This window comes from Pangasianodon hypophthalmus, chromosome 18 (assembly GCF_027358585.1).
Source record: "Pangasianodon hypophthalmus isolate fPanHyp1 chromosome 18, fPanHyp1.pri, whole genome shotgun sequence".
In the NCBI taxonomy this organism is placed as follows: domain Eukaryota; kingdom Metazoa; phylum Chordata; class Actinopteri; order Siluriformes; family Pangasiidae; genus Pangasianodon; species Pangasianodon hypophthalmus.
The window spans coordinates 19,401,056-19,462,003 of NC_069727.1; the positions used below are offsets into that span (position 1 = coordinate 19,401,056).

The window sequence follows — 60,948 nt, forward strand, 5'->3', positions numbered from 1 at the left end:
TGATCTCAGACATTTGGCACACTGGTTGCTTCCTCCTGAGAGAGCCACTTTAACCAGGTCCAGGGACGCAAGGGTGCACCTTATTCAATTTAAAATTTTACATTGCGTTTACCGGACTCCCTCAAAATTGTTTTGGCAATGTCAGCTGGAGGATAATGACATAACCCATGCTTTTTGGTACTGTACTAAAATCCAAGAATTTTGGCAGAGAGACCAGGATTTAATTTTTGTGAGGTCTTAGACACATAAATTTCATTCTGCCCCAGACTATGTGTGTTGGGCGATGGGGCAGTCATTAAAATAACTGACAAATATGTAGAAGGCTGGGTCCAAACTAGCACAATGATTTGCCTTCAGATAATTCTCAAAGGGCGGAAGTCAAGTGGCACTCCCTCGTTTCAGGAGTGGTTGGCTGAGTTGAGCAGAATGGCGGCATACGAGGAGGTGTCTTATAGACAACTGAGTAGACCTGGGATATATGGTAGGAAATGGGGCGAGTTCCTCTCCTTCCTGGAGGGCTCAGGTTCAGGACCATGCGGAGAGAGGCATGTTTGCGCTTGTTTGTTGTGTTGATGTTGTTAATTATTTTTTGTGTGTCTGTTTTGTGAATTTGACTTGTGCCAGTGTTGCTCGTTGGGCATGGGTAGTGGGAGGGAATAAAGAGGTTTATTGTGTTGAAATGGATTTTTTCTTTTGTTCATTGGTATGAACTATATCTGTTCTAAACAAAAGTACTGTTTTTGTTTAATGCCTGCCTAATATGGTGTAGGTCCCCTTCTGCTGGCTAAACAGCTCTGACCCATCAAGGCATGGACTCCACAAGACCTCCGAAGGTGTGCTGTGGTATCTGGTACTAAGCTGTTAGCAGCAGATCCTTTAAGTCCTGTGAGTTGTGAGGTGGGGCCTCCATGGACTGGAGCTCATTAGTAATTTTCTATCTTAAAACACACCCTTTGAAAACTTTAATGTACTATATCTTGTTGTGTTCATTACAAAAATGAATTTCTTGTTTACATTAAAAGTAGCATATATAAAATCTTGACCAAAATAAATTAAAATAAAATAAAGATCAGTGAAATGATATGACAGAGCTACTTTAAATAATCTTTAGCACATTTCGGTTATACTTGTATAACTGAAAAGTACACTATGAATATCTCATCAATGTAAAATAAGAATGCATCACAATGCAATTTTCTACTCAAAAGACACAATTTTCTAAAAAAAAAAAAATCAATAAAGTGCAGAAATAAATAAGGTGCATTTTCTCTTTATTTTTTTCTTTGTTTTTTTTTTTTCCAAACTCAAGTTAAGCCTGCAAATGCCAAATATTAAACCAAAGATGGGTACTGAAATATTTAAATGTCACTTTTCTTTGTTTAATTGTCGTATTTTCTGCGAATGAAGGTTCACACTTCAGACACTGTGGTATATGGATACAGTGTCTGTGGAAGGGAAAAAGAAACTTTTTTTTTTACATAAAAGCAAAATTAACCAGTGATTATATAACATTTTTTAGCTTCGTTTGCATATTTTTTTGCTTCAAAGTTACTGCAACACAATATGATGGTAAAGATGAAATGTTTTTCCATGTGGCACCCAACCCATTTAATGCTCAGTTCATCCATGTTAATATGATTAGAAATGCAATATAAAATGTTAATATAAATTCAGCCAAGGAGTTCATATATGATGAAATAGGTACAACAAATAACCAAAAACATTAAGTCTTGCTGAACCACTGTGCAGTCTACATGGCATTTCACAGTACCACAGCAATCAACCTGTGAATTAGTTTAAACTGTGTTTAAATACAAAAGTACCCAGCCCACAGTTACTGTATAATAATGTATAATAATATTTTAATACATTTATTTTTAACATTAATATTTATTTATTTTGATCAGACTCCCCTGACAAGTAGGGAGAGCAACAAAAGTGATTATGTACAGGAGCCAAACATACATATGAGCACACTGACCTTATGAGGGTCCAACTGGTTCTTTGAGGTTTGAATGTCAGCTTTCCCTGTGAGTTTGGATCATGCCATTGTGTGTTTTGCCAAAGTTATCATGGCCAGGTTTTGGGTGAAAAGAGAAACTCATGATTTATTGAGCAGGGGTATTATAACAATGATTCACACAAAATAAAAAGCAGGCACTATGCTACTAGATTTTCTGACACAGTGACACAGAGACACGCAGCCTTAATAAATTCTTATTACAGCTAAAAAATTCTGATCGTCATAAGGTTTTTTCTAACCATTTCTGAGGATGCAGGAAGACACAGCTCGCTGGAACTTGGGCTTGAACTTGAGCTGTAAGATGAGCCTCTTTTTATGGCCTCTAAGACATCTTTGAAAGAGGCAACAATCCCAGGAAGTGCTACAAGAAAAAAAATGCAGTTGCAAGTATGTTATACAAAGTTAGGGCAGCACTAACACCTAGTTTGGTTTGTTCTTCGTGTGTAGTTTACCATCTCTTGATTAAATGCTGGAATTTATTTTATAATAAAGATTTACTGTAACTGTTGTTGCAGTAAATCTTTATTCTTTTTATCATTCTTTTGATTTTGTTGAGCTAAGGCAGAGCATTCAGTCTTACATCTGGGGAAAGTTTCAAGTTGGTTACAGCTGATAAATGCTTGCTTCAACTACAAAAAGCATTACTTACTTAATATACTTAATATATTACTTAATATAATTTGTAATGTATTACTACCAATATTTTCAATAAACAAAACACTGACATACATTTTCCTTGAGTACTTTTATTTGAATTAAACTTTTGAAAAAACAGGTTAAACACAGGGAATGATAAAACAAATGGACAAAAATGAATGGACACCCTCATTAAGATTAACTGCTGTTGGCCAAAAACATGGCCAAAATGGTTCAGCATCTTTATCCTATCACAGATGTTTCAATGTTTTTTGTGTATATAACAGAGCACAACAATTTAACATGAGATGCTTAACTGTGATCTTACATACAACACTGATAAAACAAATAAACCTCTGCTTCTGATTTCTTTATCAGCACTGCATTACTTACATTACACTGCATTTCAATGTTTCTGTTAAACAGTACAGTATAGTACAAACTTTGGTCTAATTTACATTAACAAACCTTTTTAGAACATTCTCACTTGCAGAACAAATGAGCAAATACAAAAAGTAAGTGTAGGTGTCAAACAAAATGGCCAACCATCAGTAGCTTTCTATGCAAAGAGCTAACTTTTGGAGAAATTTTTAAAGCATCCAGCCCAAGAAAGATTTTCTGAAAGACTTCAAATGTGTTTCTCAGCTTTGGGGGATAGCTTAAGTTCAGAGAGTAAATGAAGCCCATGAGCAGAAGGCATGCATTTGTGAGATTCTTACATCCCAACAGCACCTCAGTTTCCTCAGTGATGATGATGACGTCAGCTATGTTGGCATCTTCCTCTTCTGCAGTGCTGCCCAGTACAATGATCTTCATTACATGATTGGTGAAGCTATCTTTAATCTTGTCTCTGCTGACATCCTGTCAAATACACAAATAAGAGCAAAGTGGTTACAAAACTGTACAGTAAGTTGCATGTTCTTTTTAATTTTATGTGATAAGTGCCCCACACAGAGATTTGGTCTCACCATCATTAAATCTGTTATTACATGAAGAAAGAGGGAAAAATGAAGACAGAATAAATCCAGAAGAACTGTGTCTGCAAGACACTTAAACTACCTGCAAAGCTATAGTACTGTAAAAAGTTTTAGGCAATTGTGTAAAAAAATTCTGTAAAGTGGGGATGCCTTTAAAATGCTTACATAAATTGATTTTCATTTACCTTCTATTGACTAAATCAATATTTGGTGTGATCACCCTTTGCACTTAAAGCAGTTTTTGTCCTAGGTACGTGTGATATAGTTTGTCAGGTAGCTTTGCATGTAAGTTTTCTAAGCATTTTGCAAGCATTGCCACAGTTTTTCTTGATTTAGGCTGTGTTAGTTTTATCTCTTTCTTCATATTATAATAGACAGACTCGATGATGAAACCAAATCTTCTGTGGAGCACCAACTGTTGTCAGACTACCTGTGCATACATAAATCTCACTGTATTATTACAAATAATTGCAAAATGAATCTTTAGGAATGTAAACTGATATTTCATATACTGACGAACTACAGCACAAAGATATAAAAAGTAAACAACATTTTTGGGGATGAAAACACTAATGTGCCTTAGACTTTTGCAGTACTGCACATATTTGAAGTTAAAACAAAATTTGAATTTATCTATTAATGTAGTCTGGTAGGCTTCAATGAGCTCCTCAGGTGATTCTCCCGGGTAGGGAAGCAGGCAGCAAATCACAGCATCTCACTTATCTTCAACTTACTGTTAAAAGCAAAAGTAAATTGCAGCGAAAATTAACAGGGTGCACTTCCATCTTACAACTGCATATCTATAAAGTCAGGAAGCAGCAGGAAATCAGATGTGTAATATATACATTTACCTGGCTGAGTGAATCTAGCACACTTCTAATTTTTATGCCTGCATCCCCACCCTTCATTTTAAACAAATCCAGGAGCTTTGGAGTGTAGAGGTCCAGTTTTTGCAGAAAGGTTGGGTCCAGAGGAATTGTGGTTATCCTTCTGAACTCATTCTTGATCTAAGACAAAGAAAAATGAATGTAACACATTTAAGATTTACTAGTCAAATAAACACTTTTTTTTTTGCCAACCACACGCGCACACACGCACACCCACCCACACACACACACACACACACACACACACACACACACACAAAATCATGCTATAGTAATGAAATTTAAATATTTAATTGGTTTTAATGAATGAAGTATGAGTTCCAAAAGTTATAAGTACATATTACCATTAAGCCAGCAAAAGAAGAACTAAGGTTTACCTCAGATTCACAAAAAAGAGCTGGCCATCTCTCCACGAAATCTTTGACAGCAGGACATTGATTAATGATTTCTAATCTTCAATAGGAGAAAGTCTTCTCCATTATCTCACCAATTACTTTTTTGTTGTTTTTCTTCTGAATTTCTTTAAGAAGATCAACTCTCTCCTTCTCTAACGTTTCCTCGGTTTCCCCAAATGGAAATGGGGGCAAGTAGTTTACTTCAGCCTTCCTGGGTCTTTTCATGCCTTTGGGGCAAGACTTTTCATTTGTCTTCTTCCTTTTCAAAGAGTTGACCTCCAGCTCTGGACAGGAAAGCTGACTGCCTCTTAATTTGGCTCGATAAATGCCCATCTTATATTTAATCCTCTGTTGCCAACCATACTGTCCATTAAAGGACCCTGGCTCTTTGAGGCATGGGTACTATTCAATCAATATCTCTACTACATTCATAATCTGGACACCTGTTGTGTATGCAGTGTAACGAAATATTGTCTCTGCTAGTGTCTCAAGGACACTACTTGTTACTCTTGGATTGTTCAAGAGGGTGCCATCCTTTTGGTAGGCTTTGTTTCCTTCTGCAAGCAAGAGCTCTGTATCAAATGAGAAAGTTGGTATTTTTAAACTTTGCTGGCCATCCTTGAGAACGGAATGAAGTGGAATTCTCAAATGAAGATAACAGAACAGTGTCTTGAGGACTACTTGATCTGGAGTCTAAATAAAGGAATGATGTCTCACTTTCAGAAGGACATAGCACAATGGTGTCCTGAGCACTGCATGAAATGGCATCAGACTCATTTCATAGGATTGGTTCTTCCACAGCACTCAGATTCAGGGTGATGGCTTCAGTTTGTACCACTTTTAAAGTACATTTATCCTGTACATCATCTATTGAGCTCAAGGTGAAAAACTGGCCCCAAAATCCATGTCTTCATACATCAAAGTAAAGCAGTCTGGAATATTAAATGCCTCTTTGATAACACATTTAAGGTCCTGAAGAGTACTGCCTGAGGACAGAAGCACTTTGTGAATGTCATTCCCTTCAAAAACAATTTGCCGCTTTGCTGGGGTACACATCTGCAACAGAAAAAAAAACAGCAATTAAATCAATTCATCCTAATTAAAAATTTGTTCCCTATAACATTAACTTCGATAATCATGCACCTAAAAAGAGGGGCAAATATAGTGCTTTAAGGTAGTCAGTCGTCTTCCCGCAACAGTGTAAGCAGCCAGGGGATAGTAGTCAACTATTTCTCTTTGCTCAAGTAACTGAATGTTGGCTGTGTGTTCCAACTCATAGCTCCTAAGGTGCTCATTGTGCCATGTGCTTAGTAGTCTCACAACAAAGACCAGTTCATTACAAACCAAGATAGACTGTAATACCTCACAAAAGTCTGGCATGTCTGCAGTGAAACCATGACATAGCGACATTCCAGGTTTATAGTCGGTGCCTAAAAAGCACACATTATTTGTAACATGTACTATTGTGACATGTGGATACCTATGTTGCACCAAATCTTTTATGTCATCCTTTAGGACGTCCACAGAGACTTGTGAAGTTGCTGTGACTGAAAGTGATGACTTGTTCAAATTTGATTCATGGACATGCAATGCTATCATGAGCTGGTGTTTTTTTGCAAGGGACAGCAGGATGTTCCTGAAACAGCCTGTTTGTCTGACAGCTTTTTTGAGAAAGTGGTGTTTGGGAAGAAGCTTTTCTTGATGAAAAATCTGTCGGTGCTCAGAAATTGAAGAGTCAAGGTAGCAAATGTGCTGCTCTGTATGAACTGGGGCCATCACAAGTTCCACAATGTCTTTTAAGGTCAGTAACATCTGCCACACTTCATCATCCTCAGGTACTTTCAAGCCTATCATGAGAGGCAACAGACACAACAATCACCAATTTTCATGCGCATTGCCTCCTACAGATCGTTTTGTGGCAAAATGAGCAGGAATCATTTGTGGACGATTTGTTTGGTCACTCCACTTATAAGGGAACTGTCGATTGCAATTGTTGAGCTCCTCAAAAGAAAAATATTTCTTCTTGATAAAGGCTTGAAATGACAATGCCAGTTCCAATGGAACAAGACCTTCAAGAAGATCATGTAATGCATCTGGTGGGTAACCAGGTGTTACATTAAAGTGATGAAGTCTTTCAGACAGTGCACACTGTTTTTTCACACCATAGTAAGGAGTGGAAGTAGGACTTGACAAAACTGTCTCAACATGCAGAGTGTGCTGCTCTTTATCTCTCCTCTGAAAAAGTCCAGATCTTACTTCTGTGGTCTGAAACTGGGACCTGTCTGCAAGACAAAAGTGGCAGACATGAGATCCCATGAAGTTTTCAATGAATCCTCCCACAGAATGGGCTCCTAAATTATCAGCAACCACGCTCACCACAGTGCCTTTCATGACTTTTCCTAGACTTGGAATAAAAATACAGTCTTTTTCCAAGCTTTGAAGATTGGTTAACAGTGGCTCTAGTACTTTCTGAAATCCAAATTGCTTTGTGTCATCTGCCTTACAAAGAATGGCTAAATTAACAGATGCCAATGTTGATCGTGCATGTGCATGACAGCGGTGACTTTGTGACTGTTGCGGGAAGTTCCCAAGGGATTGCATACTTCGAAGTCATCGATGTACAGAATAAGACTTAATCTCTCAACATTGCCTGCGAAAAATTCATTTTCATGAAAGTGAGATCCGTCATGGAAGGACTAGTATTGTGATGCACATCCAGTATGTTTTTGTGTGACTAGGTTCTTTTCTTCTATATTCTTCAAGACTTGCAACAAAGACTGGAGTATTGGAACATGCTGGAATGTTCTGTTGTCTTTATTGTCCAGGATGTATTCTACTGGTTCAATAACTGAAAAATGTGTTTTCATAAATTCTCTCCTCTTATATGCTGTTGAAAAAGGTCCATCTTTCCCTAAAGCTGAACTGACAAGGTTTGATTCACACAGATTTTTCACTAAATCTGAGATAACTGTTGGATCTTTGTCACAGTTATGGCTTTTTAAAGTGGACTCAACACTGGAGCAGATGCAGAGGAGGATAAGAACTGAAGCTCATCTACGATTTAATCAATGCACCTGTTTGACAAGTTGAAATTACTTTCCATCTTTAGAAAAATTTGACCAAACTTCTTCTTTATAACGTCAGACAAATTATCTTGTGCTTCAACCAAAGTTTCATCCTGTGTCATCCTCAGAGACCTCTGAATCATTTTGCAAAACAGTGGGATTTGGGTATTTTTTCAAGACTTCTGTTTTAAAATCTTCAAGGGAGTGTTTACTGTGTTTCCTGTGTTTATGGGTAGCAAAGGTTGAATAAATGCTTGTGCTGAAGCTGCAGTTTTTGAATAATCATTACCTCGTACCCCCTCAGATGGTTTCTAAGGTGCTTCTCTGAAGAGAATGGCAATGAATTGCATAAATGACAACAAAATGAAAGCACCTCTGTTGGTTTGTGTGATTCTGTGTGGTGTCGGGGCAAATGTATTCGTAGAGCATTAAATGTTTTAAATGAACCAGGGCAATCAGCATAAAGAAAAGCGGTCATTGACTGACAGCCAGAATTTCCGTGATTGAGCTGTAAGTGTTTTAAGAGTTGAAGTCTTTCGTTTGACTCAAAGCTGCATTTTTTACACAAAAACCTCATGCTGTGCCCCCTGCAATAAACAAAAGCTATGCGCACACACACATACACACACACACACACACACACAAATCACTGTACATTCACTGTACATTAAACTTCTCCATAGATTACATGTAAAATACAAGACAATTGTTTTCGACACAGATGCCGTTTGCTAATAACGGATTTTTGTGCAAATCGGTTCTTTAGCAAACTCAACTCTGTCCGGCAGGGATTGTAGGTGGGGGGAGTGAATGACCAGCGCTCTCTCCCACCCTCAATACCACGACTGAGGTGAGACCCTTGAGCAAGGCACCGAACCCCCAACTGCTCCCCGGGCACCGCAGCAAAAAAAGGCTGCCCACTGCTCCGGGTGTGTGTTCACGGTGTGTGTTTGTGTTCACTACTGTGTGTGTGTGTGTGTGTGTGTGTGCACTTGGATGGGTTAAATGCAGAGCACAAATTCCGAGTATGGGTCACCATACTTGGCTACAAGTCACTTCACTTCACTTCAATTTATTTATGTATTTAAGCACAGAAAATGAAAACGGAACCTCATATAGCTTATTGAATTATATGTGACATTTTTAAGTAAAAAGACAAAATACGATTTGTTTATAAAAAATATTTAAATTACCCTATCTTTATTTACAAGTTCAAAAAATCACTTTTTACAGTGTGAGTTAAAACGCACAGGACTCATATTTGGTATCATTTTTATCATAGACATGTGAAAAATGTCCTTGAAATGTACTTCCTACTTTTACAAATATACGTTTGTTCTAAAAAAAAAAAAAAAAAAAAAAAAAAAAAAACACTTTTCAGAACACCTGTGGCCCACAAACTGTCTGTGTGGCGGTCTCTGCGCCTATAGCGCTCAACTGTGTTACCAAGGTTTCATTAACAAACAGTGTTTTAAAGAACATTTGATGAAAAACGAATTTATCAACAATGTTTTTGTCGTAAACATGATTAAAATGTCACTAAAAAGTACTCCGTTCCGTTGCACCTATTGGTTTGTTGTAAGAACCACTTTCCTAATCTCCTATCTCTCTGAAACTGACTAAATAGCGTTTTCAGCTTCTGAGGTTTTCAGCGTTTTCAGCTTCTACTTTTAACACCTACAAGGTTTTTTGAATTAACAGTGTTAATGAATATTTGATGAAAAATAACTTCATCAACAATGTAATTGCTTTAAACGTGAAAAAAATGTCGTTGAATTGAACTTCATGCACCTGAACATATGCGTCTGATAGAAAAACCTCTTTCCTGATCTCCTATCGCCTTGAACCTGTCTTTTAGCGTTTTCCGCGCCTATAGCGATCACTAGTGTTAATACATGCTGGTTTGAAGAATTGACTGTGTGTCAGTGAATATTTGATGAAAAATGAGTTCATAAAGAACATTTTTCACAAATATCTCTTTTATCACTTTATTATCAAATTATGCATTTTAATGCAAACAATAATATTTTGGATCATTTGTGTTATTATAAAAATTCAGTGAAATGAACTTCTTGCACCTGCATATAGGCGTTTGATAGAAAACGCACTTCTCGAAACTGTCTATATAGTGTTTTCATCTCATGAAGTGCTGAACTGTGTTACCACATATAGTTTTGTTAAATAAAAATTGTGTTAATGACTATTTGACGAAAAATGACTTCATTAACAATAATACGACTTTCCATTCCCTTATTATCAAAGTATACCTTTTAAAGTAAACAATGATATTTGGTGTGATTGTTGTCCTAGACATGTGAAAAATGCTGTTGAAATGTATCTCATGCACCTGCATATATACGTTTGTTTGAAGCCTGAAAGCAAATTTTAATTGAATTAAAATTGACTTTATCAATAATGTTTTCGATATAAAGGTAAAAAAAATTCAGCGAAATAAACTTTTTTTCACCTGAACATGAGCGTTTGATAAAAAAAAAACACTTTCCTGAACTCCTATCTCCTTGAAACTGGCTATATAGCGTTTTCAGCGCCTGAAGCACTCAGTAATGTTAACACCTACAGTTTTGATTAATTAATACTGTTAATGAAAAGTTGATGAAAACTGACTTCTACAACAATGTTCTTTGAGTAATCGTGGTTAAAATGTCACTGAAATGGACTTCATTCACATACATGTATTCGTTTGATACAAAAACCACTTTCCTGAGCCCCTGTCTCCTTGAAACTGTCAGTGTAGCGTTTTCGGCGCCTGAAGCACTCAGTAATGTTAACACACAAAGGTTCGTTGAATTGACAGTACAGATAGAATATTTCATGGGGGAAAAAAAGGTCATTGAACAATATTTTTCACTGATTTGAATTTTTCCTCACTTTATTATCAAATTATGCATTTTAATGTAAACAAGTATCATTTTTGTAAACACGTAAAAAATGTCTTTGAAATGAACTACATGCATCTGCATATATGCGTTCAACAAATGGGATGAAAAATGTCTTAGAAATATATTATAATGTTCTAAAAAAAAAAGAAAAAAAAAACCCAGTTTCCTAGGCTCCTATCGCCTCCAAACTGTCTATACAGCGTTTTCAGCGCCTGAAGCTCTCACGAGTGTTAACACATACAGGTTTGTTAAATTTGCGGGTTTGAATATTTGATGAAAAATGACTTTATAAACAAAATTTTTTTTTCATGAAAAAGTCTTTTTTTATTTTTATAATTTTTTTTAAAATAACTTTTTAAAAATGTCTGAGTAGTGGAGATGGAGCACCATGCGGAGACCGGACATGTGAACTACCGAGCTCTGCGCAGTTTGCTAGTTCTAATAGTTTAAGAAATATCATCCGGAGAGATTCGTGATGTGTTTGTATCATCATTGTTCTGGGATGGCAATAATGTCCAAAAAAATCAAAATCTTTGGGTTTCGGAGACATTAAAAGATGGGCGCCTCGGAACAGGCTGCGTGCCCGGAGTCGAGGTTGCCGTGGAGACGCGGCCAGAGATTCTGAACATGTCGGCAATGCTGACGAAGGTCGTTGCTACTTGAAGGATTTTCCAGCGTTAACGCCGGGCGATTATTTCCATGGAGACGTAATTCTCTGCTCTGATTACAAGAGTGGGGGATGTGGAGAAACAGGTTAATTTTCTGGAGTCGTCGGAGCCGCTAAACGGCTAGCGACTAAGCTTGATCTGGAGCGCATGTGGGAAAAGTTGGAAAATCGTCGCTGGCGGAATAACGTCCGTTTCTTCGGAGTCCCTGAGGGGGCAAGATATGATGAGGTTTCTGGATGAACTCATTCCGAATCTGATCGGTACAGTAGACCACAGCCCGGAAATCGAGAGGGCTCATAGGGTCTTAGGCCGGCTGGAAAGGGACAGGCCCCGATCCATCCTTGTCAAGTTCCTTCGTTCATCCGACAGAGACTTTGTTGTGGGCAGCAAGGATCAAAGACTATGTGTGTCTATCTTGGCAGAACCATAACCATATTTTGCTTTTTCCAGAATTTGCGAATTCAACAAGGGAAAAACGTGATAATTTCAAGAAATGCAATAAATAAATAAATAAATATTCCATTAACAGAAGGTTGGTTTTGCAATGCGCTTCCCTCCCAAACTGAGAATAGATGCTAAGGATGGCCGCAAAACTTTCACATGCCCACAGGAGCCTATATCTTTCATAAAGTTAATGCGGTGAGTAGGTCATCTTACTCGAACCCATGGTGCGTTCGGTATCTCACCGATTTGGCCTGTGTGGGTATGTTCAGTGACACTAGCTCGACTCTTACACACTTTCGGGACAGATTTGCGGCTGAACCTATACGCTCCCTTTGCGCATGTTCCGCCTGTCGGTTGGAGTTCTTTTTATAGACTATCTCTTGCTATGTAATACTCTCTCACAGAATTTACTTGAGCATTCCGAAGCCAAGGCAAGGCTGGGGTGGGCATGTTTTCTATAGTGCTGGCTCGAGTAAGAGCAGGGGGAGTCATCACACGGGTAAGTAAGCATCTACAGTTCAAATGTCTTAAACAGATTAAAGACAAATTAGGAAAGGTTATTACTGTTTTAGCTGTATTATTGTTTCATCTCTGGCTCATTTTAGTCTCAGATCACGCCTTAGTTGTGCTTAGAGAGAAAGCGTATAGTTGGTTCTTTACTGTATCCCTTCTGCAAAGTTCTGTATTCCAACAAATGCTTAAGATTGAAATCGATGCCTATATAGAGAACAAAAGGTCCTCAGTATCCTCTATGGGCGTGATTTGAAACCACTTTAGGTGGTTCTTAGGGGAAGGATTATTCAGGAGGCCTCATTCACCAAAAAGCCAAAGCACAAGAACTTATGGAATTGGAAAGGAATATTAAACGTGCTGAGGAAGAGCTGAAGCGCCTAATGTCGTCCAGTAGCCTCAGGGAACAGACTCGAATGAAATATAGATATAATACTATTTTGTCATGGAAGGTGGAGTTTGGGCTTTTTAGGGCAAGACAGTCATATTTTGAGTCAGGAGCCAAGGCTGGGAAACTTCTGGCTAGATATTTAAAACTGAGAGAGTCCTTTTCTACCATCCCATCAGTGAAATCTGCTGGAGGTGATATACTTACCTCAGCCACTGATATTAATAATGCTTTTAAAGAATTTTATCTTGATCTTTATAGTTCCACATCTTCATCTACTGATAAGGATATTAGAATCTTCGTGGAACCGTTAGAACTTCCTAAACTGACGTCTAAGCAAAAAACCTTTCTTGATTCTGAGATAACCATGGAGGAGTTGGGCAATGTAATTAAGGCCTCGGCTACAGGCAAGGCTCCAGGCCCAGATCGCTTTGCCGCTGAATTTAGCTGCAGAACTGGCTCCACTTTTGCTAGAGGTTTATACAGAAACATTAAAGAATGGTGAGCTTCCGTCAATCATGACGTAAACCCCGATCAGTCTGATTCTTGAAAAGGACAAAGATCCAAACGAGTGTAAAAGTTACCGTCCAATTTCCCTGATGCAGTTAGATGTTAAAATATTGGCTAAAATTTCAGCAATTCGATTAAGTATTCGGTTAAGTTATGACACCTCTTATACATAAAGATCAGGTGGGGTTTATTTGGGCCGTAACATTAGGTGTTTCGTTAATGTCATGTGGTCAGTGGCGAACATCCAAACACCTGTTGCTGTCATCTCACTTGCTATGGTAGAGTGGGCCTGTCTTTTTAAAATTTTGGAAATGTACGTGTTTGGGAAGACTTTTATCGGGTGGATTAAATTACTCTTTAATTTACTCTAATTAATTACTCTATAGACACCCGGTAGTGGCGGTTCATGGGTTAGTGGGTTAAATTCAGATTATTTTACTCTGGATAGGGGCACCCGACACACACCTTATTGACCTATTTTGCCCTGGAACCATTGGCAATTGTGATAAGAAAGGAAGAGGATTTTTCCGGGGCGGTGGTGGGAGGTATGGCGCATAAGCATTTGCTTTACACAGATGATATTTTATTATTTGTGTCTGACTCTACTAGATCTATGCCTTGTGTCCACATAATTATTAAGTTCTCAGGATAGAAAATGAATTGGTCTAAATCGAAAGCTTTGGCTCTTATAGCAAAGTGACTTAATTAATATTGACCGTTTATTAAAAAAGTTTTTCAGTGATGTGAACAGGTGGGCTTCACTACATTTGTCTATGATTAGGAAGGTTAATATTTTTAAAAAGGAATTGCATTCCAATCTCACTTACTATAATCTCACACCATTGAAGTTCCCCTCTCTTATTTTAAAAAATTTGATAGTATAGCAAAATCCTTTATTTGGAGTGGTAAATGCCCTTGGTTGCATTCCAGTAAATTACAGAGGCCAGTTGATAAAGGTGGGTTAGGCCTCCCCGAGATTTTGTTTTATTATTAAAATTTTGGTTTCAGACATTTGGCACACTGGTCCCTTCCTCCTGAGAGAAGCTGCCTGGACAAAGAAGGACACATGCCGTTATCTCTTCCATGCATTCAGTGTGGATAAAAGTTTCCCACATGCCTAATTCGGACATTTAGCTGAACGTTGCCTCAAGCATTTGGTTGAACCCCTTTCGGCTGGACAGAATCGATTAATGGAGGTGTTAATGCGTTGGGTGACCTGTATGAAAATCGAGCGTTGAGATCCTTTGAATATATGATACAGCGGTTTGGGATTCCCAGATCCCAGTTCTTCAGGGAATTGCAGTCTACCTTGTACAACCTTTGAGAGTAATACACAGCCCCTTAAATCAGCAGATACCCTTGAGGTGGTCCTTGCTGTTTTTTGGAAGGTGTATTATTCCCTACTGATCCAGAGTCTTGGGGATGGGGCGTTATCCTCTCTTAAGAAGATATGGGAAAAAGTTTTGAACTTTGAAAGAATTTGAAAAGAATTTTTAAAAAATGTTAAAATTATGTCAAGGGATGCAAGGGTGCACCTTATTCAATTTAAAATTTTACATTGCGTTTACTGGACACCCTCTAGATTGTTTTGGCTTGGATTAAAAGACACACCTACCTGCTGACAGTGTCAGTTGGAGGATGGCGACATAACCCATGCTCTTTAGTACTGTACTAATATCCAAGAATTTTGGCTGTGTCCAGGATTTCATTTGTGAGGTCTTAGACACTCAAATTTCATTCTGCCCCAGTCTATATGTGTTGGGCAATGGAGCAGTCATTAAAATAACTGACAAATATATAAAAGGCTGGGTCCAAACTAGCACAATGATTGGCCTTCAGATAATTCTCAGAGGGTGGAAGTCAAGTGGCACTCCCTCATTTCAGGAGTGGTTGGCTGAGTTGAGCAGAATGGCAGCATAAAAGGAGGTGTCTTATAGACAACTGGGTAAACCTGGGATATATGGTAGGCTTGGGTTGAGGACCATGTGGAGAGAGGCATGTTTGGGTTTGTTCTTTGTTGTGTTGATGCTGTTAATTATTTTTGTGTGTGTCCATATGGTATTTTTGTGAATTTGATTTATGACAGTGTTGCTCGTTGGGGGTGGGTAGTGGGAGGGAGTTGGGGATATAAAGGGGTTTATTGTGTTGAAATGGATTCTTTCTTTTGTTCATTGGTACGAACTATATCTGTTAGAATTGATAAAAAGTTTCAGTAGAAGAAAAATGTCATTGAAATATACACAGATCAGCCATAACATTAAAACCACCTGCCTAATAGGTCCCCTTGTGCTGCCAAAACAGCTCTGACCCATCAAGGTGTGGACTCCACAAGACCTCTGAAGGTGTGCTGTGGTATCTGGTACCAAGATGTTAGCAGCAGATCCTTTAGGTCCTGTGAGTTGTGAGGTGGGGCCTCCATGGATCGGACTTGTTTGTCCAGCATATCCCACAGATGCTCGATCGGCTTGAAATCTGAGAGAATTTTGGGGTCAAGTCAGCACCTTGAACTCTTTGGGATGTTCCTCAAACCATTCCTGAACAATTTTTGCAGTGTGGCAGGGCGCATTATCCTGCTGAATAGCCCACTGCCATTAGGAACTGCCTCCGCTGGCTTACCTTCTTCCCACAGTGCATCCTGGTGCCATCGCTTCCCCGGATAAGCAATACACACGCACCCGGCCATCCACAGCATGTTAAAGAAAATGTGATTCATCAGACCAGACCACCTTTTTCCATTCCTCCATGGTCCAGTTCTGATGCTCACGTGCCCATTGTAGGTGCTTTAGGTGGCAGACAGGGGTCAGCATGGGCATTCTGACTGGTGTGCAGCTACACAGCCCCATATGCAGCAACTACAATGCACTGTGCGTTCTGACACCTTTCTATCAGAGCCAGCAATAACTTTTTCAGCAATTTGCACTACAGTAGCTCTTCTGTGGGATCGGGCCAGAAGGGCTAGCCTTTGCTCCCCATGTGCATCAATGAATCTTAGGTGCCCATGACTCTGTCACCGGTCCACTGCTTTTCCTTCCTTGGACTACCTGCATACTAGGAACCCGTATTTTGGAGATGCTCTGACCCAGTCATCCAGCCATGACAATTTGGCCCTTGTCAAAGTTGCTTAGATCTTTACACTTACATTTTTCCTTCTTCCAATACATCCACTAAGAGAACTGACTGTTCAATCCCACCCCTTGACAGCTGCCACTATAACTATAATTAATGTTATTCACTTCACCTGTCAGTGGTTTCAAGGTTATGGCTGATCGGTGTATGCGGTTGTTAGAAAAAAACACTTTCCTAAACTCCTATGGTTTTGCATTTTCCGTGCCTGAAGCGGTCAGCAGTGTTAACACATACAGATTTGTTTTAAAAAAATAGTTAGTAAATATTTGTGAAAAATGAATTTATAAACAATATTTGTAACAAAATTTTTTTTGCTCACTTCATTATCAAATTATGCATTTTAATGTAAACAGTAATATCTTTTTTGTCATACACCTGTGAAAAATGTCATTTAAATGTTCTTCATGCACCTGCATATAAGCGTTTTATAGAAAAAACACTTTCCTAAGTTCCTGTCACCTTGAAACTGTCTATTTAGCATTTTCAACCCCTACATCGCTCACTTGTGTTAACACATACAGGTTTGTTAAATAAACAGTGTGAACATATCATACAGCTTTTTTGTTTGTTACAAAACACACTTTGCTAAGCTCCTATTGCCTTGAAACTGTCTATATAGTGTTTTCAGTGCCTAAAGCGCTCAGTTGTGTTAGCACATACAGGTTTGTTAAATAAACAATGTTAGTGTATATTTGATAAAAAAAAGAATTTATAAATAGTATTTCACAAGAATTTGACTTTTTATCACTTTTATATCAAATTTGGCTTTTTAATGTAGATAATCATATTTCCTATGATCTCTGTCTTATACATGAGAAAAATGCCATTGAAATGTACTTCATGCACTTGTATTTATGCATAGGATGGAAAAAACCTTGAAGCCTTGAAACTGTCTAAATAGCTTTTCAGCGCCCACCGCGCACACTTGCTTTAGCACATAAACATTTGAGAAGAAAACGTATTATAGCATATTTGAAAAAATGACTTTGTCACCATTATTTTTCACAATTTTAACTTTTTATAAAAGTTCATCAAATAAATCTTTATCAAATTATGCATTTTAATTTAAACAATCATATTTCATATCACTTTTGTCATAAACATGTTAAAAATGTCATTGAAATGTACTTATTGCACCACCATATATGGATTTGTTAGAAAAATCACTTTTCTAATCTCCTATCACCTTGAAACTGTCTAACTAGCCTTATCAGCACCAAAAGCGTTCACTTGTGTTAGCACTTAGATCTTTCCAGCCTCAGCAGTTTTTTCCCTCTCTGTGAACTAGTTTTCCAGATATTTTCTCCTCTTTTAAAAGCATCCCTTTTCATGATTCAGGATCTTCACTGTCATATGTACTTTGGTACAATGAAATTCTTATTCTTAAAAAATATATAATAAGGAACAAGGCAGGAAAAATAATAAAAATAAACAATACACAATAGCCAAAGTCAATTTACAGTCTGAATAAGAGAGTCTGTATCCAATAAGAACAGTTAACAATAAAACGGTTTCACAGTATAATGAAGCAGAGCAAGTAATGATAAAGTGGCAGTAGTGTAAAGTGTCAAGTAGTGATAAAGTGTCAGTGCAAAGTGTAGTGTTTAAAGTGATAATGCTTATTAATCCAATTGGTATGAGGTGTGTGTATGAGGTATGTATTATAATGATAGTCCATTTGGTAAGGTGCAGGGTGCAATTGAGCACGGGGGCTAAACTTATCCTGATGACCCCGGTGGAAGTGGTAGTAGATGATGACTGTTGATCAGTCTAATGGCCTGGGGATATATACTGTTCCAGAGCCAGGATGCTCTGGCCGCAGTACTCCGGAACCGCTTGCCAGACTTTCTGAGGGTGAAGAAATTGTGTGTGGGATGAGTGGGGTCTTTGATGTTGCTAGCCCATTAGTAGGTCCTTTTATTGAATATGTCCTGCAGTGAGGGGAGATCTGTCCCTGTGATTTTCTGGGCCAGCCTTATCACCCTCTGTAGTGACTTTCTGTCATGTGCTATGCTGTTGCCAAACCACACAGCAATGCAGCAAGTTAAAACACTCTCCACAGTGTATCTTTGTACATATCTGTAATTTAAAATATATATTAGAAATCAAACAAAACAAAGGCAATGAGGTTGTCAAACCGGGCTGAATGAACATAAACACCAATTAACGAACCTACCCTGGGTGGCTGGCCAACTCAGGACAAAGTTATTGTAAGAATGGTCATAATGTGGTGTTTCTACTTTTCAAAGATCATTCACTTGACTTGACAAATGTCACTGCCTCGATTATTAAGCATCTATACTCAGTGCCTAAGTTCCTAGATATCTAGATAGCAAGTGCCAGCATCATGTTATAGCGGTTAACGTCAGCTTTCCACGTGTTGGCTAACATTAGCAAATGCATACCGGCACTATCCACCTAGGAAAAATATTTTCTAAATCCAAAGCGAGCTCAAAGTTAGTTACACAATTGGCTATCAATAATGACCTTATCACCGAGAAGAAGTATTTTTGCTGGCAGCACCTTCGTCTGTCCGCGTCCGTCTCGACTTGGCAGACGCACCTCTACGTAGCTCTCTTCACTGTTAAGTTGTTCGTGGGAGAACATATGTTAAAAACATAGGGTGTAAGGGACACCCACGTAACTTCCATTTGTCCGAGTTTCCCACCATAAATAGGTGGAAATGAATGTCAATCACACCCCACCCCAAAAAAAACACATACATACAAACATCACACACGTAACTTCGATTGCCTTAGTTTCCCGCCATAAATATGTCGGGAAACACCCTATAAAGGCTAACACTTCCAGAACTTTCGCATTCTGGAAGCCCGCCAAGAGATTTCACATCTTCAGAAATCCAACAAAGGTTAAAGAACTTTCAAGTTCTCCTTCAAAATTTTGAGACCATGGACTTCTCATCAATTAAGAAATTTTATTTTAAATGTTTAATTTCATTCAATTTATTTCTATTAGAATGTTTAAGATAATTTACATTCTGATAATAACCTCTACAATATTTACATTGGTAAGTTCCATCTACTTAACTGGTCATTATGTATTCAGGTATAGGTTTATACCTAAAGTTTAATTTTCAATAAATTTTTATTACAGAGTAAGACCAAACTATGCTCATCTGATTCTAGTATCTAGCAAAACGTAACAAACAAGCTAAAGCCTCCTAGGTAATTTCAGTTTATCTCTTAGAACAGTGTTGTGAGCTAAAAGGTAACTTGTATGTTACTAAAAGAATATTTTTTCATTTTACTGATTATTTAGAGGACGACGTTGTGATTATTTCTGACAACGAGTTTCCTGAAACATCCACACAAGGCCATGTGAATCCTAGATCACTGGAACATAACCAATCTATCCGAAGAGCAATAGCTGCTGTAGTACCACAGCCTAGAACAATCATGCAAACTACACGTAAGTCACAACATAAGTAAGATGAATATGAATATGAATACTCCATACTGTAAAATCTTTCAGTTACTATATGCATTTACATTTTGTGGGGCAGTCGTGGCCTAATGGATAGAGAGTCGGACTTGCAACCCGAAGGTGAACCTGAAGGTTATGGGTTCGAGTCTAAGGTCCGGCAGGGATTGTAGGTGGGGGGAGTGAATGACCAGTGCTCTCTCCCACCCGCAATACCACGACTGAGGTGAGACCCTTGAGCAAGGCACCGAACCCCCAACTGCTCCCCGGGCACCGCAGCAAAAAAGGCTGCCCACTGCTCTGGGTGTGTGTTCACTACTGTGTGTGTGTGCGCACTTGGATGGGTTAAATGCAGAGCACAAATTCCGAGTATGGGTCACCATACTTGGCCACAAGTCACTTCATAACATCATAACATTTTGTTTGTGTCATATGCAGAAGTTGAGGACACCTCGAGTATCATTAATGACAATTCAAATGCTTCAGGTGAGATGATATCATATGTATTTTGTCTTCTATTTCATTCTATTTTCAACCATTCGTTCAGTGCATAAAGCGCTCTCATACATTTTATATGATTTCTGTCCTCTTGTACATGTGAGTGATGCCATAGAAGAACAAGAGGAGGACATTGAAGAAGAAGAAAATAAAATGGACAAGTCGATAATGAACTAAAGGAGCTCAGCGGTGCGTTGAGAGAATTCTGCCAACTAAGGCTTCTTTATTGGAAAGTTTTGGTCATCTTGATAATACAGTTCAAAACGATTCAGGTAGGGAAATTGTTCCTTCCCTTTCCAGGACCCTACAGTCTTTGAGTAGTGGTGTTACAGTGAATGGAAAATTGTTAAGAATACTCTGCTTTAGATATGGCACAGAAATGGGAGAATCGATTATTTTGATTTTACCTCTCATTACCCGTATGTAAACATGGGCTTCTATCAAAATTGCAAAAGTCGAAAAAGGTTACAAAATTTTAAAAATGTTTGAAGTCTGGTACTTTCCTAATAGGTCTGACAATCTTTTTACTGATTATATTAAAATATTCATAAAGACCAAACAGTAAAGTTCAGTATATCCATCCTGGCTAGATGAAACCACTAAACACGAGTACATTCGCAAATATGAGGAGAACGAGGGGATCAGGTTGGATCCAGACCACATTATCATTAATCCCGCCAAAAGATCTGTGGCTAAACTCACCCTAAAATTGTTGTGGGGTAAGCTGTGTCAAAGATTAAACACAACTTTGATCAGCGATCCTACTAAGCTTTTCCAGTTCATGTTCCCGGATTTTTACAACGTGAACCACTTCTCTTTTTTTGAATGATGAGGTTTTAATCGTGCAGTGGCATTATACAGACTTATTTATGCAGACTTATTAAACCAGGGAATGCTAATATATTCACTGGTATTTTCAATACAGCATATGCTAGACTTGAACTATACAATTTACTGGAGCGATTGAATCGGCGTTGTTTATACACCAACACCGACAGCGTCATTTTTAAAAGAAAGCAAGGTAACTGGCGTCTTTGAGCGATTACTTTGGTGGACTTAGCAGCGAACTAGATGATGGTGATCAAATTTTTGAATTCATAAGTGCAGGCCCTAAAACCCACGGTTATGAAAGTATAGAAGGAAAAACAACAATGAAAGCTAAAGGCATTAATTTAAATTATACCAATTCTGAAGTCATCATTTTGAAATCGCTGACAGAGCTGGGGGACGAACGAGTGAAAAATCTGGATCAAACCGGTCAACTTATCATCATAACCTTACATAACCAAATCGCACGAGATAAAAAGGGGTTTCATCTGAGAAAGCAGAGACATATAAAATACCTAGACGCCTCATTGGCCACTTCGGTCCATTGTTGCAATACGTCAACGTGTCCGCCATATTGGTGCGGACAAGAGTTCCCTGTAAACAAATGCAACGAAAAGGGAGAGCTGCGGCTTTTCTGGATAAAAATATGACATTTGTTTTTATCAACTGATATCAGTGGTTTATGATCTACGTGGTGTACAAAAAATCTCCAGTTACTTAAAATCTCGGTAGTTAAACTAGATAGTTAAATTTGTTTAATAAGGAATTACAAAAGCTTGTGTAAATTAAATCTTTTCAAAAAAGTCTTTTCTGTGTTTAATCTCACCATTTTAGCTTTTCTTTTTTTATTTCCCTTTGAAATACTGGGGAAAAACAAATGCCCATCTTAAGTAACAATTTACCAAAATTGAGAAATTGAACAAACTGACAAATGAAAATCACACTGGCAGGCTCCTTTCTATATTTTTATAGCACTAAAATGATGCAATTATTTACAGGTACATACTCCAAAACAGACAATAACAAAGATAACTGATGGCTTCTTTATGAAAATACAGATGTGATTTGGTACAACAACAGTTCAGCAAATATATTTGTATTATATATATAAAGTAAGATGTAATAGTAAATAATATATTTACAGTAGTATAACTATAAGGATAATTAAGAATAACATTCAATAAAAAAGTAATAAGTAGTACAATAATATAATAGCATAATAATAGATTGAAAATAGGGTATAGCATATAGTAGGATATAGAATGGCATGTATGTATAATACTGTAATTATAATATGTAAAATACAACAACAACAACAACGATAATAATAATAATAATAATAATAATAATAATAATAAGTAGAATATGGAATATCACTTGCAGAATAGACACTAACAATAAAATGAATAGTGTGTAATGAGTAGTACCCTAATTGTATTGTATAATAATAATAATAATAATAATAATACATTAGAATGTAATATCAAATAGTATGTAATATCAATTGCAAAATGATATAGACAATAAAAAGGTAAATAGTGAGTAATGAATAGTACAATAAGTAATAATAATAATAATAACAACATTAAAAGCTATATAATATCTATAAATCATCTATAATCGTTAATCCTTTGTAGGGTTGCAGAGTGCAAGAGCTAAAACCCTTTGAAAAAAACTGCTTTGCAGAGCTTTTTTCTCAAGTTGCCACTCTGAAGTGTAAGTGTGTTCAGTTTGGCAATGTGGTGCATCCTTAGTTTGTGGAAGACAGACACAACTAATGACAAGAGAGAAAAATGATGGTTGTCAATTCCAAACTGTGTTTCCTCAATGTGCTCCTTGAGACAAAACACATCCTCTGAGCCAATCTCAGCTCGGACAAGTTGACTGATCAAGGACACTTTGACGGCTTTCCCAGAGGATGACTGGCGAATAAACCACTCAGCTGATCTGACCACCTTCACTGTACCTTCAGAAGGAATCATCAGTCCTCCATTGTTTTTCAGTGTAAGCAAGTGGTAGCTCTGATCAAATGATGCAGATACAGCATCTGTCACCAAGCTAGCACAGCACACATCACAGGACAGCTTCCTCAAATCTGACGAACGACAAACCCTGAATGTACACAAGGGCATTGTCCACAAGGCTCCCAAGACGAGTTGGCAGGTAGCCAAGTGCAGCGATGTTTACAAAAGGGGATGGAAGGTCTTCAGATTCTTCTGCTGCTAGAGTCGACGACATCTCAACAGCCGATAGGGACACAGTCTCATTCTGTTCTATTACATTTCCCGAAATGCTTGGTGAGACACCGCACTGGACCATGAGATGGCGGAAAGTGCCCTGGAACTGGTTTGCAGTAGGATTGTTATTCCAGCCTCCTAAAAACAAACACACAGACACATTCACAACACTTAAGGAATAGTTCACCCAAAAATGAAAATTTGCTGATGTACACATCCGAGAGGTGTAAGACTTTTTTTTATCAGACTAAAACATCAGATGCAGAAAGTCATATATATCCTGGTATGTAAATGAGGAATTCGTGGAGTAACAGGTAGGTAAACGGGCAGAACGTGGAGTAACAGGTAAGTAAACGAGGAGATCGGTGGAGTAACAGGTTGGATAATCAAGGAGATCGGTGGAGTAAGAGGTAGGTAAATGAGGAGATCGTGGAGTAACAGGTAGGTAAACGAGGAGATCGGTGGAGTAAGAGGTAGGTAAATGAGGAGATCGTGGAGTAACAGGTAGGTAAACGAGGAGATCGGTGGAGTAAGAGGTAGGTAAATGAGGAGATCGTGGAGTAACAGGTAGGTAAACGAGCAGATTGTGGAGTAACAAACAGGATAGTAATCCAAAGAAAGGCAGTAGAGCTTGGGTGAGACAAAGACACAGGCATTTAGGAGTAAGACTGCATGGGTGTTTGAATCGGGATTTGAATTAATCATGCATTTAATACTGATATTTGCACTTTTCAGATGATTTTTTTTATATATCTGCAAATTTCAGAAATCCTTACCTGATGCCTAGATAGAATTGAAGAGGAGCTCCAAGTGATCCTGGCTAAATCGATAGGTGCAGACATATCGCTGAAACTGTAGCAGCTCAGGAATCAACAACATGAGGGTATCAATGTTGATGATGAACCCCATGACAGACAGGTACCTTCAAAAGAAAATGTTTTGTCAATATGTCAGTATTGTCAATATGGCAAAATCAAGATACTCCAAAGCTAGCATCATGTAATTTTGCTCACTGAAAGCTGTAAATGGACTTGATCTGACAACAACACAGTGTGACAGGCTAGGGCAGTGACCAATAGATGGCTATAATAATTGAAATTTTGCTCCATTGTAAGATCAGTCAAAGAGATTGATAACGGGACAAGATGGCTCCCAAGATGGCTCCCAAGAAGCCACCCCACTGCAATGTCCCTGGTTGGTAACTGCATCAGAGTACATAAAGATATAAAATGGAAAGTGAATACTGCAAAATTACTGCATGCTCCTTAAAAGTGTAAATTAGTTTAGGGTTAGGGTCCTTTAAGTAAATTATTTATCTCTAGGCCATTAACCTGACTAAGAACAATATTAGAACAGAACTGGGAAGGTCTGAAACATATGAACATAGTGCTGTACATACCATTCTGAGACCTGTATGAACTGAAAAATACTGAACATAGAAGAATACCAACAAAACAAAACAGTCACTGAAAAGATCAGAGCAAGGGAACAGAGCATCATATGAACTTATGATGCCTATAACTTATGAACTCTTCACACGAACATAAACTTGACTATTTTAAATGACCTCTTTGATTGGTGAAGGGGTGTGCCATCTTTCATCACCAAACTGATCAAATATTCCCTGGCTCTCAACAAGAACTCTACTCTATCACTTCAATTCCAAGCAGCCAGGGGACTTTTGAACCCTTTAGCACGTGGATTGCGGCTGTTCATTATGTCAAAGAGCCTGTCAATCATCTAAAAGCAAATGTTTGCATTAAATGAAAGCATTTTATTCATAACCATGTTTGCATATAGTACTACCGCAATGAATTCAGCTGTTGCTTCAGTGTTTGAACTGTGGATAGCCGAGGTCTCGCAATGTGCGCAGAGCTACTGTCACTGAGCAACTGCGTGTATGTGCAGCCAAGGACACCTTCATCTTCTGGAAATTGAAAAATATGTGCTTGTCTGTTAACTTGTTGGCTGCATGCAGTCCATCTTTGATTTGAACGTCATTTATTTGAACAGTGTGTGTCCAGTTGATCTTTCCAGTACTGCTCTTTATAGGACTGTAAGCCTGCAATATATTCCGTGCCAGCTTCAACATGTGGCAAGCATCCATCATTACAAACACATTCTCACCAGTCACTGGATGTGAAAAAAAGGTCTTTAAGGGCTCATGCAGGTTTGCCTTTAACTGGCACCCAAGCTGGGTGCACATACTAATGTTGGAGGCATGTGTATTTTGTAAAAGTGCAATCAATGAAATGAAGAATACCTCTGTAATGTATGTGGATGTGGGAGGCCAAGATGAAGAGACTTCCTCAAATAGTTATAGGCTTTTGGACCATGTAAATGAAGAGTGAGGGCAAACTCCCTCTGTTCTTTTGTGTACTCATGGCCCTGTAGGAGGACTACCGGAAGATCTGAAATTCATTTAGAACAGACTAACTAGTAAGTGCTCTTACCATTAAAAAAAAACAACTCCAAAAAAACAGAGTCTAAAAAGATGTTATTTTCATTTTACCAGAGTAGAAACTGAGTCTCTCTTTCAGATCTTCATTTATAAGGTTCTTTCCCTTCAGATCTTCTAGAAGATCACGTGCAGTCTTCTTTGCCCTCCGTTCCCAGTCCTTCACATTCCTCAACTCGTGCTCCAGACTCTCCACTCTAGCCAAGGCTTCACAGAATCTGGTCTTTAGACCAGTGGGAGATGCAGGCAATGCATAGGAGTGGTCCTATTAGAGAAAATAATGAAAATATTTTGAGTAATGTTAATTTCACATGAAACAAAGCCTCAGCTGTTTGGTGCATAACTAGTACAATGTTCTGTCAGCTGGCTTGCATTCTTAAACATGCTGGTGTTGAATATGCTTCCCTGGCTGATGCTGACACACACACACACACACACACACACACACAGACACACACACACACTTGTCGATTTGAACACAAATATTAGAATTTTAGAGTTTTTAGTTGAGTAGGCTGATAGAATGGAAGGAGACAAAAAAATTGTGTAAAAATCTCCAGTTCATGATCAGGTGAACACTGAAAATCCTACACATACCATCTGGGTTGAAATTAGAGTAAATAAATTACGAGGAACAATTTTTGTGAGGAACAATTCTTTAATCTCATGACCCCTCAATCCCACTGCCATCACAGTGTTTGTATGTATATCATTCAATGTGTGCAGGTGTATATACAAATGCGTTAACGTAAGATTCATGCCGCTTAGCTGAAATGAGTAGGTTGGCATAAGAGTCAGTTTTGAGAAAAAAAACTGCAATATAAATGAATATCTCGATTACGGGCAATTTAGTTTATGATATATAATATACCATACACTAAAACTATATAAGAAAGAATGTAAACTTTCTGGTTTCCTATAATATCTAGACTCGCAGCTAAATAGCGATATCGCTAGCTATTAATAGTATGACTCCGACAGTCAACATAATGTTTTAATGACCAAATACAACCAGATCAGTGTCAGTAAACAACTTTTCAGTCTTACTTGTGAAAAGTAATTCCCCGAGACCTATTTTTAATTGTGCTGCGGTTTATACAGCTCCAAGTAGCACACGACTGAGGCATTTTCTCGAGTCCACTTATGAGAATGATGGAAAAGTTGCCCGCACTAAGATGGTGGTGACGTTGATGTACGATCCAGCGGCCATTAAGGCGTCTAGGTATTTTATATGTCTATGTGAGAAAGCATTCACAGTTAAAAAGGTTCAGGGTTGTGTACGATAAGTGTGTTTTATTACCTGATTTCACAACTCTCCCTTATGGTTATTAAGACTTTTCATGTTTATATGTATGTATGTATGTATAAAGTTTATTTTGTTTCTGCTGATGTGTTTTGAACATTAGTATTGGAAAATCTGAACGTATCTGCTTTTGATGCGAGGATGCAACTGCCTTTTTCATGTACCGTTTGTGGACCTAGTAATAGCGGAAAATCATAGTTTATCAAAATGTTGTTGGAAAACTGTAAAGAGGTACTGTCAGTAGATCCTGAAAACATTGTCTGGTGTTATCCGTGTTGGCAACCTATGTAAGATGAATTGATGAATGGAATAAATATAAATTTTTTTCAAGGAATCTCTGATTTGTTGTGTGATGATGAACTATTTCCACCCAGCAAAACAAACTTATTGGTAATCGATGACTTGATGGAATCTGCCAGTAAAAAGGACCAAGTAGAAAAGGCTTTTACAAAATACACCGACCACAGAAATCTGAGTGCCATGTATCTCGTTCAAAACTTTTTTTTTAAGGCAAAACCAGTAGAACAATCTAACTGAACACCAACTAGATGGTTCTTTTTAAAAACCCTAGAGACACATTACAGATCAGCATACTAGCCCATCAAATGTATCCGGGTAACAAGTACTTTTTAGAATGTTCTCAGGATGCCACCGCTAGACCTTATGGATATTTATGTGTTGATCTGAAAGCACAAACACCAGAGGAACTCCGTCTCCTGCCAGGGTTGTTTCCTCGTGAGAATCCGAAAAAGAAAAAAAAAAGAAAAAGGAAAAAAAACTTTAAAGCTCAACTGACCCTGTGTTTACCTAAAATACCAGAAAACCAAACAGAAGCGTCAATGACAGAAGGTCCGCAACCTCCCAAAGACGTACTGTACAAGAGGCACTTGCTAACATTTCTGCGAGGAACAAAAAAAAATGCTTCATACATTACGGAAAAAAAAAATTAAAATCCGGCAAAGATGGAATGATGATGGTGAATTTATTTTTAATGGAAAAACTACCAATGGATCTCACATGGTGGATTTGCTTAAGAATCACATAGCCCCTCATAAAGTATCTGATGATTGGAGGCCTTTAGGATGGAGAGAATTATTACAGACTGTAGCCAGTCTAAATATACCTTTTTCAGCAATACCTAATGGTGATGTCTGCCGCAAAATATCTGCCATAAAAAGATCTAAAGACTCGTCCCCTCAGGCATACCCCTCTCAACTGGTTTCCCCTTCTTCACCCCCTAAAAGTAAAGAGTATGATTCTTATACACCTGAGACCATTTTAACTCTCCCACTCTTAACCGTTCTGTCTGGTTTGATTTTTAAAATGACTGACGTCTGTTGTGATGTATTTTATACCATTTATTTCAATAAAATAACTTTGCATCAACAATTTTCTTGTGAAACCTTGTGATTTAATATTATACTACACACGCAATTGAAACATATCTAGAGAGTTAACGCATTGTACACATGTAAATGATTGCTTTTTATTTACTCTAGGATACATTTTTTTAAACAAAAGATACTACAACATTATCATTTCTATTTAAATCTTTGCTATAGGTAGACATAATACAGTTAAATGAGTAACCTTTTGCTCTGTGACAGAAAAAAACACACAGTGTAGCCTGCAGCAAACAGAAGTAAAAGTTTAAACTTGTACAGGGTTATATTTTATTTTGCAACAGTTCTTTGTCAAAAAAATAATTAATAGAGTCAGGAAAGAGTTTGCAGTCTGGAGGGTTTCCATATGAGTCAAAAAACTCTCCAGAGGTTTCGTGGTTAAGACATAAAGCTAGCCAGAGCTCGCTCGGCATGTGTCCCGTGTGTCCGGTGTGTGTTCATGATGAATAAAGCAGGAAACTCTCTCAGTGTATTCGCAGGCAGCTGGTCACAGGCCATCACACCACAGAATATTTTATCTATTTCAGGACAACTTCTCATAACCTCCGTTAGTTCTCTGGTATCCATGTGAGTTACTGGTAATCAATGAGCACGTTTCTTCAATTGTTTATTTCTAGAATACTGTCGAAACTGGCGAACACAATTAGATTCACTGTTCTCGGAAGCTGAGTCGAAATCTGAGTTAAAAACGCATATTCCACGACCTTATTAATGACAAATGTTGCCCACAATCATCATCAGGATTCAGGGTGCATGCAAATAAAGTATAACCGTTCAGATACTCTTCTCTGTTTATTGCCATCGCCTGATCCTTTAGCTGCTTTCCTGTTGCTAAAATTAAAGAATGGAATATGCGAACCACATTATCGGACTGGAAAACAGGCTGAAACGGTTTTGCAGGATATTGCGTACCATCTACATAGAGCGCAATAAACTCCTCATCGTAATGTATAAAATTAAAAGGAGTTTTATTGTATGCTCCGCTGAAGGCGTTGTTGTCTACCATCCCAGAGATAATGGTTTTCGGTAAAACTCCGAGGAAAAGATTCTCTTGTGAACAAATGCAGCTTCCTGCAGCTAGACTGAAGGTCTTCATGCGGACTCTTTCGATGGGGTATTTGGCTGTGGTAAAAAGAGAAGAGTTCAGGATTTCCAGAATGAAATTGGCATTTCCTTCCTTCATCAAGCAAAATTCATCTTTACTACGAACCATTTTAATTCTCAAATCGATGCCGTTCAGTAACAGTTTTCCTGAAAAAATGTATGTGAGTGAATGTGTCCAGTCAGGCTAAAGGGGCTTCTTTCAGCACTGAATGCGGCCCTTTTTTTTTTAAGACCTTCGTTCCAGGACCAGGATCATCCATTCTGCTGTGTCTTTGTAGAATAATCTGGTGCAAAACTGTGTCTCCAGGGTATCTTTCACATACATTCAAAAAAACAAAATGTTGGATTTACTTAACTTTGTTAAGTAAAGGTCTGTAACCTCTGCCCCTTCGTGTATGATGACATAGATTCCTAGAGTGGTCTTGCGCATAGAGGTTAGGGATTCGTCATGTGAAACTTCCTGAAAAAAAAAAAAAAAAAAAGGTAAATACAAAAAGAAACAATTAACAGATCAGGGGTGAAAGGGGGAGTTTGTTTTAGCGAAACATACAATAGGTTTTAACAATTTTAAATAACTTACCATGTACTCCACGAGGTTTCAGGGATCTTCATTCACATAAACAGAAAGTGCTCTCAGGACGCATTCATGTTTTTTTTCTGGTGGCATTCTGGACAATGTGACAAATAAGCAGTGTTCAGCAGAATTAACACACAAGTTAGCATTTTGCTTTTCAGGCTTATTCCTGTACTTGTAACACTTCAAATAGCATCATACAGATTATTCCACTGTGGTAATTTTACAAGAGTCAAGTTTGCCAATCTATTCATTGGTTGAAATTAATTGTCGGCAACTGCATGTGTGAGGGGCCCAAAATCCCAAAAACCAATACAAGAAAACTAACAAATGGTCCTAAACCAGAAGCTTTGCTATAGGAAAACTACAAAATAATCTTGGATCTCACAATTGTGCCAACTGTAGCTGCACAAATCACAACTCTGATGCTTCTAAGAAATGTGGTAAAGGAACAAGCCTTGAAATGAAAAAAGTATGAATCATGTGCATATTAACATTCCAGAGCATATAAACCAAGCTTTAAAGGGAAACTTCACCCAAAAGTGAAAATTCAGTCATTATTTACTTATCCTCCTTTTTGTTTAAACTCCCAAAGTCTTTTTTTCCCCTCAGAACACCAAAGGTGAATTTTGGCAAGACTGTCCTGCTCATTTCTGTCCATACAATGACAGTCAATGGCGAGTTCCTCTTCTGAAGCTTCAAAAGCACACAAAAGCATCAAACAGTTCCATGTGACTCCTGCTGTATAATCCGAGTGTTCTGAAGGCATACGAATGGGTTTGCTGACAATCAGAAGCGTAACCCCTATTTTTTTGAAAATCGCACCCTCCGCCATTTCTTGAGAATAATAGATGACCGGTATATGAACAAATTGTTCTTTTGAACTGATTTTTTTTCCGTGAACCTGAAGAACCAGCTCACCATATTGGACTGAATCATTTGGAACAGTTCGTCTCAAGTCAACACTCACGAACGTGCACAGGAGAGCAATGGTAGATGGTGTGATTAAAAAAAATAAATTAATTAAAAAATAAATAAATAAAAATGTAAAAAATGTGGGTTACACTTCTGATTGTTTCTTACCAAACTCGTTTGTATGGAGTCACATGGAATTGTTTAATGATGCTTTTGTGTGCTTTCGAAGCTTCAGAAGAGGAACTCACCATTGTATGGAGAGAAACGAGCAGGACAATCTGGTCAAAATTTACCTTTTGAATACAGAAAAAAAAGAGAAAGACATAAGGGGATCGAACGACATGAGTATGAGTAAATAATGACTGAAATTTCATTTTTGGGTGAACTATTCCTTTAATCTATTTTGAATTATTGTCAGATTAAATGACCATGAATTCAGCAGAACATACCTGATCCATAACTGACAGGATACTTGTAATCTTCTGAGCCCCTGTTCCTCCTTTCTTTTTGAAAATTTTGAGGAGCTGGGCTGAGAACTGATCAAGCTGACCCATAAATTTGGACACCAGAGGGACTGTTGTAATTCTGCTGAATTCCGCAGATACCTAATAACATTTTAAAATGACAAATCAGGTTGGTTGCTGATAAATTTTTGACACTCCTTACAATATCATATACCAATACAGTATTTCTTTACCAGCACTTACACACAGATGAAATACAAAATTGTTACAGATTAATATAAACCTGAATTACATCTAAAGAACTTCAATTCATAATTTGGATTTATGTACAGCAATCATCCAAGTAACTCATCACAGCTGGCAATACATCACAAAGACTTACCTCTCGCTCAGTAAAGAGTGCTGGCCATCTCTTCTTAAATTCCAGGATGAAAGGCAAATCTTCGAACACCTCATGCCTCCTGTGTGCAAATGTTCTGTCCATCTGTGCCTTAATAACCTGCTTGTTGTTTCTTTTAGTCATCTCAGACAATAGTGCAATCCTTTGCTTTTCAAGGGTATCTTTTGTTTCACCCAATGGGTAATCTGGATAGTAATTTACCTCGGCTTTTCTAGGTCTCTTCACTTGGTTATGACTTCCCATAGATCCTTTCCGCTTATGGGAGATGATGTTTAGCTCAGAACATCCTATGTTCATCAGTTTTGTTCTGTAGTTTTCCGTCTTGTATTTTAAACTAATTTTCCAGCCATAGTAGCCGCTCACAGAGCCTTTCTCCCTGAGGCACCGGTGCTTCCGTACCAAAGCAGCAGCTACGTCACAATCTGCACTTGAAGGGTATGCCTTGTACTTTATTATTTCTGAAGCTAAAGCATCCAAAATGTCAGACTTGAGCTTGACACTGGGGCTCAGGAGAGTGCGATCAGTTTGACAAGCAAGTTGAACTTTTTGTAGCTGCATCTCAGCATCAAAACTAAACTGTGGTATCAGGAAACTTTCAAGCCATCTCTGACTTCTAACGGAGGACACAGATTCTGGAGTGGAGAGTACAGATGACTGTGGGGATGAGACTATGTCTGTGTCACAGGATGAAACTGAAGATGCCTCATTTATTTCTGGCACAGGTGAAGCAGAAGGGATACTTGTAGATGAAGGCAACTGAATGACTTTGAGTGTAGCTCTGTCTTGTATGTCTGAAGTTGAATTGAGGTTGACAAAATCATTAAAATCAGGATCTTTGAATTGAAGTAAAAAATCTTCAAAGACTCTAAGCTGTGTTTGGATTTCTCTTTTAAGGTCATTCAATGAGTCTGGTGTTATTATTTTCTCCCAAGATCACTAGAAGTTTGGCTGGGGTACCCATCACGTCAAACCGGTTTTCTGAAAGAGAGGGAGAGACGCTGAATATATGAGTACAATGCCAGCAGTCCAATCCTAACTATAGATATTTCTTAAAGTATGCCAATAAACAGATTTTACTATATACTATATACTATATATCACTTTATAATTTACTATAAAGTGAAAGAGATATTTCATTATTAGAATAACATTTTGATTTAACACCCTGATGAGTGAATTCTATTTTTAAAACTTCATTTGGGGGTTTTGGTCAACACTGTGTACTATGATCTTCACAAAGTCCTACAAGTAGAAATATAATAAATATATACAACAGATTAATACATTGCAATTTCCCACAAGGTTGGTGGTTCCAATCCCGCCTCTACCCTGTGTGTGTCCCGTGCTGCAGGGGTTTCCTCTGGGTACTCCAGTTTCTTCCCCCAGTCCAAAGACATGCGTTGTAGGCTAACTGGCATTTCTAAATTGTCTGTAGTGTGTGAATGTGTGCGAGATTGTGCCTTGCAATGGGTTGGCATCCCGACCAGGGTGTCCCCCGCCTTGTGCCCTGAGTTCTATGGGATAGGCTCCAGGCTCCCCCACGACCCTGTGTAGGATAAGCAGTACAGAAAATGGTGGGATGGATGGAATTTCCAACAAGACTTTAATGGTTGGTTATTACACTTCATCTGTCAGTATGTGTGCTTTTAGGGTAATCATCCGAACACCTCCAACCAAATAATCAGCAAGAGGGTATGGGTTAAACTGATTGTGGAAAATTAAGCAAATTACACGAGTTGGTATCAATTCAAAGGCCCTGAAGAGCTTTCGATACCAGGAACACATTTCTTTGGCAACGAAAGCCAGGTTGTCTTTGATTATACAAGTTTGAGTAATTTCTGCAAATTCTGGAAGCCCACAAAGAGCCCCATAATTATCATGCCATTTTAGTAGGTGATGCCATCACGAGACATTCTGGGCAATGTTGACAGTGGTGATACCAGGATACCTAACATTAAGGTACAACATCCTCTTTCATGAGCTCTACAGTGATTGCAGAAACACGTATGACCTGTAAGGTGGCCTCTTCAGAGCTGGGTAATTGCATGTAATATCCAACCATCACTTGCCAATATTCTTGAAGCAATCTGTGTGCCTAACTACTTGTTTAGAGTAGCTATGCTTAGCTTCAAATCGCAATGTCCAGAGAAAAACTCGAGGGCCAAAACAGCAAATCATTTCTGGATAGTGCTCCAAAAAGTGATGCTTTGGAAGCAGTTGTTTTTGTGGGAACAGCTCCTGATATTTCTGACGGTGTTCTGAGATCTTGCACTCCAAGTATGGAATCGTCTCATCTATATGAACTGGAGACACAACCAGTTCCACAATATCCACAATAAAAGCCTAAAATCATAAGCCACACAGGTTCATCTGCAGGCACCAAATGTCCAATAATCAGTGGCAGTAATCTTAACAGAAACCAATTTTCATGTGCATTGCCACCAATTGAGTTTTTACTTGCAAATGTCTGTGGCACCAGTTGAGGTCGATTTGTCTTATCACCCCATTTGTATGGAAAAGTATGGATGAGTTCATTGATCCTATTAAAAGACAAGATCTTCTTTGAAATAAGTACAAAAAAAAAAAAGCACTCTGCCAGCTCAACTGGTACTATGCCTTCAAAAAGATTGCGTGCCAAATCAGGAGGATAGCCTGTTGTAACACTAAAGTAGCTAAGGCTGTCACAGAAAACACATGCTTTTTTCACATCCATGACATCTACCCCTTTTTCTGTAGCATGTTTAAAATGTCCTTGGTGTTCTTCTGTAGTCCGAAGTGTAAATTCACCTGCTTTCACTTCACTGTTCTGAGAATCTGCATGAGAAGCTGTACAAAATCGACAACAGTACTCACATGAAAAGTTTTCACTGAAGCCAGCCATACAATGTGCGGCAAGATTATTGGCTACAACACATTGTACTGTTCCTTAAAGGAATGTTCCCAGCTAGTGGACATACACACCTTGCTTTTGAGTTTTGAGATCATGCAAAAGAGGTCGCAAGACTTTCTCAAATCCATACGTCTTCACATCTTCTGTCTTGCACAAAACTGCAAGATAAATTGAAGACAATGTTGACTGAAACATTGATGGTACATTACTCAAAATCCAGCAAATTGCACATAACTTCTGTTTTTTTCTTGATGTCCTGAGAGGGTTGCAAATTTCAAAGTCATCAACATATAAGCACACAGAAATCCTCAACTCTTCTGAGAAGAGACCATTTGCTTTAAAACGCTGACTATCCTGAATTGACCTGTACTGATGGCCATCTCTTCTTAACTGTTGAGAACTGTGACTTTCGACGACTTTGTCAAGCAGGTCATTTTGACGAAGTAGATTCTATAAAGACTCAAGTATTGGAATGTATTGAAAGGTTCTGTTTCCCTTGGCCTCAAGAACATACTCTACAGGGTCTATAAAATTTTCCCTGTAATATTGTTTATGTTTAAATGCAGAGGCTAGTGGACCACGATGCTTTATTGCAGTGAGTAAAGGGTTTGTTGTACTTAAAGACATAGCAAGATCTTTGACTAGCAACTCATCATTGTCAATCTTGTGCTTTTGTAAGGTGTCTACAATATTTCGGTAAGACAAAGGGAAAAAAGCATCACTCAGTAAATAATGCAAGTCATCGCCAATAACTTATCTACAGCTGTGCTTGGGACATGGTAGTGAATCTCCAGTTGTAATAGCAAGGAAGCAAATTTAAGCTCTACCAACTTTGGCAAGTTCTGTGGAACCTCTCCTCTATCAATACTCAATCCAAAACTCTGTTAGAAAAAAAATGAAGATATGATTCAGCTACAACAAAGAATAATAATAAAAACTTCTCAGACTGCCAACTACTAAAATTTAGTAAAATTATAAAATTATGATGACTGACCTAACCAACAAGCTAACTGCTAACCAATTAGTTAGCAAGACGCCATCTTATTCAAGTTTCAAATCTGTTTATTGCCATATATTACTTGGGACTACCAAAGTTAGAGAGTTGATATTTGATATTAAATAAAAATGTTCAACGCCATTATTTAATGCCTTTATTAAAACTGATAGTTACTAAAACTTAATAAAACCGCTTTATTTGCACACAACAATCCCGTTTATCAGTAAATGGAGAATCTCTTCTTAACTAGCATGGGAGAATTTAATTAATAATCAAATTTCAACAAATATAAAATATCACATAAGAGCGAAAAAAACACCAATGTAACTAACAGTAATGTGAAAACCACCTGAGGAATACTGCAACATCAATAAAATACCAAAATAAAAAAAACATGAGATTACACGCAATTAACTATCCTAATCTACTGACAGCCACCATATTAATGCATAAAGATTGACAATATCTCACCTGTGTGTCCAGATAATAATAAAACTTTGCATGTGCCCCCGTTCGCACAGCGATTTTTGTGAGATTCAATTCACAGAAAATGAGTCTGAAGAGAGCAGAAGCATGATCGCTGAACCTGCTTTCCATGTGTGCATGTGCAGATTTAGCGCCATCTGTTGATCAACCTGCAGTACTGCAGAAGCAACACAACTGTGTTTCATTCATTCATTCATTCTCATTAAGTGAGCTGTGTAAACTTGAAATATTACTTTTTCTGAATTTTTAGAAATTCAATCCGAGCATACATGCTAAGTTTCCATTAGCTTTGAAAGTATAGTATTTTTGGGTCACCGTGCGTATTTTATTTTTCTTAGGGTTATAGGTTATCTCCATTTCAATATCCTTTTTTTTTCATTGTTTTGTTGAATTCACTGACCAGTTCTTCCATACATTTATAATATCCATGACTGATATTTAAGTAAATGTTTTGTGTTTTCTTTCCATCCCTCAGGGTAATGAGACAGATATTCATGCTTCGTTAATGAGTACCACGAATGATTATATTGCACCTCAGTCAATGCCATCTCCCAAAAGCTGCTTAAATCGATTGGTTTGGTGAATTTAGTAGTATAGTGCGCGATCTTATTATTAGGATAAACGTCCATCGATGCATTGCTTGGAAGGGTTACAAAGAATCCGCACTCTTCCATGGTTTAATGGTTATACGCTTCAGTTATGTTCACGACGATCCTTTTTAAATTCTAAGGTGTGATGTTAAATACGTCTTTGGCCGGAACCCAGGAGATAAATTTTCGGGCCACCCTACTCATTTCACCAGACAGACTTTTTTCCGGTTTCGGGCCGTTTCAGACAGGATTTTCTCTATTTTGAAGGCGTTGTCCTTCCCAATAATAATCTTTTGTAACTCAGGTTCATAAAATGTTCCCTCATTTTTTTTTCATCGTCATAGTCTTGTAACTTATATACCGGTGGATCTCTCGGTATCGGCTCGGAAATTGTAAATATTCATTGGTAAAATTTTGCTTGTAACCTTTCGTAACCTTCAAACTGTCTTTTTAAACGGGAAATTCTAACATCACCGAATTTAAACTTGAATTTTAGTTTCTTTATTTCGGTGAAAATAGTCCGTATAGAGTTGTAAATGCTCTGAAGGAATTGGCTTCGCTGACCTCGACGGGCTTCATTCTGATGCTGGAATGGTGATGGTGATTGTGATTGTACGCTTGAACCAAATCCTGTATGTCTGTGTATTTTCTCGTGTTAAAAGCTGTAAAATATCTCCACATCCCGGTCTTTAGCGTTCTGTTCAGCCTTTCACACACCGCTGCTTTCTGTCCCGTACCCGTAGCAAAGTGAACAATGTTATCTTTCTTCATTAAAGTTTGAAAATGTTTGTGAAAAAACTCCTTCCCTTGGTCAGTTTGTATTTTTGCTGTACTTTCTTTTAGAATGAAATCAAAAGCTGTAGTTACCTCAGTTCCGGTCTTGTTTCGTAACACAAGTACCCACGCATGTTTGGATAAAATATCTATACACGTTATCAAAACCATTGTCCATCGATGTTCTTTACAAAAACCTTTTTTTTCTTTTAAACTTTTTTTTTTAATCTCAGCATCATTAACTCTTTTACCTATTTTCTCATAAATAGCCATTTTCAGGATTATTTTTCAATCACTTTTCACTGTCATATATCACTGTTTTATAAGCAAATAAGCTCATGTTCATTTATTTGACAACAAATTTTGCAGTCAAAAACTATTATAAATAACAATTAAGCATCTATGCACATTTACACACTTTTCTGCATATTATTAACAAATTACATTTCTTTAATGTGTACACCTGTTCTCTTGTAACTTAGCTGCTGACTCTCTGTATACTAGTCATGACTGCTTTACATGTAGATTTAACATACGCAACACCGGACAATAAGATCAGTTTAATATTTTTAATACAATGTGTAACTATATGCATTTCTATTATATTTTAATCAAATATTTTCGTTACCTGTATGATGTAGATTTGAAACTCTCTGAAGCGCACAGACTCGGCATGGTACTCGGGCATTCTCTCTTGCTTGCGTAATCTGTGCTTGGCACAAAAGTTTCATTACTGCCACCCGCAGGACAAACTGTGCATTGCTCGGTTCTGTGTGAACACTGGGTCTGACGGCGTATAATATATTCTTCATCAATCGTTCGGTCATTTTGGAGTATCAGAACAATAATGATCAAACACAGGTATAGATTATGCATTTTATTTCAGAAGACTAATGACGTGAGTAAGGTTTACATTTTTATGCATTAAATATTCAGTCAGGTAATCAAAGACTTTAGCTACATCAACATTTTCCTTTTTAAGCAATTTAAAACCCACATATAAGATACATAGATTAAGATGCTTAATACATGACTAGTTTTGCATTCAAAAGAATGCACAAAGAATTCCAATTTTTGTAAATCTTTCACGTTGTTCATGAACATTTCTTGTCGAAAAACAAGTTCTATATAAAAAAGGAATATGATTTGTAAAAATACTTTGCTCGTTGACTCTCATTTCAACAATTTGTTGGCGAGCAGAGGTGAACTCAGTCTTCAGTCTTCATTTAAGCATATGTTTTTAACATACGGGGTGGGTGGGAGGGTGGGTGTTTGTGTGTGTTTGTGTGTTTCTGTTTGGGGTGGAATGTGATTGTATTTTCTATATATAATGAGTGTGAATGTCAGTCACATTCCCACTGTCTGAAGCTCTCTCACATCATTATCTCATCTCATTTAAAATTTGTCTTAATCATAATATATGCATCTTGCCACGGTACTGTGTCAAACGTACATTCACATCAGCTACTGTACAGAGTTTTATCAGTAATCTCCCAGAGTTACCAACCATGAGTGTATCACTGTCTGATCCTGAAGAACTTGACCAGGCAACCAAATGATTAGAATCAACGTTCTGCTACACGCTAGATAAGGTAGCTCCACTTAAAAGAAAAATTATTCGAGAGAAAAAGCTAGCACCCTAGTATAATGATCACAAACACACCTTAAAACAGACAACTTGAAAATTAGAACATAAATTGCATCAAACTAATTTGGTAGCATTTCAAATAGCATGGAAGGAGAGCCTTTTGAGCTATAGAAAAGCTCATGTGACTCTCCACCCTAACTGAAGATAACAAAAATAATCCTAGATTCTTATTTAATACTGTAGCAAAATTGACTAGGAATAAGGCCACAATAGAAACATGCACACAATCATTATATAGCAGTGATGACTTCATGAATTTTTTCAATGTTAAAATTGAAAATATCAGTAAAAAAATTCTAAAAGACTATTAATTTAAAACCAGACAGTTTTATAACTAACCCTGTAGATAATAATAAAATATCAGATCAATGATTAGAATGTTTTACTCCTCTTCTAGAGACTGAACTAATTTCATTAATTTCATCATCAAAATCAACCTGTATACTAGATCCCTTATCTACATGTTTTGTCAAACAGATCATTCCAGAAACAATTAAATCTCTTCTAAAGATAATCAATCCTTCCCTTAGCACTGGCTATGTACATAAATTTTTTTAGACTAGCAGTTATCAAACCAATGATTAAAAACACCTATTCTCGAACCCTGTCAGCTGTCTAACTATAGACCAATATCAAACCTCACCTTTATTTCTAAGATCCTAGAAAAGCTACTGTATGCTCAATCCTACACAGGAATAACATTCATGAAAATATCAGTCAGTGGTCTCAACGGTGGTGAGAGTCCAGCTGTCTCGACACAACTAGCCGCTTTGTCTTCCAACGATTGGGCTGTGTTAAAGTAGGCTAACTCCAGGAATTTAGGAGAAGATGAAGGAAAAAGGAGCAAAATCGCAAGACCCTGTCTCCCGAAAACCTTTCCTGATACCCCGGAGGTTTCTGAGCGAAAAACTGTGTTCATGGCAATTTGGTTGACAAAAACCTCAGGCACCGGTTGTTGGTTCTACCGAGCCAGTTACTGCGTGGAGAAAGAGAAGGTGGAAGGAGTGCGGAAACCCAGGGAGTACTTTGTCCTGGATCTTTTCAGTTCGGACTGCAGTGTTTTTCATACCGTGTTTGACGTACTGTTTATAGCATGGATAGAAAAGATGAGCGAGATTAATGATAAAATCACATCGCTCTTTCACCGTTGTCGTGACTGGAAAGAGACTCTGGTGACAGAAAAAATTCACCCGTTCAACTCTCACACGCAGGCACGCGCGCAGGAACAGGTGGTGGTGGGACACGCCCCCTCGCCATTGTGTACAATAAAAGAGAGTTCTTTGAAAAATCCGAAAAAAGAGAGAGAGAGAACGATGCATACCAGCGCAGATCACGTGCTTAAGAGAATCCGGCATACACCGGTCATCGTAGACGAAATGGACTCTCTTCCGTCTTCGCCAGAGGAAAGTTATGCTGTTCCGTTACCGATAACGCCGCCATCGACACCGCCTGCTCCCACCCCCTCTGTGGAACCCGGTATCTCTATCCCATCGGACGAGGGTTCGGTGAAAAGCCAGTCTACGCCGCTCATCGTAGACTAAATGGACTCTCTTCCATCTTTGCCGGAGGAAAGTTACGCTGATCCATTATCGATAACGCCGCCTTTGACATCTCTATCCCCGTGGACGAGGGTTCGGCTGTTATGGAGGATCAGACCATGCCTTCTGGCGATGCTTTGCAGGAGTGCTTCGACGACACCGAGAACGTGCCCCCTGCCAATCAGGCTGACCGAGTCGATGTTCCGGTCCCACACTGGGTGAGGCCGACCGCCTTTTTCGAATGCCTGAGAATGGCCGTGCTTCATCTGGTCAACAAGGCTCTGACACGCTACCTGGAAAGCAGATGCAACGCACACATGCCTGCTCGACCCTCCCGAGGATATCCACCAGACCGACTTTGACGGTTTGATGCAAAAACTCATAACCCCTTGGTTCTTCGAGGCTGTGCGTCGATATCTGGATGAGTTTGGCTTCCCGGAGGATAAGGAACGAGTCAGAACGGCGGTTGTGCTTTTTTTTGCTGACGATAAAAGCCGAGAGCCCCATCCACGAAAGCATCTATCGAATGTACCACGATTTTGTGCCTGGTGATAAGAAAATAGCGGGTCTGGAAAAGCTGACCCAATTCTGCTTTCAGGGTTGCTGAATTTCTTTTATTATATACTTTTTTTCGTTAACACGTATGTAGTTTCTTTTATGTCATAATCTTTGTGTGTGTGTATATTTTGAAAAAAAAAAAATGGGGCATTACTGGGGGAAACCGGCTATCGACCACGAGACCCCACATCATCATCTCTCAGCTGATAGAAATCCTGGGTCGAGCAATCTGCAATAAAATCTATATGAATGTCAAAGACTAGGATGTTGAGAGACTAGAAAACTTGCTGGAAAAAGTCCGGAACCACCCGACGCAAATACCTTGGAATAGCGTGGGATACCGTGTCTGCGAGCAAATCTGGTTTGTCGGGTAGCTTTAAAGAAATTGTAAATAAATTGTCAAAAGTCCGAGTATGGCATCTTCTTGTTTTTTGTGTTCTGTTTGTCGATGTTGAACCCGAAACTTGAACCCGGAGAGTGGTTCAAGTTTGATCGAAAGATGGCTTACTATCCAGCCGATTTACACGTGGGGTTTTATCATATGTTCTGTTACTGCGACGTAGTACGGCTGAAGCTGGTCAGTGACGCTTATGCTCACGAGAGTGGTTGATGTCCAAGGAACGTATGGTGACGTCATCACACTCCGTTTCGACTGCCCTCCACAGGATTTATTTACCCGTGAGCAAGCAGCACACTGAAAACATTAAGATCGAGATAAAATCGGATCAAAACCGACTGGTAGAATTCAGCTACAGGAAGGTTGTCGTGACGCTTCACTTTAGACCAAAAACAGAGTATATATTATATATAATCTTTGTGTGTGTGTATATATTTTGAAAAAAAAAATGGGGCATTACTGGGGGAAACCGGCTATCGACCACGAGACCCCACATCATCATCTCTCAGCTGATAGAAATCCTGGGTCGAGCAATCTGCAACAAAATCTATATGAACGTCAAAGACTAGGATGTTGAGAGACTAGAAAACTTGCTGGAAAAAGTCCGGAACCACCCGACGCAAATACCTTGGAATAGCGTGGGATACCGTGTCTGCGAGCAAATCTGGTTTGTCGGGTAGCTTTAAAGAAATTGTAAATAAATTGTCAAAAGTCCGAGTATGGCATCTTCTTGTTTTTTGTGTTCTGTTTGTCGATGTTGCGTGTGAACTTGTGCAAAACCGACATCCTGTAAACATTTTGGATGAATTAAAAAAATTACACGCTGTTATTTATCATACTTTTGATCATTCTGTCTTCGCTCAAACTTTGTATATGATAAAAAGTTAGTTTTGTATGTATACAAGAATGTGAATAAAGAATTTTTAACATGAACAAATAATCCGTGACCTAGTCTTTTTGTCTCATTTGGGTTTTTACCATGTCTGAGAAACGTCTGATGAAAAAAGTTTATTATGATCCTGCCCACCCAGGTAGCTTCGGCGGCGTAGAACAACTACGCAGGGGTGTGCAAGATGAAATGGGGAAGATGGTGGGGGGTGGAAAACGTCAAAGATTTTTTTATCCGAGCAGGACACTTATATTCTACACAAACCCGCCAGAATACATTTAACTAGTAATAGAGTTTTCGTCCCGCGTCCCTTAAACCAATTTCAAGCTGATCTGTGCAATATGCAAGCTGGGTATAATGAGGGGTATAATTATTTATTAACGGTCATAGACCTATTTTCCAAAAAGGCTTACGTCAGGGCTCTAAAGAGAAGAACGTCGGTGGAGGTGGTAAAGGCTCTTGAATCCGTTTTCGCCGAAAGTCAGACCCCCGTAAAACTACAGACCAACGCGGGGAAAGAATTTTTTAACAAGGGCTTTGAGAGTTTGATGAAAAAATACAATACCATACATTTTTCCACAGCCAGCGACTGCAAAGCCTTGGTGATAGAAAGATTTAATCGTACTTTAAAAGGCAGAATGTGGAGGTATTTCACAGCAAACAATACCCTGCGTTACCTCGACGTCTTACAGGAGTTGGTGAAAAGCTACAACGGTGGTTATCACAGCGCTATTAAAATGGCGCCTATGCAGGTGACCGCCGAGAACGCCTTTCAAGTGTTTCACAACCTGTATGGTACGTCTATGGTCCGGAAGGGTCGGTTAAAAACGAATTTTAAGAAGGGAGACCTCGTCAGAATATCGAAATTGAGGGGAGTATTTGATTAAAAATATTTTTAACAACGACGTGTTAAAGGTGTCCGAGCGTGTTCCTCGCGAACCTCCCGTGTACAGACTGGAGGATTATGACGGACAACCTGTTTGAGGTATGTTTTACGAGGCCGAGTTGCAAAAAGTAAAAATGGACGGTGATCGAGTTTACCACGTAGAGATTCTGAAGCGCCGTACCGTCAGAGGTGAAAAACAGGTCTTTGTACTGTGGAAAAACTGGCCCGAGAAATTCAACAGTTGGATCAGAGCCTCCTATTTAAAAAATATATAAAAAACACATGCGCCGGCGCCGCGCCATTTCCATCATGTACAACCCGAAGCACAGAGGGTTTTTCATTACCCTACCCTCCAACGCTAGCCTCGAAGTTTATAAAGATAATAAGAGTTCTAGTTACCGCGTGGATTTGGCCCAACATATCAATTTGATAGGCGAGTGGGAGGTCTCCTTGACGGAAGTTTCACACCCTACGTGGTTTACAGTGCCTACGGAACATGCCTATTTCGAATGGAGGGTAAAGCCCAAAGAACCGGCCACCGAGAGTGAGATACATCGTAAAAAATTTGTGACGGGTAGTTTCAGCACCCTGGCAGCGTTCAGAACGGAGCTGGACGCGTATTTTAGAAGAATTAATTCGGATATCCACCCGGTACATAACGTCCAGAAGAAATTCGATTTCCAGGCGGGGGTCAAACGGGGGTTCCCCCTTCTCTCGCTTACGTTTTAGGTCTGAAACCCGGAGAGTGGTTCAAAGTTTGATCGAAAGATGGCTTACTATCCAGCCGATTTACACGTGGGGTTTTATCATATGTTCTGTTACTGCAACGTAGTACGGCCGAAACTGGTCAGCAACGCTTATGCTCACGAGAGTGGTTGATGTCCAAGGAACGTATGGTGACATCATCACACTCTGTTTCGACTGCCCTCCACAGGATTTATTTACCCGTGAGCAAGCAGCACACTGAAAACATTAAGATCGAGATAAAATCGGATCAAAACCGACTGGTAGAATTCAGCTACAGGAAGGTTGTCGTGACGCTTCACTTTAGACCAAAAACAGAGTATATATATTATTTATATATATATTATATTATATTATATTATATTATATTATATTATATTATATTATATTATATATATACATAAAAAAAACCGTTTTTTTTTTTTTTTACACGACCATCATTCGTTCTCGCGCGGTAATAGCGACACGACGTCTAAACATTGCACTGGTTGGAGGAAAATAATAATAATAAAAAATGGCACAGGTGGTCCCTATGGAGGACCCTCATAGATTCGTACGTTATAAGCCAGGTGGGAGGGGATCTAAGGGGTTTTTACAGATCGCCCGTCACGTACGGTCGCGGTATAGGTTCCATATTCTCAAAACTGTTTCGTTTCGTAACCCCTCTGCTGAAAAAATGTTTCGAAATAGTCAAACCACACCTTAAAACATCGGACACGTTCAGGCGGGTTGTGGGGAATAAGTCGACCGACAACAAGCGGAAAAATCAAGAGGGGTCAGGGAGTATCGTGGTTTTGTCACGTCGGTTGAGAAGACGTCCTCCGGGGGAACGTCTCCCCCCACCTACCTCTAATAAACGTTTGAGGGGTAAGAAGAAGAAATCAGTCGCGAGAAGCAGGCCGTCGAACAGGAAGACCACTTGTAGCTTCGATATATTTTAATCAGGGAACGAAATATGGCTCCCTTACATCAGAAATCTCACGAATGTACCCTGCGCGAGCTGGATTTATTTTCAGCTCCAATGATGCAGCTTTCTATAGAGGATAAAATCTACACGGAAATCTCCCCCCATGTCGGCCATCACCGACGCGGGTCCTATTGAGTTTTTCATTCCTGGGCATGGTGAAAAGTATCTGGATCTGAACGACACCTTGTTGCATCTTCGTCTGAAAATCACTAACGCCGACGGTACGGACCTGGCCGATGGTGCTGCGGTAGGCCTAATCAATTACCCCCCGAATACGATATTCAGCCAATGCGACGTCGTTTTGGGGGATCGTTTAATCTCGCAATGGAGCGCCACGCACCCCTACTGTGCCATGATCGAGACTCTGCTCAACTTTTCACCGGATACTCTCGGAAGTCAATTCAGCGCCGGTCTTTTTTTTTTTTTTTTTTTTTACAAAGACAGGAGACATCTGAAAGATTTACCTCTGAGCATTAACCACAGCGAATTTAATGAAGGATAAGCCCTGTTCGCGTTTAATCTCAACCCCGCCGACGATAGCGACGCGCTATCTGTCGTCTCAAGCGGTAATTTGAGACTGGAGATGAAATTTGGAGCGCCTTTACCGAATACCACTGCGCTTATCGTCTACGCTTGTTACGATTCTATTCTAGAGAATAGATCTCTATTCTATCATTCTCTTATTGTTTTAGAGATTGACTCTAAAAGACAGGTGTTGGTGGATTATTACTAAACTTGGACAATCTTCAGCTAGAGAGTCTTTTGCGGCATCTTCCGAGAAACGTATTTCATGGCGTGTGGGCTTCCGACCACCTACCCTCTCTGAATCCGACCTTTAGACCTCCCGCCTACTTCGTGGTCAACACACACCCTGCCCACATGCCCGGCGAGCATTGGTTAGCATTAACCCTGGAAAAGGGGGGTGAAGCCACCTTTTTTGATTCTTACGGATTTCCCCCCAACTTTACTCGTTACCCTTCCACCATCCTGCTCCAAAAACACTGAGTACCATAGCGCTCAATTACAACAGTCTATGTCGACGGTATGCGGTCATCACTGCGTCTTTTATCCCTATCACCGCGCGTGCGGATTATCTTTCGACCAACTATTGTCTTTGTACGACTAGATACGTTAAAAATAAAATCAGTTCCTACCCGAAACAGGGTTGCTGTTTTTTTGAAAAACTGGACACATAATAATTTGATTAATAAAATCTTTATTGATGAAAAAACACTCGATCGATTCGTTTATTATGTATAGTTAACCCACCGCGGGGATAGAACGATTCGTTTTCTGTTCGTTCTTTTCGTAGCGGAACGTAGTCTCTTTTTCTTCGGATAACTTCTATGTCACACGATGTCTTTTAAATTCTACAACCGTGCCCGTCTTCAGGAAACGGTATTGATCACGAGCCTGCAGGTTATTTATTGAGGATAACGGGATGTTGAGTTCCAACAGAGTATTCAAAAATTTTGCCCAACCAGTGGGAGACGGGGATTTTTTTTAATAGGGGAGGGCGAAAGGTGTTTGAATAAATCGATCATATGAGACCCTTTCACCGCCTCGCCTTTATAAACAAATTCCCCTTTCGAATTCCACCCTCCGGCGCTCTCGGATAATTTCTCAATGATGTATTCGGCATTCTTGCGATCCCGAGAGGGGAGGTTCCTCAAAACATCGTCGATCGTACGGATTGTACCCCGCTGTCTCGAGAAGAGTCCTTGCCTCCCCCGCGGTCCTCTGTCGCATCACGGTCCTCCGCCGCATCACGGTCGCTCAGCGTCACGGTCAGTCTACGTCCCGTCTGTTTCTGATGCTTCTGCTTTAAACAGTTTTTTTAAAAAAAAAAAAAAAATCGGCCAGCAGTCTGATAATTTTTCTCCGCCGTCGTAGTTTTTTGTATTGGGTAGGGGTTAAGGGGATGTTCCCCTTTAAAAGATTTAAAGCGATTTCACACAGTGTCCGGATAAAGTCGGGGGAGCAGTGAACAAGGATGTCTTTACGTTTCCGGGGTGTGGAGTGGTACAGAGCGGCGAGTAAGGGAGCGTGTCTTTTTATACGAGCCGTCATGGTTTTCTCACGTACACGGTCGACCACTGGTGAGGAAGTACTCCACTCCTCAGTCTGTATTGCTCTGGACACCCGGGTGGGAGATCGACTATTAAATAACCGTGTGCGTCTTGGGTAGCATCTTCGAAACTCTCTAAAAAGAATGCATTTTGTGCCGGAAAGATCTGCCGAGCTAATATGTTCATCTGGAGTTTATCCCGAGGGTTTTTAAAACACCACCAAATAATTGCTGTTCAGACTAATGGTACGGCTGTGTTTACCTCGGTGAAACAGGTTTTGAGTCAGCATCATGACGCTCATGTTTCTGTGATTTCGGTACTGAGTAAAAATTTTAACCACTTACGGATGATCGGAGGCTTGAAAAATAACGTCGTCCAAAATGATCAAATGTTTTTGATAGTGAGGAAACAGGTTTTCATCGTCAAAAGAATCAGGGAGGCCTTTAACAAATTTAATCTTTTTATTCATCTTTCGCAGCTCATCATACATAGGTTGAAAAGAAGTATACATCCACACAATGTTTTCGGGCACAATATTCATGACGTGTTTACAGTTTTCCAATACATTTTTTACAAAATAGGTTTTCCCACATCCGCTAGGACCCACGATCATGCATGAAAAAGGGAAGATGAACCTAGGCTCAAAATCGACTTCCTCCATAACGCAAGGGTGTGACATTTTTTATTTAGCCCCTTAAAAAATTAAAAAATATGCATTAACCAAATGGTCAGAGTCGTTCCGTCCGCAAAGAGACGTCTTGTCGTATACCACCAGAAACTTTTTCTGAAATGTCGAATTTAATGTGAAACCCTTTTTATCAAGCACTATACCGTGCTGCGGGATCTCGATAGCACCCCCCTCCACTGAGGACCGCAGATATCCCTCCACCAGCTCTCGGACACTGTCAAAGTTGACCCGTTCACAGCATTTCCGCGTCTGAGTGATGCCTTTAACGCGCATCACTACTTTTTTTATTTTTCGTCTGGTACGCGTAACTTTTTGGGCCCGCTGCCGCAAACTCCTGAATGCTATCCCCGTCCAATTCATCCGTCAAGTCCCCTAGATAGTTCCCCAGCTCTAAAGGCGTCTCGCCCTTCTTCACCACGTAAACCAAACTGTCTGTGCCCATGTAAGGAATCCTCTCTCGCAACATTTCCAGGTAGCTGCTATGAATATATTACTACGTTTAGCGGGGAGTTGAACGCAACGGTCGCTGTATCTCCATCTCATTAAAGCTCTCTGATCATAGAGCCTTAGCCACCTGTCTTCACTTCTATTTTGGAGGGGTCAAACAGGACGCCTTGATACTCCTGATAGTCCCTAATGTATCTCTCCCTGCTTTCCTGATCCGTCGTGCTGGGTGGGTAACCCGAGGCTTCCTGCTTTCCTTTTAAGAACGTGTGTACGTACCCCGTAAACACAGAATCGCTACTTTAATCAAAGTGCCACACCTCTGTAATTTTTGCCACTGTGTACCCCATCTCCAGGACCTTGTTAAATTCTACCGTGACCCAAACCCCAGTCAGCGCTCTGGCCTCATCGTCGTGCATGCAGGGATCCTGCTGATGGTTGGATTCCACACAGGTGCGACACAACGGAAAGATTAATTTACCGTGCACGCTTTTGTAAGGTAAAACGGGAAAAAAGAGGCTGCGGGGCGGATAGACGGTGGCCCTGATTAAACCGAAGTAATTTCGGGGGTCTCTGAAATCTTTGTAGATGACGGTGGGGTGGTCTAAGGGGTCAGGGCACGTACTGTTAACGTAGGGCTACAGGGAAGTGACGACGTAGTACACCGTTTCCCCTGGCCCCGAGGTGTGTCTCAACTTGACGGCGCTCGTACTACCGCCGTATAGAGCAGCGCAAGGGGAGAGAGGCTCTGGAGGGTTAAACATGCGGAGAAACTATGACCCGCGCACATGATTTTTTTCATCTCGTCCCACTCGTGCTCTCTCACTACAACGACGCATGCGCCGTGTTCGGACTCTAATGTCCTAACTCTCTTCAGGTGCAGCTCACCGAAGGTCACGCCCCTCAGCAGACATATCTACACGGGGTTAAAACACTGAGGGCAGCCGTGGTAAAAGCAACCGTGATATTCCCACGCGTGTTTCTGCCGTCTATCTCGGCGTAACCGTCTACAAAAAAGGGCCCGATCTGTTTCTCGCCCATATTCAGAGCGTGCCAGAAAAAGATTTCTTCTTTAGCCATGACCCATTCTAACCATTGGATGGACGCATGCAAGAATCTTTTACATCGCTGCGCGTAACCATATGGGCAGGGTATGGACAGTCTTTTAGGAACCATGTAATTGTTATAAACACTTTCATACATGCTGAAGCGATGGAACCGAAAGAGTCCATGCACGTTTCGCTTAAAAACTGATCTCTGAATTTAACACAGCCCTGCGTAGGCCGAGGGGGGAGGGTAGGGGCCTACGTACCGGAGATGCTCCGCGGAGCTGAATTTGTGAGGAAAATACCCCTTGGCTTGATCTCCGAAGCCCAAAGCTTTTGGGAAATCGCTAAGGCGCATGTGTAGAAAAGAGAGAGTCTATGAATTTCATCCTCGAAACTGAATATTTTACTACCCGTCATGAAAATCCCACGGGGTGATAGCCCCTCTTTCAACATGTCCTTCAAAACCAGGTAGCTGTCAAACCCTTTAGCGTTGTAAGCTATAAAAACGTTTTGTCTGTACCGATCGCTTCTGAAATCCATAAGAAACTGTTTAACACACCCTGGACCGTAAAACGCATTCTCTTGCAAACACCAGAAAGGGGACATGCTCTCCCTTCTCATCCGGGAACGTTTCAAAGTCATAAAAGATCAAATCGGGACGCTCGTTATCCACCAGGAGAGGTCGAATGTAGCACCTGTGATCGGTATACGACCCTTTCTTTAACGCATCCCCGCAGATTTTACATTTAGATTTAATACACCTATGCACGCCTCCCGCGCAGGCTCTCTCGCTAACGGACACAGCTTTTGCATTTTTTTCACCAGGTCACAGAGAGTAAATTCCCTCCCGGTGGCGATGTTTTGCTTAGCTTCTTTGTGTCGGTCAAAACATGAAGGCGACAGTCAGGGCAAATACTTTCTGCGACAGTCAGGGCATTCTAAGGGGTTGAGCGGCTGCGGGGTCGTTGCAGACGTGACAGTAACCTCGACAGCTGTGCACGTAGGAGCAATCGAAACCCCGGTGCACAGCAAATTTTAAAGTGTTAAATTCAACACTTTCAGTGTTTATATAGGTCCACACTAAATAGAGTTAAAAGCACACTTAAAGTAGTGTTACTTTTTTTTACACTTGCAGAGTTAAAAAAAGCACTGTAAGTGTTTATCATTAACACTATAAGTGTTTCTCTCCACCCCCCACAGGCTCCATTTACACCAAGTCGGTGTTAAATTGACACTGTGTCAATAGCTTAACAACAAATGGTGTTATTTTTTAACTCTAACAAGTTCACTCAATTCACAGTATCTCTGTACTTCAAATGCATGGTGATGCTCTGAAAATTGTTCTGTCAAAAGTTTGTTAAGAATAAAATACACAGTGCTGTCAATTAAAAGTATTTTCCGAATCTGACTGAAAACAGGAATTTCATCCTCAATTTCATTGCATACAATCAGGTCTTGTCTGTATTTTGTCCCATCTATTTTCACCCAGTTCATGGAATGCATGCTTGACTGTATGGGATTCTGCAGCATTCCTGACAACTTTTCACCATCATTCACATCATCCCAACAGAATGTTTTCATTGGTCCACACTCCACTTGACTCAATGGTGGTGTTTCCCAAAGATAGACTAATGACATCTGATTACTTTTTGCTAGAGATTTGGTAATGTTTTTGAAATTTTTTAGTGTATTCTTAAAAACCTTATGCTTCGCCTCAAACCTCATGCTCCACATGTGCACCAACGGACCAATTTTGCGAATACAGGCAGCATAATGGACCATGAAATGATGTTTGGGCAGCAAGTTTTTGTGTGGGTACAATTCTTTAAATATTTCATGGTGCTCAATTAGATGTTTCAAGTGGACAGTCATACCTTTAGAAATACATGGGGAAAACACCAGGTTAAGAATTTGAAGTAAGTGAAGAAGCAAATGCCAGTTTTTATCTCCTACGGGTACAATATCACCAAACAATAATAGAATGTTTTTGATTAGACAGAGTGCCTGGATAGAGTTGAGTCCTATGCTATTTCCACTGTGCTCCAAATTCACCTTTGTAGGGTGGTTTTTCCTCTCTAAATATCCATAATCATTTGAATATATTCTCGAGAGCAATTCACTCTGTGTAACAAAATTTTCTGAAAGATACTCAAACAATAGTTTCATTTCAAAATGGACAACTCCTTCCAGGAGGTCGTGCATCACATCTAGAGAGTAGTTGTGGCACACATGAAAACATTGCAGACTATTGAGTGTTGAGTTTCTTTTAAGGCCGTGTCTTGACTTGAGGGTCAGATTCCAACTCACTGCACTGCTGTTCATAAATTGTCCGATCGCGTAAAATAACGCTAAAATCATTCTCACTGTAAACAGACTGGACATCAACTTTGTCAAACAGAGACGACAGATGTAATGGCCACTGAATGATTCTGTGAATCCAAGGATTGAATGCATCCCCAAGTTGTCTCCAGTTACCTGACATATTGTGCCATAAACTCTGTCTGTCGAAAAAGGTAGTTCAATACTATCTGTTTCTGGAATCAGTGGTTCCAAAATGGGGTCAAACCCATACTTTTTCACATCTTGTGCATGAAATAACACTACCAAATGAAATCAGTCTTGAATTAAATTTTGGAGGTAGATTCCGAAGCACAAAATACAGAGCAACTTTGTGTACCCCACGTTTAGAGCCAAGAGAGTTTGCAGTTTCAAATTCATCGAAGTATACCTGAATTTGTAAAGCACTGGGATGTTTTGAGAATAATGGATGACTCTAGAAGTAACTTCCATCACAAAAGTCCTCAAAATGTCTTTCAGCAGTGTACATACATCTACATTTCGAAACCCAAATTTTAATGATTCCAAAATTGGGACATAAACGAATGTTTCTTTTACTGGGACCTGATCATCACATCCTGTTTGTTTGTTTCTCCCAGTGTCGTATCTTATGCCAAGAATAATTTTGATGAAATAATTATTTCTTTTTGTTTCACTGTTAAACATAGAAAAGGGACTCTCAAAATGACCTTCAACTGCTGATCTGACTGGGTTATCCAGAGGAATGACAGACATCACATTTTGGCGAATTTGGTTATGAATTTCTGTGATAAGGTCCTCAAGCTCCGAAATGAACGATGACACCAAGTTACTAGCTACTCCACTGCTCTGTAATTTGGCCACTATTGAGGCACATATATCTGCCATCTGATTAACACTGGGAGTTAACACTTCACCAGATGGCAAATCAAGAACTGGACTGGATTCAGTAACATGAGCACTGTTCAAATGCTTTCGAAAACCAGAATATGTACAAAACTGCCGACTACAGCCACTCTGTGCACATAACAACTTGAACTTCAACGAAGGATAGAAACTGTGTGTGAGTCTTAAATGAGAGATCAAAGAGTGTCTGTTTGTGTGCAAACAGCATAAACACTTTAACATTAAACTAGTTTAACAGTTTTGCACGCAACTCCTTGAAGTGGGGAGACTCACTGGTAAGACCAATATCGATGTTGTAGATTGTGGTCTGGAGGAAGGTGAAGACGTTGACAAGGGCTCCCTCATATGACAGGTTGAACACATAGTAAACTTTGAAGAGCTCATCGACAGCACTCAAAGAGCTGGTTCCTGCACAAGGGATGAGGTGCTTGTCCACAACCACATAGAACTTGTCAATCTTGCTCTTGAGTCTTCCAGATGCCAGTAGGTATGGCTGGTGACTCTCCCTCCCACAATCAATTGAGAGTCCAAAAGGTAAAATTTAGACAGGGTCAGATTATGGCAGTGTTTTTCAATCCTAGTCTTAGGGATCTTCCAGTACTTAGCAAAAATAAACATAATCTTCACTTCATTAGGTGAGAGCACCATGAACTGAAATGTGTCAGTTAAGAGACAAATCAAATGTGCAAAGCAGTGGGTCCCAAGGACCAGGAACGAAAACCACCATATTATAGTACTCATAACAAAAATCATAACTTAAATGTGACTTCTACATCAGTATTGTGGGTGTTACCTTATGGAAGTTCACAAGTCTCTCAACAGCCTCTGTCGAGCAGATCTTAGTCTTCTTCTTCCCTGGGGGAGGAGGCAGGAGATGCAACAGGAGAATAACAGATGACATGTCATTGTCCCAATCTTGGAATTTAGAATAAAAAAAGAAAAACATTTAGCATTTATATAGCAAGAAACCAGAGAAAATTTGAAAGACATCCTCTCAAATCAGGCCAACCATTTTCAGATCCTTGTCCCTCTGCTGCACTGATAAGACTCCGAATTTCTTCATTGATTATCTTCTGCTTAAATGCAGTCTCCCACCTCTCAAGCAACTTGTTGGATGTTTCAGAATTGAACAGCAGAGCTGATTAAGTCCTGATTTATCTAATGACAAAGCACATTACAAAATGAATAAGATGTTACTTAGGACTATATACCAATCTTTACCTCCAAAATGGATAGTGTGTGCATGTCGTTTGATAGACTAATAAATTATATGCAAATGAGTCAACCATTGTCAACTAAATCCAATTACTATCACTATGAAAGGTATGTGTGAGTGAGAGATAAATTTATGAATGGAGTAAGACTAGGTAGCAAGCATGTCAAGTGTGGCCTTATGTCAAGTAGCAAACATCAAAAGACATGTCTAAAACGTAGACTTCAGACATTTTTTGAAAAGGATCATAAATGTTATATTTACCAATCCTCTTCACATCCGGAAATCTTGGAAATATATTGAGGACATCAGCTGATCTTTCAGGATTGTGTACCAGTTCTTGTCTATGCTTAAAAGTTTGCTTCATCTTCTGCATAACTTCAGCTTCATCAGCTGCATGGACAAGAAAGGAAATTGCCTCCCTGCATGCATCTCCTTCAAGCTGCTGCCCAACGTCCGTCATTCTTCGCCGACTTGGTCCTCCACTTTCTCTAAGCAGACATCTCTGTTTTGGGTTCTTTCTCAACAAAGTTTTTAGGTGCCAGGAGATGTACCCTGTTCCCTTTTCTGGATCGTACAAATGTTCCTGTCAAAAAGACAAGAAAATATATTTAGGTTAAATCTGAACAGTCAGTAAGTCACATTTTATAGATAAATATATCATGTCTAACAAGATTGTGTTATACGAGTACATCAAGACAAATGATTCTTACATAGCCTTTTGTGGAAAAAGGGTCTCTCAGGCTAGGAAAGAGAGAAACAAAGGCATATGTCCCGCTGTTTGCGTGTAGGGATCCTCCTACAGAGTAAGAAGATATGGTTTATGCTAAAGTTAAAAACCTTGTTTTCTACACAAGTTGATACACTGCTGTGTATTTCCTGAATCTGTGCACTGAAGTCTTACCCATGAATCTCTGTCATGACAACAACATTAACAAGCTGACGGCTGGTGCTGTGCTTTAAAGTTTTAGTTGTCTGGTATTCTTCAAGCACATCTTCACCACCAGATTGTTTTTCCAGGGCATCTTGGACAATCTAACGATACATGAACACAATACAGGTGGAAACAGTCTAGTAAAATGGTAAAATTATTATATGGACAAATTAACCATACCAGATAACATGCATACATACTCGTTTTGCCTTTGCAGCATCTATGCCAAAACTGTTGCTGGCCCTTGCTGCTTGATTCTGGACTGCTCTCTCAGTCTCTTCACAGTCAGTAGAAGGGAGTGAAAGAGTATCAGTGCTTGTGCTGGGGGTTGAAGATCTTGCAGGTGAAAACTCTTGAAAGCAAAACATTTTCATGTTCCCTGTAAAAGCATTAATTTGAAATTTAATAGTAAAACTACTATTAAACTACTACAAAACTTTGTGTACTAGTGCAGTGGTTCTCAAATTTGGGGACAAGATCACTCCCGGGGTCTCTGAATAATTTCAATGGATCACAAAATGGTTTGAAAAATGCAATATTTACTTGCATCCCGCGGCAACTGGCTCACTAGTTAGCAATACAGTGCGCAACTGCAGTTGAAAACCACAGTGGCAGAAATGGATAAATTTGTAATTCGTAGGTCTAAAAATGTTAGTTACATTATAGTTAAAATGTTGAACAGGACAGTTTCTTTTGTTTATTGTTTGTGTATTCTGTGGTAGTGGGGGTTGCAAGTTCTTCAATGCTACTTTAGGGGTCGTTGGCTTAAAAGTTTGAGAACCACTGAAATTTGTCATTATCTCGATGAAACCCTGTGCTAGATTGTCAGTTGTTATTCTGCTAGATCTAGCTGAAGTTTTGACAGCGATAACCACCAGATCCTTTTGTTCACCGGTTTGTCACTAAATATTTCAGGAACTTCAAATCCCTGGTTTAAATCCTAACCCAAACAAATATTCAGGAAACAGGCAAATAAACATTTTTTTTTCTTGCACACTTACCTGCACATAATGTTGAAAAAAAAATTGGTTGTACATTTTTACTACTACTTGTATTCATTCCTTTTCTAACCTGTTTTAGGTTAGACAGTGTTTGCATTACTAGCACTAGTAATATTCCCTCATAATAAAGTGTCAGATAAATGTAAATGTGTTTCCAACCCATTCTTTTGTACCTATAGATACAATAGCGCCCTTGAAAGAATGTCTTAAGTGTTATTATATACTTACCGTCAGACAAGCCAGCAAAAATATTTTCTTCTGAACATCTTACAGTTAGGCATAATTGTGGACTGCCTTCAATCAGTTCATGGAAGATGTCCTCCTCCTCCGTGGTGTCTGTGTCTAAGACTTGAAGAGTTGCAGTTCTTGCAAGCCCAAATTTGCTTGTAACTGAAAAATAATTTCAACAATAACAAATATAATTGTATAAATAATACGATTTATATGATAACTAAAGTCTTATGATAGTGTTACTATCTATCTATTACCAGTCAAAAGTTTTTGAACAGTAAGTTTTTTAATGTTTTTTAAATAGAAAACAGTTATTTTAAATAGTAAAAATATTTCAAAATTTTACTGTTTTTGCTTTACTTTGGATCAAATAAATGCAGGCATAATGAGCAGAAGAGACTTCTTTAAAAACATAAAACATACTGTCCAAACACTTTCGACTACAATTAGATTTCATTATGATTTACTTAAGAAGAGTCAAATATTAGTTTAATTCAATAGCATTTAACTATAAGCACCTTAATTTTTAACATTACTAAAATCAAAAGTTATATTTATGAACAGCTATGACTTCTACGAGGACATGGACACTGTCTACAAGTCAGAATGTCATTGTTACGATAACTGGGACATGGTGTGAACGCACCTTTATTCTTTCAAACTTATTTTTCTTGCCTCTCCAAAACATATAATCCACATTCTATAAGTTAAGTAATACTAACAAATGAGACCTTATTATAGACATCAAGATAAATTATATTAAGCAAAACCTCAATATTTCAGAAAGTTTGAATAGAAAAGCTCTAACCTAGAAACAAGCCCTGTGAACTTCTATCAGCTTACTGCTATGACTAGCTTTCAGAAGCACATTATCTAAACGCTATCACAAGCTTCTTAACTTACCTTCATCGACAAAATCTTGGAATGTGCAATCGTTATTCAACTTCACAAATTCCTTCACACCTTGATATTGTACCTTCACCAGCATGACTCAAGCTGTCGGTCCAGAAAAAACTGAAAACAATAACATGGTTAATATGAAATAAAACCCAGCGAGCCGCTGCCATCAGAGCCATCAGTCATCCCACCAATATTAAAGCAGCAAAATAATTCCTATTTACTTTTACATAGATGACTGCAGATGAAACGCGCGTTGAGGCACCATGCCATGAGCTAGGATGAAGTTCAATATGCACCTGGCCACAACACAGAAGTTCAGCAAACCAGTTCTTGCTTGATAATCTGATCATTTATCTGTGCGGCCTTAGTTTGGAGGCGAGCGTAATATATGATCAACTTCGAGAAACTTCCTCAGACCATCCGACGCGGCGCGCGCTCACGGGCGAAGTCTGAATAAAGTCCCGTGTTAACATGCATGAACAGGCTATTTAACGTTAATGCACGGTGTCAGCTGTACTGAAATACTCGAGAGAAAATGCATTTAACTGTCATAATATGTCGGCGCAAATAACTTAAGCCTCAGGAACTGAGGAATATGGATGTCGAGTTATTGGACATTAGCTCAGTTTGCTAACATTAGCTGTCCTTGTGGCTCCGATGGTCTGCCGCGTTGTCTAAAGCACAAGAGCAGTGTTGAGAAGCTTATAGTCTAAATGTTTAAAACGTATACATATAAAATTGGTATAAGCTATTAAAAAGATCACACCTGTTTGAACGCCGTCCTCTCCTCGTGGTCATCCGCCATTACACAAAGAGGAAATCAGGGGCAAGGACCGGAAATTGGATCAACTCCTCACTAGTGTCAATCACGTCACCTCGCTGTAATTACATTAACCCCACCACTGACTTTCACTGCAAGTGCTGATGCCTTTCAAATCAACACCAGAATCAACACTTTTTAACTCTGAAAAATTAACACCATAAAACAACACTAAACAACACTGGATATTTTGCTGTGTAGGGTTCCGCACCACTTGAACTATCAGTTCTACTGGCTCGTCAGCGGCGATGGCGTTGTTTGACTGCACTACCCGCTCCAGCAAATCTTCAAAAACAGGGAGAATATTTTCACCTACGTCATCGGCGACGACCGAAACATGATCTCTTACGCTTTCGCCGACCGCTTCCAGCTGTATCACCTCACTGCACTCGGCTACGGATCTCGCATCATCAGCCAGTTCGCGAATGAGTCCGATCACGCTTCGATAAAACATCGCCATATCGGGCACGTCTCCCGGAGGGGGAACGGTTAACACGCGCCTCATCTTTACTGTGTTAAAACTATTGTGCGAAGCGACGCTGATTTCACCCTCCTCCTCCCCCCTGCTCATCCCACGCCCTCCAACCCTCTACCTACCTGTCCATCCTCCCCTACGCTGATTTCTCCCTCCTCCTCGTCCCTGATACCTACAACCTCATCCTCCTCCTCTGCACCGACTACCGAGGGATCCTGGTTTAGACTCTGAATGACGTTCTCTATAGCCTCAAGAGGGTCGTCTTGTTGGTTTAGGCTAAGGATGGCGTTTTCTATGGCCTGTGGAGGATCGTGCCGGATTCCTGCAACATTTTCATCTTCCAGCAAATTATTCCGTACATCTACGTGAAAGGGGATAAGTCCTAATCTGTCTACGGCTAACCGTAATTCAGCGAGGACTCTATCTACATTTTCTTGCAATTAATAATTATTATTTTATATGTTTTTTATTTATTTTATGTTTTTATGATTTCTTTTTATTTTATGCTTTTATGATTTCTACTTATTTTATGTTTTTATAGTTTTTATTTATTTTATATGTTTGTATGATTTCTATTTATTTTATATGTTTTTATGGTTTTTATTTCGAGAAGTGAGAACTAAATAAAACGTCACACCTTTGGATAAATTATTTTTTATTTTTATTATAGCATTCTCCGATCGAACTGCTAAAAAAAAAAGACTATTAAAGGGATCATTTCAAATCACAACTTCTCACACAAGACAGAAACGCTAGCGATATAATTACATATAACACGACTCAACAATCTGATGATCCGCATATATTTCTTGCCGCAAGCGGGTCTTCCGTCTCTCCGACGTCGGCCTTTTGATCTCTGACGAGGATCAGGTTCGGGCGGCGCTTCCGGATTAAGTCCGGGGTTCAGATTTGACCCTCCCTCCGCCTCTGTAAAAAAAAAAAAAATGTCTATCAATAGCACACATACACATATACACCTATAAAATTTTGAAAAACAACAAAAAACATACCGTTAAACAGACTTTTGACTAGCCGAGGTCGACCTACGGGCGAAGGCGATGGCGTTTGAGCCACTGTAAAAAAGATAAGATAAACTTTATTGATCCCACAGTGGGGAAATTCAGTTATCACTGCAGCTCACAGACAGTTTAAGTGCAGGTATTAAGACTAAAAAATAGGAAGAAAGAAATTTAAAATAAGACAAATAAATAAATAAATAAAATGATAAAATTATAAAATATTTTACAAATAGTAAAAGAAAATGAGATTATATAAAATAATAAAATATTGCACAATTGAGCATCACTGTAATGCAATGTTCTGAAGTCTGACAACCGTCGGTATATATGACAAAAAAGTAAGAAGGTTTTTATCAAAACCGTATACATATAAATAAAATAATTGAAAGTAATATATATTATTTAAAATACATGTACATACGGCTGAATAAACTCTTGACTATCGATGATCTGTTTCGAGGAAGTACGCGTCTGGCAGGGGCACCAATCGCTCGAAGTGACGCCGGTGGAGTAGGAGGGACCCACGGGGTAACTAACTCACCGTCCGGAGGAGCGGCCGCCGGCAATCTCGGGGCTTCGACCTCTAAAGCGCACGGGGGACCGCGGGAATACCGGTGGGGAGTATCAAATCACCGGTTCCGAAGGGAGCTACAGATCCGCAGTGTACTTGTAACGGTCTCGCAGACAAATCTTCCTCCTCTAGAAGCTCCCCAAGCACTTCGATGAGACTGTCCCCGCTGGCCTCTTCGGCGCGGTTAACGCCCGCGTAAAATCTGTCCTGCGTGGGAAATATGTTTTTATACCAAAACAAATATCATAGGTGAAAGAAAACAAAAAAAGAGAGTGAATGCTACCTGGATCCGATTGCGCGAGGTTGATTTCCTCAAGCACAACTTTTTTAAAAGAGAGAAAAGTTGTTTTTTTTTTTTTTTAAAAAAGCGTACCTCCGCTTCTAAATAAAAAGGGAAATATTAGAAAGCCTACCCTGATACTCCGGAGTCGGATGAACATCAGAGCGAACTTTCACGACTAGAAATACAGTGTTTATTTAAACAATGTTTGTTAGAGAGAAGAAACAACGTATAATTTCAACAAACTTTTTTTTTACCGCGAACCATCTCGATGGTCTCGTGTTTCTGCTCAAAATGCTAGAAACACGAGGTTACTTATATAATGCACCTTTCTCCTATCATATGTCAGCTCGACTCCATGTTCGAAGAAACACCACATGTCGCTAAATATCAAGAAACATCTGCACCAGCGTGCGGAAACAACAAATCACAGTACTAGGCATAAGACCCGACACAGACTCTTTGTGCTCCCCAACCTTAACAGTCGAGCCTAAATACACTCGACGCCTAAATA

At 39.2% G+C, this 60,948-nt stretch overlaps 1 protein-coding gene and 1 pseudogene across 1 annotated transcript; both read right to left on the reverse strand.

Moving 5' to 3' along the window:
- Window positions 1-22,775: 22,775 nt before the first annotated feature.
- LOC113544587 (DNA transposase THAP9) lies at window positions 22,776-38,579 on the reverse strand. The gene is made up of 5 exons (XM_053241918.1): window positions 38,520-38,579; window positions 26,046-26,256; window positions 25,797-25,944; window positions 24,310-24,455; window positions 22,776-23,671 (listed from the first exon to the last, which is right to left on the reverse strand). The coding sequence occupies exons 1-4, from the start codon at window positions 38,577-38,579 to the stop codon at window positions 24,317-24,319; spliced, it is 558 nt and encodes a 185-aa protein (XP_053097893.1). The 3' UTR covers window positions 22,776-23,671; window positions 24,310-24,316.
- A 10,262-nt stretch (window positions 38,580-48,841) lies between these two features.
- Window positions 48,842-58,283, reverse strand: LOC117599569 (uncharacterized; annotated as a pseudogene).
- Between the last annotated feature and the right edge of the window lie 2,665 nt (window positions 58,284-60,948).

Bases quoted from the DNA above. Each gene is read 5' to 3' on its own strand.
- LOC113544587 (XM_053241918.1), bottom strand. From the start codon at position 38,579: ATGCCCGAGTACCATGCCGAGTCTGTGCGCTTCAGAGAGTTTCAAATC. The intron at 25,945-26,045 runs GTAAAATGAAAA...AATGAATTTCAG, and splicing joins GAGACTCAGTTTCTACTCTG to ATCTTCCGGTAGTCCTCCTA. The intron at 24,456-25,796 runs GTATTCTTCATT...TTTCTTTTGAAG, and splicing joins CATCCACATACATTACAGAG to GTACCTGTCTGTCATGGGGT.